Genomic DNA, 57,355 nt, shown 5'->3' with positions numbered 1-57,355 from the left:
TCGCAGCCCCACAGCTCAGCTGGGTAACTTCGCACCCATCTCAGCTCCCAGAGCTTGTGTTTCATAGCATTTCAGGTTCTCAAGTTTGGAAGCGATCTTAAATTTTATCCAGTCCCCTTTCTGATGCCTGAATTAGCTTCACAATATCCTGCCAACTAGCCCAGCCTTCTGTCACACACCACCAATCTCAGGTAAATCACTACCTTCCAAAGCAGGAATTTTTGGATAGAATGTAAAAATGATTCCATCTCTCAATAGCTCCTGGCTTTAATCATCCATCCATTCATGTGCCCATCCATTCTGTGAACATTTACCAGAATGCGTGCCACCTGGCCATGTATAATGGATACAAAGGCCAATTCGAGACATGGTTCAGCTTCTCGAGGGGCTCACCATTGGGAGACAAGACAGATGGGGTGGAGGAGCAGTAGGGGTGATGTCAAGGCCATGTGAAATCACCAAATCAGGGGGATACAGAGTGTCCTGGGCACACCTGGAAAGCTGTCATTTACAAGCTGCTGGGGACACAAGGAAGTCACTCAAAGCCTCTTTCATGGCAGCATTAAACATCCAACAATAGGGAATTCACTAAACACACTCTGGTACAGCTGGCTAAGGAAATACGATGTATTCACTCAAAATAGTGGTGTACACAGCTATGTATTAACAATGAAGACAGGATGTGTTGTGAAAGGTTATAAACTGTTGTGCGGTGTAGGCAGCTCCTCAAAAAGTTCAACATAGAGTTTCCATATGACCCACCAATTCCCCTCCTAGGTGTCTACCAAAGAGAACTGAAAGCATGTCCATACAAAAATGTGCACACAAAGAGCAGTGTCATTCATACGAACCAAAAAGTAGAAACAACCCAAATATCCATGACTGGATGAATGTGTAAATGAAATGTGGTCTATGCGTGCAGATGCATAACATCCAGCCATAAGAACATGCTACAAAGACTAATAAAGAAAAAAAGAGAGAAGAATCAAATAGACGCAACAAAAAATGATAAAGGGGATATCGCTACCGATCCCACAGAAATACAAACTACCATCAGAGAAGACTATAAACACCTCTACCCAAATAAACTAGAAAATCTAGAAGAAATGGATAAATTCCTTGACACATACACTCTCCCAAGATTAAACCAGGAAGAAGTTGAATCTCTGAATAGACCAATAACAGGAGCTGAAATTGTGGCAATAATCAATAGCTTACCAACCAAAAAGAGTCCAGGACCAGATGGATTCACAGCCGAATTCTACCAGAGGTACAAGGAGGAACTGGTACCATTCCTTCTGAAACTATTCCAATCAATAGAAAAAGAGGGAATCCTCCCTAACTCATTTTATGAGGCCAGAATCATCCTGATACCAAAGACTGGCAGAGACACAACAAAAAAAGAGAATTTTAGACCAATATCCTTGATAAACATTGATGCAAAAATCCTCAATAAAATACTGGCAAACCGAATCCAGCAGCACATCAAAAAGCTTATCCACCATGATCAAGTGGGCTTCATCCCTGGGAGGCAAGGCTGGTTCAATATACACAAATCAATAAATGTAATCCAGCATATAAACAGAACCAAAGACAAAAACCACATGATTATCTCAATAGATGCAGAAAAGGCCTTTGACAAAATTCAACAACACTTCATGCTAAAAACTCTCAATAAATTAGGTATTGATGGGATGTATCTCAAAATAATAACAGCTATCTATGACAAACCCACAGCCAATATCATACTGAATGGGCAAAAACTGGAAGCATCCCCTTTGAAAACTGGCACAAGACAGGGATGCCCTCTCTCACCACTCCTATTCAACATAGTGTTGGAAGTTCTGGCCAGGGCAATTAGGCAGGAAAAGGAAATAAAGGGTATTCAATTAGGAAAAGAGGAAGTCAAATTGTCCCTGTTTGCAGATGATATGATTGTATATCTAGAAAACCCCGTTGTCTCAGCCCAAAATCTCCTTAACCTGATAAGCAACTTCAGCAAAGTCTCAGGATACAAAATCAATGTACAAAAATCACAAGCATTCTTATATACCAACAACAGATAAACAAAGAGCCAAATCATGAGTGAACTCCCATTCACAATTGCTTCAAAGAGAATAAAATACTTAGGAATCCAACTTACAAGGGATGTGAAGGACCTCTTCAAGGAGAACTACAAACCACTGCTCAAGGAAATAAAAGAGGATACAAACAAATGGAAGAACATTCCATGCTCATGGGTAGGAAGAATCAATATCGTGAAAATGGCCATACTGCCCAAGGTAATTTACAGATTCAATGCCATCCCCATCAAGCTACCAATGACTTTCTTCACAGAATTGGAAAAAACTACTTTAAAGTTCATATGGAACCAAAAAAGAGCCCGCATCGCCAAGTCAATCCTAAGCCAAAAGAACAAAGCTGGAGGCATCACACTACCTGACTTCAAACTATACTACAAGGCTACAGTAACCAAAACAGCATGATACTGGTACCAAAACAGAGATATAGATCAATGGAGCAGAACAGAGCCCTCAGAAATAACACCGCATATCTACAACTATCTGATCTTTGACAAACCTGAGAAAAACAAGCAATGGGGAAAGGATTCCCTATTTAATAAATGGTGCTGGGAAAACTGGCTAGCCATATGTAGAAAGCTGAAACTGGATCCCTTCCTTATACCTCATACAAAAATTAATTCAAGATGGATTAAAGACTTAATCGTTAGACCTAAAACCATAAAAACCCTAGAAGAAAACCTAGGCATTACCATTCAGGACATAGGCATGGGCAAGGACTTCATGTCTAAAACACCAAAAGCAATGGCAACCAAAGCCAAAATTGACAAATGGGATCTAATTAAACTAAAGAGCTTCTGCACAGCAAAAGAAACTACCATCAGAGTGAACAGGCAACCTACAAAATGGGAGAAAATTTTCACAACCTACTCATCTGACAAAGGGCTTATATCCAGAATCTACAATGAACTCAAACAAATTTACAAGAAAAAAGCAAACAACCCCATCAAAAAGTGGGCAAAGGACATGAACAGACACTTCTCAAAAGAAGACATTTATGTAGCCAAAAAACACATGAAAAAATGCTCATCATCACTGGCCATCAGAAAAATGCAAATCAAAACCACAACGACATACCATCTCACACCAGTTAGAATGGCAGTCATTAAAAAGTCAGGAAACAACAAGTGCTGGAGAGGATGTGGAGAAATAGGAACACTTTTACACTATTGGTGGGACTGTAAACTAGTTCAACCATTGTGGAAGTTAGTGTGGCGATTCCTCAGGGATCTAGAACTAGAAATATCATTTGACCCAGCCATCCCATTACTGGGTATATACCCAAAGGACTATAAATCATGCTGCTATAAAGACACATGCACACGTATGTTTATTGCGGCACTATTCACAATAGCAAAGACTTGGAACCAACCCAAATGTCCAACAATGATAGACTGGATTAAGAAAATGTGGCACATATACACCATGGAATACCATGCAGCCATAAAAAAGGATGAGTTCATGTCCTCTGTAGGGACATGGATGAAATTGGAAATCATCATTCTCAGTAAACTATCACAAGAACAAAAAACCAAACACCGCATGTTCTCACTCATAGGTGGGAATTGAACAATGAGAACACATGGACACAGGAAGGGGAACATCATACTCTGGGGACTGTTGTGGGGTGGGAGGAGGGGAGAGGGGGGAGGGATAGCATTGGGAGATATACCTAATGCTAGATGACGAGTTAGTGGGTGCAGCGCACCAGCATGGCACATGTATACGTATGTAACTAACCTGCACGTTGTGCACATGTACCCTAAAACTTAAAGTATAATAATGATAAATAAATAAAAAAACAAAAAACATGCTGCAACGTGGATGAAGCGGAAAACATGATAAAGGAAAGAAGCCAGGTACAGAAGGTCACAGGTCATATGATGCTTTTTATATGTAATTTAAATTACATATTAATTTAATATATAATAGGCATATTAGGCAGAATAGGCAAATCCATGGAGACAGAAAGGAGCTGCCGGGGCCTTTGGAAGGGGAAAGAGACGGGGATGAGGAGTGACTGCTAATGGGCATGAGTTTTATCTTGGGGGTGGTAAAAATGTTCTGGGATTAAATAGTGATAATGTTAGAACAACTCGGGGAATATACTAAAAACCACTAGATTGTACACTTTAAAAAGGTGAACTTTATGGTATGTGACTTATATTTCATTAAAATAATGAAATATGTTGGAAAATCTAGATAAGTATACTATGGTCCCATTTTAGTAGTGGCATATATCTTTATCTGCATAGGAAAATACTGGAAGGCTGTACATCTAATTAGAATTACAGCAGCCATTTCCTGGCTATAATCTTGTCAGTGTTTTTACTTATTTGCATTTTCCACTTTTATTTCTTCATACGTTCATTGACAAATATTTACTGAGAGCTTACTGTGTGGCAAACACTGTGCTGAGACTTTTGCATGCAGGATCTCAGTTCTCAAAATAACCCCGTGAGATTAATGCTGTCTCACGATCTTAAGCTGATTTCTGTTGTTTAAGCCACCCAGTCTGTGATATTTTGTTCTTGTAAATAATGCATACTCTCAACCAAGTTCATTCTTTATTCCCAAAAGAAACTAAAGCCCAGAGACAGGGAGGGAATGCCTGAGGTCACACAGCAACTCAATGGCAAAGTCAGAACCAGAACTTGAGGCTTCTGCCTTCCAGCACAGTGTATCTGGCAGCCGTTTCTCTTGCTTTAATACGTCAGGAAGATGTTCTAATTGGCAGCCTTATCTGAGGTAAAACACCATGACTTTGTACACAATTGGCTTGTCAGTTCATTGACCCAGGCTGAGCATGGTAGGGCTGAAGGGTTAGAAATGGCTAGGGGAGGCTGGGCATGGTGCCCACCCCCCTGTAATCCTAGCACTTTCAGAGGCCTATGTGGGAGAATTGCTTGAGACAGGAGTTCAAGACCAACCTGGGAAACATAGCAAGACCCCATCTCTACGAAAATAATAATAATATAAGAAGAAGAAGAAATGGAAAGAAAGAAAGAAACATAGGAGCCAGGTACCTGGAGAGCCATGTTCTATTTTCCCCATGTCACTTGGCAAGCCTGCCCTTGTCCAGGCCAGACCACAATTGACATCAGGAAAGATTGGGCAACCAGCAGCCATAAATCACATGACAGTCCCAGAGCTGCTGAGGGGTTCTTGCCTAAGGCTATGGACTGTAGCTGAAATGAAGCTTCTGGAGACCCAAATTCAAAAAGTGATGCTCATTAGCACTCATTCTAGCCATGTGCAGGCTGGTGAGGGTCATTCGGTGATGGGTATGAGGATACTGTGACAGCATGAGAATCAGTCCCCAGAGCCAATTGACTCTACAAAGGTTGACCTGAGCTTTAGGGTTCCTCCGTTACTTTTATCCAGGACAGAAACCTGGTTGATAAACAGCATGCTAATAAAAAGCATCCTGGCTGGACACGGTGGCTCACGCCTGTAATCCCAGCACTGAGGGAGGCCGAGGCAGGTGGATCACGAGGTCAAGAGATTATCCTGACCATTGTGGCCAACATGGTGAAACCCCATCTCTACTAAAAATACAAAAATGAGCTGGGCGTGGTGGCACGCGCCTGTAGTCCCAGCTACTTGGGAGACTGAGACAGGAGAATTGCTTGAACCTGGGAGACGGAGGTTGCAGTGAGCCGAGATTGCGCCACTGCACTCCAGCCTGGCGACACATTGAAACTCCGTCTAAAAAAAAAAGAGAGAGAGAAAGAAAAAGCATCCCTATCTCTAACCACAAGTGAAAATCTGGGTGGTTCTCCTAAGTAGAGAACAAGGCTACTCCCACTCAGTAGGCACAACACACAAGTGGGCGCTCACGTGCACGCCCACACATACACACACACACACACGGATATACAGGAGCACACACACTTGTTAACCATCCTGCCTGATGCCCTAGCCAGCTGGCCTTTGCAACCTGGGTAACAGCCCTGGCTCTTGGCTTATGATTTTTATGGTGCTGTGTTCACAAAATATGAAAGGTAAGAATGAATTCTTTTCCTGATCCACTGCTCAATCACATGCCCACTTGTAACACCACCCAATTCTGCAAACAGAGAATTTTTGGGCCACTCCTACGTTATGCCTGCCTCTGGCAGCAGCCTCTGAAACCCATTTCTGGTTCATGATGACTCTGCAGATGTGATGGGTGAGGCTGGAGCCTAGCAAGCCTTACGATAGATCTCTTTTTTGCATAATACACATAATTTCCCTACATCTCTTTAACTGTAAGCAATATGTCTCTTGTTTAAGCGGCAGTTGATTTGGGTCATTGCTTTTCCCTGGGGAATCCCTCTGGTTTCCCATGTAGAACTATATGACGTGGAAAGTAATATCCTAGGAACTGGCCTTAACTTATTAGCAGTTGGGTAGGACTTGGGAAAGTGTGCATATCTGGGGGCTTTAAATAAACTCCCCCAAACATCTCCATGTCCATCAGTTTACTCAGCAGATATATGGAAAGCTCATATTAGAGCAGGCATTGGGCGCACCAAGCCCATGTCCTGCTGGGCCCCTCACTCAGCTTTGTCTCTGAACCATAGGATTGATCAGGTATAGATTTTGTGATGGAGAACACTGAAATGGGAGATAGAAGTCTGAGAATCAACCGGGTGACATTTGGGAATTCCTCGTGGAAAGACAGGGGGTGGCTATGGGGGAGGGGCCCTCTCATGCACCCTTCACCGTGGCTCTGCACTCTATGAATCCAGGATTCTACGACATTCTCCACCGCAGCCTGGGCATATGCAGTGTTTCTGGAACCTCACTTATACTCACACTAATATCATGGTTTTTTGCCTCATCAGCATATCACCTGTACTTCCATGAGCAGTTTTCTTTAAATGAAGTCACCCTTTTTACTTCAACATGCTCACTCAAAAAGGAGACTTTATACTATTTCTGTAAGTGCAAGACCTGTATAACCTGCCATAAATTAGAGGTATGCATGGAAAATGTGTGACTGCATTTTTTAAATTAAAATGATGGTAAAAATAAAAAAGTGCATAAAGAAATGCCAGTAAAAACACTTCCAGTTTACAAAAGTGTATAACTGAAAAAAGTCACTCAATGGGAAAAGTGAACCATTGAAGGCCAGTTAGTTACATGAAAGCAGGGCCATCCTTGATCGCCATCATAACCACCAGGTAGGTGACAAGGCAAGGGTTACCTACCTTTGGCAAGGATCATCGTCACCAAGGTCATTTTCTTCTGCTTCAGGGAACATCTTCCTGTTAACATTCGGTTCAATGGGCAGAAATTATATTATGTTTACACCTTCCCAGGACCACGATGCTGTGTTATACTTAGGGGGTCAGACTCCCTGGGGTCAATCAGGTCCTAGGACTAACTGGTCAGAGTATCTGGAGGAAATTTTGGGCTGGTGGTAGGTCGTAGAGGAGAGAGCTGTACTCCCATGGGCATAACTAGTCCACCTCAATGGCACAAACAACTGATGATCAGACCCTGTACCTTCATCAGTCAATCACCCTGTAACTGCTGTGCAAGAATTATTAGTGAGAGTAGGGTAAACTATGGTAGCAAATAGGCCCAGAATTTCAACGGCTTATTTTTCGCTTAGGTAAAGGAGTAGAGCGTTGTTCAGGTCAACAAGGTGGCTCTTGTCCATATGGTCATTCAGAGATCGAAATTAGGGTATTGGCAAACTTTCTCTATAAAGGGCCAGAGAGCAAGTACTTTGGGCTTTGCAAGCCATGGGCTGTCTGTGGCAAGTGCTGTGGTAGTAAGGCGGCCCATAAACAATACCTATGCAAATGGGCATGGCTGTGCTTCAATAAAACTTTATTTTTAAAAAGACAGTAGGCCAGATTTGGCCCTCAGGCTGTAGTTTACTCAGTCCTGATCTAGGCTATGGTGGCTTTGCCTTCCTTCACTCATGGTTTCTAAAGTTGCCATAGGTGTCAATTGCCTGTCACCTGGAAGAGGCAGGAGCAGAAGTGTGACCATGGAGCATTTGTATGGGCCAGGCCTGGCTGTGGCACTCTCCACTTGCACTCAGAGGACATTGGTGAGAACTTATTCACATGTTCAACTCCAGGAATAAGTGCACCACACTCTGATAAACACTAAGTTTTTGCATTTCTTTGATTCAAATCACAAAAGCCTGATTATAAACCCAGATCCTGTTCATTAGGGCTACTCTATTAAGCCTTCCTTTAGCCTGTTAAGAATAAAATGGGAAAAAAGATGATTCAGAAAGCAATGTAAAAATTTAGACACAGAAAAGTGAAGATTGAATTACAATCTGGAAAGAACCCTGTAAACTCAAACTACAGATTACATTATAAGCATCCAGGTGAATAGAGTAGCCTCCATAGAGATGCATGTTCTGTGTGTTTTCTTGCCCTGAGAACTATCAATATTCATATATGTTAATGCCCAAGACTGTGATGACTCTTGATGGTACCAGGTATTGAGAGATGGGCAAAATTTGGAGAGGCAGAGAAGAAATTAGCATTGGAACAAGGCAGATTCAGGGGCTTCTTGGGGAGACCAGTTGCAATGGAAGGGGGAATGGAGGACAGAGAGCTTCAATGCCAAGCCAAGGAGAACAGACTTCATCCCTGAACAATGAGGAGACACTGAAAGGCTCTAATTCTGAGAATTGCACAATGAAGGGCATTTCTGAAAGTAGAGCCTGGCAGAAGCAGCCAAGCCATCTGGAGGGACCAGTGGTTACTCTCAAGGGGAACCTCCTACACACTGTTCGAGAGTGTAGAAGATAAACTTCTCCTTTTCAAAGGTGCCTAAGTCCTAGCTTGTGAAAGCTTGGCTTTGGGGCTTACACAGGACTCAGCAAGGATAAATGACATAAGCTTCTCCAAAAAGCTGGACTGCACAAAATTCTGCCCAAATCCCAGGAGGTACTGAACTCTTACATCAGTGCTGAAACTTCCCGTTTTTCTATATTCTTGCCACTAGGCTCTACCACCAAAAGAGTAGTGGTAAAAATCCTTGCAAATTCAATAAGTGAGTGCCATTTGGGTATCTGGTTTGAATTTGCGTGTCTTGGTGTGTGTGCTATTGATCTATGAAAATGGTATTTTGTGGATGTGAAGACCCCTTGGAGCCTGACTGGTGGGATGGAGGGGGACTGTGGACTGTACCTTCCCCGATGCGCTCCTGGCCTCCATAGAAGGACAGCTATGCAGGAAGTTTCAGAGGGGCTACAACTTTCCCACCCCAGCTGTGACCCAGCCCAGGAAAGATTCTGGAGATTTTGTCCCTTGCATGATCTTCTAAAGTGAGAACATTAAATGAGAACAGCTGACTCATTTCCTGGTGAGGGCTCTCTTCCTTGTTTGCAGACTGCTGCCTCCTCACTGTGTCCTGGTCTGGAACTTCTAGGCTCGAGAACTATGCAAATGTGAATTTCAGTTGATTAAGCTGACTCATTTTCTGGTGAGGGCTCTGTTCCTTGTTTGCAGACTGCTGCTGCCTTCTCACTGTGTCCTGTTCTGGAACTTATAGCCTAGAGAACTATGCAAATGCAAATTTTAGTTGATTAAACTGACTCATTTCCTGGTGAGGGCTCTCTTCCTTGTTTGCAGACTGCTTCCTCCTCACTGTGTCCTGGTCTGGAACTTCTAGCCTAGAGAACTATGCAAATGTGAATTTCAGTTGATTAAGCTGACTCATTTCCTGGTGAGGGCTCTCTTCCTTGTTTGCAGACTGCTGCCTTCTCACTGTGTCCTGTTCTGGAACTTCTAGTCTAGAGAACTATGCAAATGCAAATTTTAGTTGATTAAACTGACTCATTTCCTGGTGAGGGCTCTATTCCTTGTTTGCAGACTGCTGCCTTCTCACTGTGTCCTGTTCTGGAACTTATAGCCTCGAGAAGTATGCAAATGCGAATTTCAATTGATTAAGCCACCCAGTCTATGGTATTTTGTTACAGAAGTCTGAGCAGACTAATACATTCTCCAAGAGCCCTACACCAGTAAATTATGACATATCCATACAATGAATGACTATACAGCAATGATGACAAACTACAGCCATGTACAACAATACACATGAATCTCATAAACATAATATTGAGGGAAAGAAACCAGATGCAAGAGTATGTGATTCTGTTCATATAAAGCACAAAACCTGGAAAAAGTAATATTGCTGCTAGACGTCAGGACTGTGGTGATCATTTTGGGTAGATAGGCAAGGAGGGGGAAGTGAGCAGGGCCTGGAATTGAGCTCCATGTGGCTTCTGGGATGCTGGTAATATTGTGTCTTGATCTGGGTCCTAATTACACAGTGTGATCAGTTAGTGAAGTTATCAAGTCATAATATATGCATATTATGTGTGTGTTTGTGTTTGTGTGTGTTTGTGTGTATATGTGTATGTGTGTGTGTATATATATATATATATATATATATATATATATATTTCTTATATGTATGTTGTAATCAATAAAAAACTGAAATGTTTGTACCAGACCTTAAGAACCTGTTATCTAATACAGGAGACAAGGTTGATACAGATAAAATTACTGGTGATCATATAAATTATAGTTACAGGATAGAATATAAATGATCAAATGCAGCAATGATTTTAATCAGGACTCTGTCATATGTACTAAGAGAAATCCAAATGAAACTTACCTAAAGCATATATTGAATAAATGTAGTGTCTCACATGAAAAGTTCAGGAGGTAAATAGAGCTTGAAATACAATTACATAAATAAATGTAATTAATGAAATAAATAGATTAGATAGAAAATAGATAATAGATGACAGATAATTGATAGATAGATGGTAGATAGATAATAGATAGAGAGAGAGATAGGTAGACAGACATTTTATGGCATTATCTTCCTATAAAGAGAGAAGTCTGCTTCCTACATGTCAAGGTAGAAAAGCTGTTCTCCAGGCACCCACAGTGTGCTCCAGCAACCTTGCCAACACCAACCCTGCTGCCCGTGGGCTGGCCCCCTTGCCCCCACTGCTCAGGGTCACACTTCCACCACACTGTGGCTGGCCATCCCCCTTCCTACCCATCCTTTAATTTCAGACTTGAGCTCCACCCCGTTCATGGAGCACAGCAAGCTCTTTGCAATGAATTCCCTTGTATTTTGACACACTCAAGTGGTAAGGTAGGTTTTTTTCTCCACAGCCCTTCCCATCGCAGGGAATAATAAGGCACACTCTTGATACAAACTTTTAGGAGAGCACGCGGGGCAGGACTGAGTGGGATCTGTCCCTGCTGGGGGAAGGGAGGCTCATCTTGTGGATGCGTTACCTGGGGCAGCACCAGGTGGGGCGGCTACCCAGGTGCAGGGCCTGAGCTGGCTTCCCACCCTCCCCTGCAGCTCTGCCCAGGGCGAATTTTTTTTTTTTTTCTTTAGATGGAGTCTCGCTCTGTCGCCTAGGCTGGAGTGCAGTGGCATGATCTCGGCTCACTGCAAGCTCCGCCTCCTGGTTCATGCAATTCTCCTCTCTCAGCATCCCGAGTAGCTGGGACTACAGGCGCCCATGACAACGCCCAGCTAATTTTTTGTATTTTTAGTAAAGACTGGGTTTCATTGTGTTGGCCATGATGGTCTTGATCTCCTCACCTCATCATCTGCCTGCCTCGGCCTCCCAAACTGCTGGATTACAGGCGTCAGCCACAATGCCTGGCCCTCTCCAGTCTGACTATCTACCCCAATCTTTCTCCTGGGCAACAGGAAAAGTTATGATTTTGAGGACAATCCAGCTTTCTCTTGCTGATAAGGCAGGAGGGACACTCTTTAGAGTTTTCCACATTCTAGCAGAATCCAGAAATTACCCCTGAGATTCTGAAAGACACAGTATTAGGATGACCCTCTAGAGACTTACTCTAAGGTGGTCACTGCCCACAACAGAAGTGGTCCAGGCTACAGAGGGAGTTTAGACCAGCTGTTGAAAGAGACAGCCTCAGGGAGGGGTCTAGGAGGCTAGTGTACATACTGAGGAAGGTGTGGCAGACCTGTGCAAGAGTCAATAAAGGCCATCCAACAGTGCCACGGGATCACCTCGGCACCTCTCTCTCTTCCCTGATCCAGGCAAATTCTCAGCCTGGGCCACTTCCATTTCCATAGGCAGATCCAAATGGAGGATAGGGATGCTGCACTCTGGCAATCCTAAATCCTATTGTTGGAAATTCTTGGGGGCTCAGAAACATGCAGTAGGCCCAGAGCTCCCCTGAGCACTGTCCATGACCCAGCCCTCTGGACTGTACTCGTCCTGAGGCCAGGCCATCCCCAGCAAAGCCAGCTTCCTTCTCACATTGCCTCTTTCATCATCGTTTGTCTCTGAGGAGGATGGATTAATCTCTAATACAAGACACAAGCAGTGATTTGGCTTTCAAAAGATCTTTTATTGCCAAAGCTGAGGTCACAAATAAAAAACTTGCTCCTTCATGACCTCTGCCCCCTACCCCCCACCACCAGACAATTCCCCAACCATGGTAAGATGCCTTCTGAACCGGCAATCCCTTTGGCAAAAGACCCCAGTCTTTGCTCCTCCAGGTTCCCGAGGCTGGATGGACCTTCCATTCACAGGGCAATTTGTTCTATCTGGGGTGGCTTCTCCACTGCCTTCTTGGCGAAGAGTTTGGTCCAGAAAGCTACTTCCTTGTCCTTCAGCTTCTGGGCTGCCTGGGTGTTAGCACCAATCTGCAGGTACCCTTCCTTCTGGCTGTACTCTGGCCAGTGGGGCAGCCCTTCCCCATTGGGGTTTCTGGAAACAAAATCAAATAGAATTGCCCCAAAGCTGCTGTGTGTTCCCAACAATCTTCAGAGATGTGTGAGGACACTCAAGTTATCTCCGTCAAGAGGCTTGAATATCCCCGGAGTCAGGGAGTTCACTATCTCTGGGGACGGCCTCTCCATTTGTAGAGAACTCTCATTGTCAGAGTGCTATGGTCACAGGGTCAGAAGTTTGATCACTAGAACCTTAGAAGCTGCCCCTTCCCAATAGGCATGCCCCGCCCCCCACCCTCACCAGCCGTGCTCTGTCTTTGCCACCAGCCTCACCCATTGCGAGCAAAGTTGGCCCAGAATTTCATCACCATCTTGCTAAGTCTGATCTCCTCTTCTGAGGCACCCTCTGTGGGGAAGAAGAAAAAAAGCCTTTGTTACTCAAAGTGTGGTCCGCAGACCTGCATTGTCAACTTCACGTGCAAACCTGCTAGAAACATAGCCTTGGCACATGCTCCACACCCACTGAGCTGAGGTCTGCACATTTAGAAGATCCTGGTGAATTTGTGTGTACTTTACCTTGAGCATGGCTGACCTAGGGCTCAGCAATGGGCATGCATCATTCCATGTGCTTGCCCCACCTCCCAGGGTTGCTCTCTCTTGGGTCTTTTCTCTGTCTCTTGCACACACCCACAATTCACATTCTGAAATATAACAGAACTCAAGCCTCCTAAGGGTGCATAATTGGGACATGCCCAGTGGCGATGGAGCAGCCATGGGGTGAGTCCCATGTGATCTGTAACAGCTGAGAGTTAAGGCTTAGAAGACATCATGAAAGGATTTTTTAAAATATTGTATAATGTAAACTAAAAATAAAATCCTAACACCCCCAACTCACTGAACAGACCCTCTCTGGGCTAAGGGCACCCCAGAAAAACCCTAAACTGAGTTCCTGCCTGGAAACAGACAGGAAGTCAGACACGCCTCATAATACTCCCCCCTTTTTGTGGTTTAGACACCACCGGACCAGTATCAGCAATAAAATAAAGGTGATCATTCTGACAGAACACACTCCTTGTGGCAATAAGACACCAAATTAAAAAAAGATAGAAGGCCATGCCGGGTAAGGGTTCAGGCCTGCATCTCTACCCTTAAAGAATCCACTCTGTTCTCCCTGCTGCAAGGTGCTTCTTTTTCTCTAGCAGCTAAACCAGTACTGGCCTGGAGTTTAGCAAAATGAAAACAATTAAAATGGCTGCAGCTTGGAGACTCGGAAGAACAGAATCCTGCCCACCAGCCTTAACTGCGGCTTTGATTGCATAAGAGACTGATTTCAGTTATTTTCTCCAGATAAGAACATCACCAGCCATGGACTGGACCTGGCCGGTGTACAGAGGCTGCTCACTTACTGGGCTTTGTGTCCTGAGAAGACCTTTGGATTTATAAGCCCTAATTGTAATACATTTAAATATTAGGTCTCCACCACCAGGTGAACATGGGCAATGTTACATGCATGTTTGTTTAATACACATGTGTCAGGACTGTCTTCATGAATATCCATTGCTCTCCCTGTAACGTGTTGAACATGTATGTTTAGCCAATCTGTTCATATAAAGCTTCTACCCAACCCCTCCTCGTTCGATGAGCCTGTTTCTGGGCTTGGCCAGAGGCACCTTCCCAGCTTGAGGGATAGCAACTTTGCTGTCTATAAACCGTATCAAAAATAAAGTCTCCTCTCCCATTCCAAATTCATACATCCTGTGATTTCTAAATTAACAATTATTAATTATATTAAATTTAAAGGTTTATGAGGTTTTGTTAGAGACATAAAGGCAGAAACACAAACCGACACACATTAGACCTGACTCAGGGTTAACACCAATTCTAATCTCACCCTCACTCATATTCTCAGCACTTCTGGGAGAAGGAAATTGATTGGTGGTTTCTCAACCTAGAGCAGGGCCCTGCATGTGTCCCTCCGCCTATCTTGTTGATGACACAGCCCAGGATTCTGAGTGTCGGTGGCAGAGGGCACATGATATACATCCTCCCTCATGTGTGTTAGAGCAGGAGGAAACTGGGGGACAAGCCAATGACATTCAATCCTGTCACAGTGAATCCTGCTGACTATAAACCATATCAAAAATAAAGTCTCTTCTCCTATTCCAAATTCATAATCCTGTGATTTCTAAACTAAGAATTATTAAATGTAAAGGTTTATGAGTTTTTGTTAGAGACAGACAGAAAGACAAACCAACACACATTAGACCTGACTCAGGGTTAACACCAACTCTAATCTCACCCTCACTCACATTCTCAGCGCTCCTGGGAGAGGGAAATTGATTGGTGGCTTCTCAACCTAGAGCACCCCTGCATGTGTCCCACCACCTGTCTTGTTGATGACATAGCCCAGGATTCTGAGTGTCTGTGGCAGAGGGTACATGGATGCACATCCTCCCTAAGGTGTATCAGAGCAGGAGGAAGCTGGGGGACAACCCAATGACATTCAACCCTGTCATAGTGAATCCTGCAGGAGACCCCCCAACCACCTGTCTTGTTGATGTCACAGAACAGGATTCTGAATACCTGTGCAGAGGGCACACGAATACACATCCTCGCTCAGGTATGTTAGAGCGGGAGGAGGCGGGGGGACAGCCCGATGACATGCAACTCTGTCATACTGAATCCTGCAGGAGACACCCCCCCCCACCTGTCTTGTTGATGTCACAGGCCAGGATTCTGAGTTTCTGTGCAAAGGGTACATGGATACACATCCCCTGTCAAGTGTATTAGAGCAGGAGGAAGCTGGGAGACAACCCAATGACATTCAACCCTGTATAGTGAATCCTGCAGGAGACCCCCCCCCACACACCCGTCTTGTTGATGTCACAGAGCAGGATTCTGAGTGGCTGTGCAGAGGGCACATGAATACACATTGCACCTCACATGTGTTAGAGTGGGAGGAAGCTGGGGGACAACCCAATGACATTCAACCCTGTTATAGAGAATCAGTAAACTAAGACCAGGAGAGAAGAAACTTGCTGAAAGCCACCACACCAAGACTGAAACCCAGATCTCCTAACTCCAAGCTCATGGAGAGCAAGGAGCCATTACCTTTTAAAAATGGGGCCCCGAGGACGGAGAAGAGCTCATCCCCGTGGTCTCCTATCACCATCTTGGGTTTCATGTCTGATGAGAAGCTTGGACGGTACTGAAACTCATACATGTAGGTGGGTGCTCCAGCATCTGAAAAGACAAGGATTCATGCACAGTTCATGTTGCCAGACACACACCTGGAGGCTACCAAGGTCTTCAGCTCTGCAGGAAACCGCTGACTGTCAGCACAGTAGAGACAGTGCTGTCTGTCTCTGAAACAGAGTCACAGGAAAGCTCAGCGACATGCTCCGGGCTGCATAGGTGGTTGAGGTGGAACTGGAATTAGAGCCAGATATTTGTTCAATGAACAAATGTTTAATGAATGAATGTGGAAACCCTGGGTCAATTCATTTAAAATAACTGCCGGTGCAGGGACACTGACTCTGCCTCGTAAACCCCTTTGCCCGCTGGGACATTCTCACACAAGACAATCTCTCTACATCTGGTTACACCGGATGTAATTCATTGATAACAGACTTCATTCACTTGGACCCCATCTCCACCCTGACAGGTGTCTTCTGTTCTGCCTCGTTTTGAGCATTTCCAGTGTTTTTCTCACCCATCCTGAGAAGACTGAAGCAAATCCAAGTTGCTTGTCTGAACATCAGGCTATTTAAATACAAACATATGCAGAGAGGGAACAATCTGCCTCTTGTGTCTCAGTAATCTGTGGCACTCACTGCTTTATATCTCACTGTCTCCATGTGTCTTGCTGCCTGCCTGGCCTGGGAGTGTTAGGGTGTTAAGGCAGTAAAGTCATGGCAGAGAAAAGAAGGGGCTGAGCAAGGGTGACCTTGCCTCTCCCCTGCCCTCTCTCCTTCTGCTCTGCCCTTCTCTCCCACCAACAAAGCTCTCCTGTCCCAGCCCCAAGAAGATGCCAGTTTCCCAATGATTGGCTCATTGGAAGCACAAATCACTGCCCCTTCTGGGCTACCTCATGGGCCACCTGGTCCTGTGCCTCAGCACTTTGAATTTTCCACCTCCTATATAGTTTAAAAATCATTTTGAAATTCCATTATAAAAATCAAATTTAAAACATCACTCGTAACTCTACCACAGAGAACGCTTGTTTTTTATTTTAACATATCTCTCTTTTATGTATATAAACTTGGGATGATATTATATATGTTATTTTGTAATATAGTATCATCACTTTTTGAAAACAATTTTGTTGTAGAGACAGGATCTCACTATGTTGCCCAGGCTGATCTTGAAATCCTAGGCTCTCACAATCCTCCCACTTCAGTCTCCCATAGTGCTGAGAGTATAGGTATGAGCCACCACCTCCAGCCATCATTTCTTAACATCCTTAAATATTCAGCCACAAAAGGATTTAACAACAGGAATTCACGCATCCCTAACCTCACGCCCCACCCGCACATGTCATTTCAATTTGAGAATGAAGAATAATCTATTCACTCATCTTTGTCAGCCTCCTGCACTGCACCCTTGGCTCAGCAGGAAGCGCGCTTGGGAAGATGCCATCATTCTGTGGCTCTGTAATCCACCTGTTAAATGGCTGCTTCAAGGTCAAGCAAAACTTGCTAAAAGGAGGGTTTGACCTTGCCTTTGCCATTCAAACATTTTCCAAAGGAACTCAGAGCCAACTATAGAGGAAAGAGCTTTTGTGAATGATAGAAATTATTATAGGCAGCATGCTGCCCAAAACGTACTTTGTCAAACCTTTTTGGCTAAAGCGATTGATATTCATAGAATTCCTACAGTCATAACACAAGTCTTCAGAGGGAAGTAGGGCACAGTTTTGGGCAATGACAAATAGGGACAAGAAGAGAAGCAGAGACAATGAAAGACATGTCATGAAAGACATGCAAGAGAATACAGGGTGATATGCTTCTTTTTGGTGGGGCAAATTGGCAGCATTAACTTTTAACCTTGGTATCCCAAATGAGAAAGTAAATTAAGAAATCCACGTTCTGATGCACTGGAATGCAAATTTGCATTATTTGCCAAGAGTTCAAAAATATTTCTTTGGTCTAGCCTAGTTATTCACTTCTAAAAAGAATCCCAAGAAAATTATTAGACATGTGGTTAGAGACTTATAAACATTAGGTTGAGCTCAATGTTATTGTAGCATCAGAATGTGAGCAGCCAGGCTAAACATCTAATAGGATATGAATATTAAAGTCTATTTAACACAGCCATTTCATGGAATAAGGAATGCTTTGATGAGTTTGTATGAACATTGAGAAAATCCTCACAACATAGTGTTCTATGAACAAAAGCGAAATATAAAATTGATTTTTAAAGTATATAGGACATGAAAAATCTTTAGAAGAAAGTACAAAAAAATTTATACCACTTGCCTCCAGGTGGGGGAATTAGGAGTGATATGTAGTTTCTTCTTTATGTGTTTCCATATTTTTGAAACTTTCTTCATATTAACTTTAACATATTAACTTTATGTCCAGAAATGTTGTTTTTATCAAAAAGAGTGAGACACAACAATAAGTGAAAGTTGATAAGATCTGTGTAGTCCTGGCAAAAAACAACAACAACAACAACAAAAAACCCTGAACTCAAAGTTATGGGAAATCAGATGAAAAACAGAGGTTCAGTATTGCTCAAACCATTGGAAGATGGAGATGGGAACACTATATATAGATCAGATGCAGAGCATGGGGCAAAGCCAAGTTTAAGACAGAAATGATTCAACTCCAGTGGTCCTGGTTACAGGGTTTTATCAGGACTTTGTGAAGAAGTGAGTGTTATGAGCACCTGCCCCTTCCTGTGCAAAGGTGTGTCTGGGCACCTGCGACATCAGCTTTAACTATAGCTTTAGCTTTAGCTTATGAAGTTCCAAATTTAAAAACCCTTCCAGCATGGTTAGAGAGAGGATATTTCCTGGCTTGCAGACTAGGCGAATGAGAGTTGGAAGAAAAAGAGGAGTCCTGTGAGCCTCCTCTAGTTGGCACCCAGGAGAGGACACTTCTCTAGAGGTGAGCCCACGCATCCCTAACCTCATGCCCCACCCACACAGCCTTGGGTCAGTGGTAGAAGGTCCTGCATAGACCCTGTCCTGGCACTGTGCTTGCATGTTCCTGCACACACCGAGATAGACAAAAGCCAGCCTCAGACATTGCCATTCTTCCAACCACCTCCCCTACACCCACCATAGCTCTTACTTTTGGCCTTCTTGGTCCTGGACAATCCTCTGGATCCTGTGCAGGGCTCCCACTGTTCTTCCAGCTCCAATGCTTAACAAGCTTGTTTGAAGCCAACTTGGACCTTAAAAACCTTCCAAGACTCATCTTTCAATATTTGTCCTACAGCAGCCCTAGGTCCCATGATAACTCCAGGCATGGAGCTCTTGCAGCAGATGCTGTCAGTGTCTCACCCATATCCCCTCTTCCTGGGCATGCCAGCCTGACTTCCACCTCCAGCATCTGCAGCTCCTGGCCTGAGGCCTTTGTCTGGTAACAAGAGACTACTCTGCCCTTGTGTGCAGCAGGTCAAAGTCACAGGGAATAAACAACTCCTTGCAAGAGCCTTCAAACAATGACAAGTGGAAGCTGGTGGATAAATAACCCGGCTCTCTTGGTGCTCAGATGGGATGCCCCTGAGTGCTGTATTCTCAGTGTTTCCTTGAGTTTCCCAGCTCCAGTTGTCCACAGAGGATACTCCTTTGTCAAGGCATCATGGATTGGATTCCATCTCTTTCCTCTCTTACTTCCCCACCTCCCTACTGCTGATATCTGGGATCATCACCTTAAAAAAACCGCTTGCCTCTGGTTTTTTTTTTTTTTTTTCACAGTCTGCTACTGGCATAAACCAAAATAAGACAGCACCTCATCCCATGCCATATGGAATCAGCCTTTGAGGCCTGACCCTCGGCTGTTTCCACATCTGTCTATGCTGGGAGGTAGGTGAGTCAGATACAGAAGCTGGTGGGGTCCATATCCCTCACCTTTTCGAACTCTAGGACTCACCTCTGTGGTTCCGGGCCACAGTCACAGATGGGACACCGAACAGCACGTCCCCCATTAAGTCCAGGAACAGGTCTTTCTTTTTGACAGGGTCGTCTGTTCCTCCTAAGTACTCCTCAATGGCTTCTGGAATCAATTCCTTAGGAATGCGCTAAAATAGATCAATAAAGTGACCACCACCCCCTGGTGAGCGATGTAGCTTCTCCAGCCCACCAGAAGGGCTGCCTTAATGGTGAATCCCACAAGCCCTGTGCAACTCCCCGCTAGGGTGGAAAGTGAAGTGGGAAAGGTGGAAAGATGGGAGAAACCCTGAGGCCCCAGTCTTCATTCTGCCATTTATTTGCTCTATAATTTGGGCAATCCTTGTCCCTCTGTGGGCCCTAGCCAATTCCCATGATTCCTAGACTCTTACAACAAAGGGATAGGACTTCCACAAGAGTGACATGGCTGTCTTCTGGTCCAGCTTCCCTTCTGACATTGGATAGCTTATCAACTGTTAAAAAAAAAAAAGTTCAGCATTTATGAATCATTGGGAATTAACGAGAAGAAACAAACTGATGAACCAACCAAATCTATGCAGACTGAAAGTCCTCCAATATTTTGGGCTTTTAAAGGCATGGGTTTTTACTGAAATGGGCAAAATCAATGAATCAAATGGGCTTATATCCAGAAACTCAAGCATTGCAAAGATTACAAAAAAAAAAAAAAATGTGGAGAAGCTGTGGCAGTGTTTTGCAGTGTGTGTGTGTGTGTGTGTTTTGTGTGTGTGTCAGGCTGGGATCCCTACAGTGGTCAGTGACATGGCGAGGGAAGGTGTCTGCCAGGCCAGTGTGGAATAGAGGGCTCTGGGGAAGAGGATGTAGACCTCCCTAGTACCCCCACCTGTCACAGATGACACTGAAAGCCTTAGAGCCTGCCTTCATGGCTTTGGTCTTTGGTATAACCTCTGAAATCCTTCTGAGGGGCGAACTTCATATCTCTTCACACAAAACAACTCTGCCCAAACCTCTGCACTCAGAGACTCGACCAAACTCTAGCATCGCTTCTAGCAGCTTAAGGCCGTGTCCCTAGAATGACTCCAGTAGCCTTAACATGCCTGCCTGGGAAGGCTCAACTCTGCCAGAACGATTTTCTCTGCTCCAGCCAAAACCTGGAGAGAAGCAGACAGGCCCCTAAACCCAACTAGAGCAGTTACTTTAGAAGCCTGCAATGATAAACACTTTCTCTGCCCTTTGGGATGGAATTTACCACCCAACCCCATTTCCTTGAGGGCCTTAGAGCCTTCTCTTTGCAATGCAAACATTCAGGGAGCTGACTCCTGATCTTCCCAGTCCCTGTGGAAAGAGTAGAGCCTGACTTCAGTGGGTTCTTCCTGCAGTCTAATGCATGGCTTCCTGTCCTGACGATAAGAGAAGTTTGTTTCTGCCCCAGGTGAGCCAGGATGAAGACATCCAGGCGGTCTAGTCACATGGACCAAGTCCCTCTCCACAGCCCACAGTGCCTATCCTTTTGCACACTCAGCCTTTAAAACAGTGCCAGGGGTTAGTTTTGGGGATTTGAGTCCAATCCATACTGGACTCTTCTTTCCTCTGTGCAATTGTGTTACTAAATAAATTCTGTCCTACTGCTTTAATCATGTTCAGCTTTGTGTGTCCTCAACTGGAAGGAGAAAGCTTTTCCACTTTTAGAAGTCAATCTTTTTTTCTTCCACTTTTTATTCCCAGCTTTTGTTTTAGGTTTGGGGGTAAATATGCAGATTTGTTACATGGGTAAATTGTGTCTCTGGAGTTTGCTGTATGGATTATTTTGTCACCAGGTATTGAGCATAGCACCCGATTAGGTAACTTGTCCATCCTCACCCTCCTCTGACCGTCATCCCTCAAGTAGACCCTGGTGTCTACTGTTCCCTAGAAGTCAATGGGAAATCAAAAGAAGCCACTTTTTTTGGATCTTTTCAATGAGGTGATGAAGAGCATGAGTGATTTATGGGGGAACTACACATACCCAGCCCAAAGTGGGTAGCCAGGAAGCCCCCGACTGCCTCTCCGGACTCCTCAACTCCTTTCCCCTCCTAGGCCCCCTCAGTTTTCCCATCTGCACAGTTATTTTCTCTACTGGCCCTCCCAACACAGACACTTCAGGATTCTTCAACAGGAAGACAATCAGAGAGTCTGGGGAGAGGGGATCCCAGGGCCCTGATATCCTAGTGACAACTGTGCCCTCCTGGAGAAGGTTTCCATGGAAATGTTAACTCCTGCTGAAGGGAACAGCTGCCCAGGACTCAGAGCGGTGCTTGGAGAGGGAAGCACTCTTGGGACCAGAGATGGGAGGGCTGATGGGGTGGGTGAGTCCCTCCAAGAGGCCTGTGCCTTCTCATCGTTGGAAGAAACAAGCCAAATTCCTTCCTGTTAAATCCGACGATGTAGGGGACAGTGTGGAACTTCCTTTCAGTTTGAAGCTCCTTGGGTGTTTTTGGCAGCACCACTCCATCAATCACCATGGGCGTGTGGGGGTAACTCTGGGGGAGAGAGCAGCACAGCGCCTGTGATTCCCACCCTAGGTCACAACCGTGTCCCCAACTCTGCCTGTCTGAGGGTGAGACCAGCATCCTAGACCGGTGTGACTTTGGGCCATGGCTATGCACACACAGGGTCCTAACTAAGGAGGATAGATGTGTGACTCAGGGGCAGAACTTCAGGCAGAGGCTGACACTGGTCAGGTGACGAGGAGAGGATGAAATCTTCACTCAGATTGAAATACATGTATTATCTATATAAAATTACATGTCTATATATTTAAATTTGAAGTACATGCATTTCCCTCTCTCTGTCCACAGTTGTTTTCGATAGTCCCAGCAGTTGCTTCCGACAAAGCTCCCACGAGTGCTGAATTAGAGAATACAGAGTCATCACTCAAAGGGGAAACACTGGGTTAGGTTCTTGCAAACCTCTGGCCAGAACATTTTCATCAACCTTCTTTTATGTGTGGGTTTCTGTTGAAAGACACTTTCTATAACACATAAGTCTTACAAAGAATTAATTATAAGTAGGATTACTTTTAATAAAACACCAGCTGAAAAGCCCTTCCCATTTTTTGACCCTGGGTAAGATGAATGTAAATTTCCTGTTTTCAACCTCACAACAGTGCTGTCCATCCTGCTTTTTAAAAATTCCTTCATCATCTCATGAATCTTCCAATGCAGTTGCTTTTCCATCTTTCCACAGCTGCATCACACACAGTAGGTGTTACTTTAGCACTTTCCATCACAGCCTCATGTATGAACTGGCCAATTTCCTCCTCCTTTTCCTGGATGTGCAGTTTTGTGGATTTTTCAACACCGAATGCATGGCCAGCAGCACTGCCCAAGCTTATCTCACACAGGCGCCTTCCCGGTAAGGCATAGCACAGCCTGCTTAGCTCAGGAACGCTAGACAGCAGCGCTACTCTTGGGGGCAACTCTGAACAGTGACATCACCACAAAAAGCACAAAAATGCAGAACACATGGCACTAAATTGACCACGAAGAGGACACTTGTTAGCATGAGAGATGAAACAAGAAGAGAGAGGTTGCCTCGCCGGATCTCAGATGGAACATGCCCATCATGCAAATCCAGCTTCCCCTACTCTGTACCTGCCTGTGTGTGACCATGAAAGTGCCACCAGTATCGATTTGGGGGTTATAAGGACATTTTAGCAAGCAGGTGAATTTATAAACGCAGAATCCATGATTAATGAGGAGAGATTGTGCTATATATCTGTATTTAAACGAGAGCTGTTATTGATCCATGGGTGGCTTTGAGGAGGTACTGAACCCTCATCACTCAAGGAGCCTAGACTAGGACGTGATTCCCTGTTAGAGAGAAAATCATGAATAAAAGAATCAGTGATGAACTCACAGTATATTGATCCATGTCCTAATTTTAGGTTTTACCTTTGATGAATAATTTTTATATGGTCACAGATCAGAGAGAGCCTGATTCACATGTTGCCGTCAGGGCCGCTGGTTCTGGGTACAGTTAAAACAGATCATGGACTTTGAAACCAGATTAACTGGATCTGAAGCCTGGCTCTGCTACTTACTGGCTGGGAGTTTAATCTGTTTGGGCCTCAGTTTTCTCATCTAAGAGGTGAGTTATTGTGAGGATTAAATGGCTGAACACATGCAAAATACTTAGCGCAGCACCTGGTGTCTGGAAGGGCTGAATAACTGTTAGGTATTACTTGTTAGCAGGGTTGCTGTGGGTCCCTCTCATAGACCCCAGTCCTCTGTGCCATCTTCCCAGCTCCATGCCCTATGGGCTGTATTTCCCTCCCAGATATCAGATGCAACTGGACAATTCCTAGCTTTTTTGAGACCCTATGGCTTCCGGGACCTTTGTTCTGCTCTACAAAAGCCAATGAATGACGAGCTAGTTCGGGCTGCCTGGGGGAAATGTTCTGTGAAGTGGACCAGACCCAGCTGGACAAGGTGCAGATCCTAATCCAATATGGCTGACAATACAGAACAGGATTGGTGTGCAAGTCCGGCCTCCTTGAGAGGCTGTGCAGTTCAGCCAGGGCTGCTGTGGGAGGCCAGCAAGAGGAGCAGCTTCTCTGCAAGGAAGATGCAGGGCAGGCTACGTGGAGGAGGTGCTGCCCGCCTGCAGTGGGCTCTGGGCAGTGACTGGTATTGACAAGTGAGGAAAGGAGTGAGAATTTCTGAAGAGCGGGAACCACGTGAGCAAAGGGACACAGATATCAATATGCAGGGTAAATTCCAGAAACACCCAGGAGTTCTGGGCTTGGAGAATTATTGGGGGGCAGGTTCTAGAGGGAGGGACAGGTGCAGAGCCTACCTTCTGTACAGTCTGGCACATAATGCGCACGCAGGTGTATTTTGAAGGACTAACTCCATGGAGGGAAGGGGATTTGTCTCATAAGGAAGGTCAGGCCTTTAAGGAGTGGGGGTGACGTGCTCTAACTCTGTTAAGGAAGGCCAGTCTAGCTGCACCATGAGACATGGAATTGGGGAGAGGATGTGAAGTAGAAAAGTATAAAAGTTGAGGAGAGAGACAGGATTGCCCCAGTTGGATGGCAGCCAAGTGGGAAGACTGCCATCAGCAACAATGACAAGTGATTGTTGTCCACTTAGAGTTTTCAAGTGGCTGCCCTGTGTGGGTATGACCTTGCTTCTGCCCCAAAACTCAGGACATCCTCCACTCCTCTCCCTTTCCTACCCCTTGCATCCTGTCCATCAGCGAATCCTCTCAGCTATTCCTTCAAAGATATCCAGACTCCAACCATTCCTCCCATCCCCACTACTACAGCCTTAAGCAGCCAGGAGCCATTGCCTGGATTATGGCAATGCAGTGGCCCCCCAGCTGGTCAACTGCATCCACTCTGCCCGTTTCCTACAGTCTATTTGATCACCAGGGGCAGAGAACTTTGTGAAATCTAAGATCATGTGACTCCTCTGTTCAAAACCTCCAAAGGCTTCCCATCTTGCTCAGAATCCAAATGCTTTAAATGATCCCTCTCCCACTTCCCATTACCTCTTTAGCCTCAAGCCAGTCTGTCCCCACACTCCATCCTCTCCAGCTCGACCTGCCACATCCGTCAGGGTCTTTGCAGTGGCTGTTCCCTCTGCCTGGAATAGGTTTCCCCAGGTTTCCTGACAGCTGGCTTCCTGCCTCCTCCGGAGCTTGGCTCAAATGCCACCTTCTTATTGAGCCATTCCCTGATCCTGCTACTTAAATTGAAACCACCTGCAAACTCTACCCCTAATGCTGCACACCATCCAACAGAATACATACTAGATTTGCTTTTTTATTGCACTCTCCCTGCACTGTAATGGAAGGTCCCAAGAGGGCAGGGAGTCTTTCTTGTTTTACTCCTATATCACCAGCTCCTAAACAAGTCCTGGCACATAGGAAGTGCTTATTAAGTCTTTGCTGAATGAATCTCATGTACTCTGCCCATGACCGTTTAGGAGAGTGCTGTGACCTCCAGGAAGGCAGCAGAGAGGACAGGATTGTGAGATGCTGCAGAGGTGATGTCACCAGAAACTGTCAACCTATTGGGAGGTGGGGGTGGGGGTGAGGAGATCAGGAGGATATTGTTGGAGACTCCTGTGTGCTGGGAGGAGTTGAGTGTCCTTGGACTGAGATTCAGGCCTCCCCCTCTCCGTGGCTAATCACCCCTGTTATCTCTGCCTCCTGATAGTGGAACGTTCTGGTTCAACCTCCTCCCATAGTGCCATTTTGGGGAGTAGAAAATGTAAAAAAGCAGGGGAATGGGCAGAGCCCAGGGCACACAGAGGTGATGCCTGGGAGCACTGGACTGGGAGTCAGGAAAATGGGTTCCAGGCCAGCCACTAGTCTTCCTGGCTGTGTTACCCAGGTGAGTCACTGCCCCTCTCTGGGCCTCAGCATCAAGCACACAGGAGTTCCTATAATTACCCGAGAGAGGATTCTTTCACTCATAGTTAATTGGAGCTTAAAGGTGCTAAGACTCAAAACCCGCAATCGAGAAACAAAATGTCCTTACCTCTCTGGGGTCTCCATGTAAGTCCAGAGTTAAGAAATTCTGTGAAGACAAAGGCAGAGGATGTGGGTAAGAGGCTTCCCAGGAGAACACTGAGCTGGGTGAGTGGGGCAACAGAGGTGTCAGGTTCTCCCTCCTGGTGCCGAGCTGGCTGGGCCCAGAGGAAGTGGGCAGGACTCTGGCTCTGCTGGGCCTGAGCACAGGGTGAAGGCGTAGAACGAAAGAGTGGGCACTGGCACGGAAAGGATGGGCCAGGAACTCTGAGCCAGCATTGCTAGAGCTCTGGATAGGACACCTGCTTTTGGAGCCTGCCCTGTCCCCCATCCCTCTCCCCTTCCTGTTCCCCAGGGAAGAATACCCCCATTCTTTTTCAGGGATCTCTTTCTTTCCCTATCACTCCATGAATTCAGGCATCTATATGTGACCTGGGGTGCTCCATTTCCCTGATTGCGGGTATTAGTTCAGGGATAGGTATACATCCATGTCAATCCAATAGAGTTTACCCCAGAACTTTTGTAGGAATTGTTTGGAAAGAGGGTTTCTAAGAAGATAGGATATAACTCTAGAGTGCTGTTGTCTTTAACCTTCCCAGAAGATGTATCTGCCTAAGAGTGAAGTCAACACAGAGTTGTGCAAAGCTGAAGGATAGAGAATGGTAGATTCTCAATAACATTCAATAGGCATCTGGATCCAGCCATGCCTGAAACTGTCAACTCCTGAGTTTTTCAGTTAACACAAGGATGTTATTCCATCACATTCCTTTTTCCATTCAAGGCACCTTGGGGGAGTTATCTCATCTCCCATTACACAGCTCTGACTCATAGAATTCACTGAAACTCACCCTACCCCATGCTTCTCTTTGGTGTGTGTTCATGAAGATTGCAGTGATTGTATCGCTGCACTGTAGCTCATGTGTCTGGCCTGTTCTCAGGAAGTAACCAGTGCAGGTCTCTCCATTAAGGGTTGTAGTCCCACTAGCCAGGAGTGTGTGTGTGTGTGTGTGTTTGTGTGTGTTTGTCTGTGTGTGTGTTTGTGTGTGTCTCTGTCTGTGTCTGTGTGTTTCTCTGTGTGTGTGTCTGTGTGTGTGTTTGTGTGTGTCTCTGTGTGTCTGTGTGTGTGTTTCTCTGTGTGTGTGTGTGTCTATGTGTGTGTGTTTGTCTGTGTGTCTGCATGTGTGTGTACTGGAGGCAGTGGGTAATCATGGAGGCGCTCCCACAAGATCTCAGAAAATCTCAGAAGGATGTCCCAGGATCTTAGGGCTGGATTTTCCCAAAGTTACCAAGTTTTTCCTTTTAATCTGGGTCCTCTGATGCCACATGCAGAATTGCTGGAATGTTTGCCTCCTTCCAGGCATTAGAAAACAGTTGTGTTTTAATTCCTTGAACACTTAGGTCATTTAGAGCTTGAACCAAGACCTAAGCTCCAAGACCACATTGGACTCAACCCATGTAAACACAAGCAGAGTCCAGTGGTAGCAGCCGGACCTGGGACCCAGGAGTAGCCTCAGGTCCAAGGAGGGATTCCAGAGATCAGGCTACTCACAAACTTGGAATTCGTACTCTTCTCCCTCAAAGGGAATAGTTCCCAATGGCCCTGGGTGCTGTGTCATCTGGGTGTTTGTCCTGCTGGGCTTCCCTGTGATGAGAGCCTGCCACAGCTGTCCGTCAATCATAAAGGTCCCCAAGTCCTAATATGTGAGGACAGCAGGAATGGCAGAGGATATTCTAGACCCACAGGTGTGGGTTCTGGGTCCTACAGTGTTGCCTCTGACTAACTGGAACTGTGACATGAGCAAATTACAAAATTTCTCTGTCTCTGTTACCTCTATTAAAATGGGCACAATGATCTCAATGCTGAATTTCTCAAGAAAGATAAGGTGGAGTCAGGGTTAAGGGCATGAACTCCCGAATTCCGCTGTCTGGTCTCAAATTCGTCTCGTCCACCTTCTCTGTGAAGCACCCCTGATGACTACAATGAATGCTTCCCCTCTGTGCTGCCACCATACTCAACCTGCAAAGTATAAGTGAGCAGGGACTATGTCCACTTCATGTCTGTTTCACTACCTCTAACACCCACCCCTACATACTTAGCATGGATGGATGGGTGGATAAATGGAGGGATGGATGGCTTCGCCAATAGCTGGAGTACAGTTGAATTGGATGGATACATGAATAGTGGGTGAAAACTAACAGATAGGTGATAACTGGATTGTTGGTTTTGGAGGAATGGGGTGATAGAGTTAAGATATATGGTGGCTGGATGATGCATGAACAGTGGATAGATTGAAAATAGATAAATAAAAAGTTATGAACAGGTTGATATTAGATTGATAAAAATATATCAGTGAATGGGATGAATTAGTGAACACATAGATGGATAAGAAGATCATAGTAGATGGATTAATGGTTGAGTGGACGAACAACTATCCTAGAATGACAACTAAGTCAGAGTCTCAGAAAATCTAGAAAACTGGACCACTACCAGGTCTAATACAGACAGTTTCTAAGTCAACCAAGATAACTTGTGACATCTTTCTGAAAATCTTTGAGCTTAATATCACCATCCCCCAAATTCAGGATGATGGTGTCCCCTGGGAATATGTAATGTTTAGTTTCTCAAAAATACATCTGAAAACAAGAATGGCAAAATATTAAATTTTGGTCAAATATTAAATTTTGTCAATTTTTTTATCATGTTATTTTTGGACTTTGTTTTTACATTTGTGTCATTTTTCAATAAAAAAAGGACAAATTAGATTCCCCATTCAGATACTGAGACTCCTGAGACTTGAGAAATTGTCCCAGGTAACTGTCCCAGGGCAAGAGGACAGCTGAAATGAAGAAGTCTGGGACCAAGTTTACAGGGTTTGGTCTACGGGAACAGGCAACCTACCATTTTCAATGTCGTCTCCAAGAGCTCCTCTTCCATCTTCTGCCGCAGGCAGTGAGCCATGACAGCTGAGTTGGTGGTTTCACACCCAACAGTGTTAGCAATTTGCTGCAAAGATCACAAGCAACAACAGAGTTCAAGAGCAAAGTCCCTTCCCTCCATCAATATGGAAAAATATGTTCTATCCTAACTAAGCCTGACTTGTACAAGTGGCAGGGGGCAGCAGAAGAAACTCTAGACCCACATGTGTGGGTTCTGGATTCCACAGAGCATTGCCTCTGTTACTAATCACAATTGTGGTATAAGCCAATTACCCAGTCTCTTATCTCTGCTGCCTTATATCTATTAAAATGGACATAATCATCTCAAGCTGAATGTGTCAAGAAAGGTGAGGTGGAGCTGGGGTTGAGATGATGGAATCTTGAATTTACTTGTCTGCTTCCAAATCCTGGCTGCTCCACTTACCAGCCATTAGGCCACAGGCAGTCCACCTGATTTCTTTGGACCTTGGTTTCTCCACTCATGGATGGTAATAATGACTGCACCTACCTCATGAGTTAATACATGTGGGAGAGTGCCATGTCTTCCACACAATAAAAATGTGCAGAATTGCAGGAGGCCTAGATAAGATGATTCACACAGGACCACTTCAGAAAGTAGCAAATGTGAGTTCTAAAGAAAAACAGGGTCTCGTCCCTTGCAAGACATAAATGGGGTTTCTCAGCTGAGTGAGGCGTCTGTGGCACAGCCAGGAGTTTCCACCTGCACATTTGTGTACTAGAGTCCCAAGCAGTAATCAAACATGACTCTTTAGGCCACAGGTCAGCTATGTGCCCATCAAAGACCAAATAGTAAATATTTGAGGCTTTGTGGGCCATGTGGTCTCTGCTGCAAATTCAAGACTGCTGTTGACATGAAACACAGCCAGAGACAGAAGGTAAATGAATGGGTGTCACTGTGTTCGAGGAAAACTTCCTTTATGGACAATGAAATTTGAATTTCATATGATTAAAAAAAGTCATCCTTAGCTCAAGGGCCATGCAGGCATAGATCCAGATTTGGACATGGGCAATGGTCTCTGCCCCTTTGTCCTGAGTCAAGCCAGAAAGTAACAACAATTAATACACCAAGAACCTCTTTTCATCTTTAAAAAAATGTAAAAAATATAAAAATTTAAAAAACCCTCCCGAGGGAGAGGCTCCCTTCTGCCTGACCTAGGCATTGGGGTCAGTCTGCCCAGCATACTGTGGTTTCCTACTTTTCTAAGAGTTCAGGGACATCGAAGCAAAGACGGGACAGTGAGCCTCTCTCTTAAGTGACCTGGAATTGGGGTGGAGAGCTGCTAACGTAAAAACACTCACTTTTCACAACAGAAAAGACAGCCTGACTACTTTCTGGAACCAAAGGAGAGTCCTTAAGCTCAGGGGCAGATAGGATGCTCGTGCAGACTGGAAGCAAAGTGCAGCCAGAAAGAAGGGCACAGAGGGAGAGCAGACAGGCTCCACGGTCGGGGAGTCAGGGCAAGTGCACATGCCCCCAGAGCCCCGTGCAGGATCTCGGACAGAATCAATGCCCAGGGTGTTTCTCGAATAAATAAACAGGGACAGGGAGAAGTAGAGGGTGAGAGAGAGAGAGAAAGACAGACAGACAGAGAGAAAGAGACAGAGAGAGAGAACAAGAGTAACAAAGAGTCCAGGATTCCCATCATTTTGTAATTTCTGCTTCCTGTTTTTGCACAAAGCCCATCCTCCCAGATCTCTATTTCCTTGAAAAATAAATTCTCCTTTTAAAAAGAAGATTTTGGGACAAGGTCTTGCTTTGTTGCCCAGGCTGGAGTGCAGTGGTGCAAACACAGCTCACTGCAGCATAGACCTCCTGGGCTCGGGTGATCCTCCCACTTCAGCCTCCCATGTAGATGGGCCCACAGTCTTGCACCACCATGCCCAGCTTAATTTTTTGCTTTTTGTAGAGACAGGGTCTCACTTTGTTGCCCTGGCTGGTCTCTAACTCCTGGGCTCAAGCAAGCCTTCCGCCCCTAACTCCCAATCGCTTCAGTGATTCTAGGAGAATATCAGCTAGAACCCATGGCAAGAATAACCCCTGAGAATTCAGAAGCACAGAGCCAAGGGGTTGGGGGCATCCAGCGGGAGACGTACCTCAGCCAGGGGCTTGATGTCACCCTTCTCCACCAGAGCAGGAGTGAGGGCCACATCACTCTCAGAAATTACAGGCATGAGCCACCACATCTAGCCAATCCTCCTTCTTGACTTAAGTCTGGTCAATGGGCAACTGTTCCTTATAACCAATGAATTCTAAAAACATTCTCAAAAATTCTAAAAATTCTTGGTATCCCCATTTTCTCTCCTCCAATGTACCAGCCCTTTAAGTTTGAATGCTTTCCCCAAACAAGCTCTCAAAGCTACCAAATTCCTCCACGCCACTGGCTCCAGTGGGCGATCCTCAGCCTAGGTCTGGATTCCTATCGATCACCTCTTCCTTTTGCTTCCAACCACTCTCCAGATGATGACAAAATCCTTGCCAGGGTCCTGTGCAGGGTGGCCCCTCCCAATGTCCCTGCTCTCAGTACTCGCCACGCTCCCCCTGCTCTCCCTGCTCTGGCCACGTCGGCCCTGTCTCTGTCTCTCCCTCGTGATTGGGATGCGTCCTCCTGCCACAGGACACGTGCACGTGCTGCTCCTACTCCCTGGACGTTCCTTGCTCCTGACTCATTGGTCAGTTTTCCAGCAAGCCTTCCCTGGTAACCTCTTCCAGCCCCAGGACTCAATGCTTTCTTTAGACTCTGCTGTGGCAGCAAGTACCTCACCTTCACTGCTCTAGTCATAGGTGACACTTTCTAGTTGTGTGATTCTGTAGCTATTCATCTATTTCCTACATTATAGCAGAAGCCTGGGGAGGGTGTTAGGTGTCTGGCTAGAATGCAGAGCCACATAGGGCCATGTAGTGTCCATGTCCTCTCCACACGGACATCTGGCTTTGAGCCAAAAATGACCTCTGCACACCTCTTCTTTTTGCCTTCGCTTACTCACCTAGTTTTGTTGTGTGAACAAATGAATCAGTGAGTGAATTCTCCAGGAACCACCCCTGGTTATCAGGTGCTCAGTGTGGATCCACTTCAGGCCTACAGCCCACAAGTGGGTCCACAGAACTCAAACCCTGAGAGACATAAGACACTATCACTGCCCAACATGGCACCAGGTCCTGGCACATAAGAGGAGTATGGTCACAGACAGGGCACTGTACTGGCTGTCTAGGCCCTTGAGCTGGAGTCTCAGCTCTGACCTGATCACCTGCTGCCCTTGGAAAATCCCTTCCAAGCCCTGTGTCAGTTTGCCCGGCTGTGCAACTGAGAGGTTGGGTGTCTCCTCCCACTTCGTGCTCAGCTATTGGTAGGGCTTCAGTGGTTCTAGGAGAACATCAGCTAGAACCCACGGCAAGAGCGACCCCTGAGGATTCAGAAGCGCAGAGCCAAAGGGGTGGGGGTGTCGAGGGGGAGACTTACCTCAGCAAGGGGCTTGATGTCACCCTCGTCCACCAGAGCAGGAGTGAGGGCCACACCACTCTCAGAAATGGCCCGGTGGAAGAGATTCTTGGACAATGGAGAGAAAATCTGGAGGCAGAATGGAGGGGAGGAGAGTTCATTATCAGGGGTGGGGTCAGTTACTTGCTCGCTCTTCTGGACTACATCCACCCCAGCTCTGCCCTGGCCCATTCCCCTGAGATCCTGGGCTCAGTGGACACGATGGCCACTAAACTCACTTGGCCTGCTTGCCAGGCTCACCTCCCACCCAAGAGAACCTCCCACCCAAGAGAACCTAAGTGGGATCCGGACAGGGCACAGGGCAGGGACATAACAGGAGGTGTGTGGCAGCCGAGCCTAACCAACAAAGGTATTGGAAAAGCAGCTTAGCATCTCCTAGCCACAACTTCCGATTCAGCATCTCCGTTACTCAGGGCTTATCCAAAAAAATGATCCTGGAGGCACACAAAGATTTCTAAGGATGCCTCTGCTGTTTACAATGGTACACACTGGACATAAACCAAGGGCCCAATATTATGAGATTGGGCAAATAAATGGTTTTGCATTCTTATCGTGGAATACTGTGCAACTGTAAAATATACTATTAAGGGACAACATTTAATATTTAGTAAAGTATTCGTGTTGTATTGTAATATTCAGGAAAGTACTTTCGTATATAAAAAAGACAAAGATTGATAATAGATGATAGATCTATTGATAGGTAGATGGATGGATAGACAGATGGACAGATAACTATAAAGTCATGGAAAAGAAGACTAGAAAAATCCATATCAAACTGAGCACAGTGACTATCCCTGGGTTGTGGGATTATAGATGGCTTTTGTCTTTCTTGGGCTTATCTGTATTTTTCCTTTTTCTCTACTTTAAAAGAATAAAAATGTTTTCCTCTGCGTATTCAACTACAAAACCAACACAGGATTGAAGACTCCAGTAGGGGGCTGACGCTCTGCCCACCTCCAGGCAGGCAGAAGGCTTCCTACATCTCCTGGCACTTCTCATCTGGTTTTTGATCCCAGCTCCCCCAGTGTCTCCTGCACCCAATCCCCCACCCCAGCAGGACTCCTCACACCCCCAGGTTGTGTCTGTGTCCCACAACCCCTGCCCCATCCCTCTTATCCCCGGGTCCATCCCTCCTTCCTCTCACCTGCCTGCCCTAGCTCAGCTGGCCTCTCAGTTGCAGAGGCTGTTGCCTCCTTCTTGGGTATGAACCAGCCATCAGACCACCGCAGAGGAATCCCCAGCATGCTCAGTGTCCTTGTCCCCTCCACATGTAGATCTGGCTTTGAGCCAAACAATACCTCTGCCCACCTCTTGTCTTTGCCTGCCCTTACTCATAATTTATGCCTATCCCTACTTCCCAAGAGAAGGGAAGTGAATCCTCATATTAAAATGAGTGGGGGAGAGAGAGAGAGAGAGAGAGAGAGCTCAACCAAGCTAGAAGAGGGGAATGCCACCATTGCAGGCTGCAACTGGAGATTCATATGGCCCCGGGACTCTAAGCTGAGCCCTGAGCTTCCTGGGGGCCAAGAAGAGCTTGGTCTTTAGCTTTCCTGATGCTGGACAGTGAGTAGGGTCAGTCCTGAATCCAGGCATTGTAAGCAGAGGTGTGCATAGCTGGATTGACAGGTGTCCAAGAGGTCTCATCAGCATCACATCAACAGTGGGGTTGGGCCCGGTGCAAGGAAAACTCACAAGAACAGAGACACTTTCTGCTCCCGATGACTCTCCAAAGATGGTCACAGAGCCTGGGTTTCCTCCGAAGCTGGCAATGTTGTCCTGGACCCAGTGCAGGGCAGCCAGCTGGTCCAGGTGACCCCAGTTCCCCCGGCTGTGTTCATCCCCTGTGCTGTGAGGAAGAGAACAGGTTGAGAGTGGGGAGCAGAGATGTCATGGCAGGACCTTCAGGACAACAGATGCGGCCGGCGGCTCTCAACAAGCGCCAAGGTGGGTGGATCATGAGGTCAGGAGATTGAGACCATCCTGCCTAACACAGTGAAACCCCGTCTCTACTAAAAATACAAAAAATTAGCCGGGCGTGGTGGCGGGTGCCTGTAGTCTCCGCTACTCGGGAGGCTGAGGCAGGAGAATGGCATGAACCTGGGAGGCAGAGCTTGCAGTGAGCCGAGATCGCGCCACTGCACTCCAGCCTGGGCGACAGAGCAAGACTCCATCTCAAAAAAAAAAAAAAAAAAGAATAAGGCTGGGCTTCATCCCATTACTGGGTATATACCCAAAGGATTATAAAATAGGCTGCTATAAAGACACATGCACACATATGTTTATTGTGGCACTATTCACAATATCAAAGACTTGGAACCAACCCAAATATCCATCAACGATAGACTGGATTAAGAAAATGTGGCACCATATACACCATGGAATACTATTAGGAGATATACCTAATGTTAAATGATGAGTTAATGGGTGCAGCACACCAGCATGGCACATGCATACATATGTAACTAACCTGTACATTGTGCACATGTACCCTAAAACTTAAAGTATAATAATAATTAAAAAAAAAAGAAAATGTGGCACATATACACCATGGAATACTATGCACCCATAAAAAGAATGAGTTCATGTCCTTCGTAGGAACATGGATGAAGCTGGAAACCATCATTCTGAGTAAACTATCGCAAGGACAGAAAACCAAACACCGCATGTTCTCACTCATAGGTTGGAATTGAACAATGAGAACACTTGGACACAGGGTGGGGAACATCACACACCAGGGCCTGTCATGGGGTTGGGGGAGGGAGGAGGGATAGCATTAGGAGATATACCTAATGTAAATGACGGGTTATCAGCTCCAGCACACCAACATGGCACAGGTATACATATGTAAAAAACCTGCACGTTGTGCACATGTACCGTAGAATTTAAGTATAATAAAAAAAATAAAAAAATATATAAAAAAGAATAAGGCTGGGCTTCAGCATCTCTGAGACCCTGCCTTGCCTTGCTACAGTTGTGATGTGTGGTTCTACACTCATTCAACTGGCAACTATTTACTGAGCATCTACTATATGCCTGACACTGTCCTATGAGCTACAGCACATCTGAGAGCAAAAAGGGCAAAACCTGTGATGACACTGAGCTCCCACTACAGATCACAAGCAGATAAACAGATACATAAAGAGAATATAATGATGTCAGGTAGTGAAAGTGCATTGAGGAGAGGAAAATAGAGTAAGGGAAAAACAGGGGTGGGACAGGGGGTGCCATTTCAGATTGCAACCAGGGAAGGCCTTTTGGAGGCAGTGGCATTTGAAGTCTTGGAGGTAAAGACCTTCATAAAACAAGCACAATGAGCACATGAGCCTTGCAAATATCCAAAGAAAGGAATTCCAGGCAGAAGAAAAGGCAAGTGCAAAGGCCCTGGGGCCCAGTGAAAGAAAGTGTGAGTCAGGAGGTGCAGCTAGAGAGGGCCCTGGGGCCTGGCAAGAACTTCGGCTATCATGGTAAGGAACATGGGAAGCCCCTGCAGGGTTTTGTGCAGAGGCATCGCATGATTCAATGCATATGTTAAGTGATCACTCTCGGTACTGTGCGACTCAGCCTCAGTATAATAGTGGCAGAGATCTGAAAGTAAGTGTTAAGATCATAATCAAGGTGAGAGACAGAGCTTTGGCTGGGGTAGGAACCAGGGAGAAGGTGCGAAGTAGTGGATTCTGAAGGTGGAGCCAAGAGGGTTGTGAGAAAAGAGAAAGTCCAGGCTGCTCACAAGGCCTTCTCCTGATCCCACGGGAGGATGCGGCAGCAGCAGCTGAGTGGAGGTACGGTGAGAGGAGAAGGGGGTCTCTGTTGGGGAGGGGCAGTGGGAGTCAAGGATTCAGCTTGTCCCTGGGAAGAGTGGGGCGCCCTTTAGACAGCCGGGGCGGGGATAAGGCAGTGAGTGACGCCTGCGGGCTTCAAAGGTGAGGTGGACTGGAAACAGGGGCTCTGGGCTGCTCCTTGGGATCACTGGGAATTAGGGAGGGAGAGAGAGACAAGAGAGGCCAGTGGACAGGGAGGAGGGGGGACCAGGAAAGGGGCTGGGAAGGAAGCATGTCACAGAAGCTGAGCGGCCATTGGCTGCTGCTGGGAGGTCCTGAGAGGTTTGGTGGAGAGCAGGGAGAGGTCATTGATGACCGTGATGAGACCAGCTGAGTGGCGTGTTCAGGAAGAAACCTGACTGGCATGGATGGAGGAGACACATGGAGGAGAGGAAGTGGAGAGAGATCATGAAGCAGCTTTATTGTAATGGGGAGCAGAGTCACAGGCTGTGGCTGAAAGGGATGAAGGTGATACAGCCAAGACTGGCCTGGGATGCCTTACTGACGGGTAGACCAGAACCCATCCTCCATCTTCCAAGGCCGTCTCATCAGTGAGTGGAATCCCTCCCACAGCCCTCGCATCACTCACTCGGGATTGGGGTGCTGGGATGGCCACACTAAGAAAAGGATCATAGTAATTGCACCTTGAAGGAGATCTGACTCCTGTCCCCATGGAGACCTGATGAGGAGGACTCCATCTTTGCTTCCCACACTTGCCAGATTTCAAGCAGAAAATGGGGTGAGTGGGCCCCAACATTCCTCCAGGAAGGGTCAGATGCTCCCACACCCCACCATCTGCAGCGCCCATTCCTTCACCCACAATACGCCCTGAGCTCCCTGTATGACTCTGCCCCTTCCCTCCTTTCCATGAGAAGTCAGATGTGTCAACCTTCAACAGCTGGGCTGCATGCTAGCTGCCATGACAGAGAAATGCAATGTGTGGGAGCAGCACAGATGAAAAGGAGATGAGTCTTTCAGTGGAGCTAACTGGGGGCTGGGTCTTGCAGGATGAAGAGGACTTCTTTAGGTAGAGTAAGCATTCCAGGCAGAGGGAACACCACATACAAAAGCTCAGAGGCAAGTGGACCAGTGTGGCTGGGGAGTGAGAGGGTAGGTAGTATCCAATTATCAAGGTGCTTGTATGCTACAATGAGGAACCTAGCTAAGGTCTCCTGAGGGCTGACATGACCAGAGCTCCTAGCAGCCTCATGTTGGGGGCCAAAGGTGCAGTGAGGAGAGTCCAGTTTCTTACCTGAAGAATCCCCAGATGCCCAGGCGGTGCTGAATGGTCACCACCACCACGTTTTCATGGTCTGCGAGTACCCACCCATCAGAGGTTGATGCCGCGCCCACCATCAGCCCTGCTCTGTGGATCCACACCATCATCTGGCAGGGGGGAAGCAACATACTAGTTACAGGACACAAGGCCAGGGAGCACTCAGAGGGCATCTTGTTTGGTGACCTGCCTGTTGGTCACAACTGAGGGAGGATGTTACCCAAAGTTCACAAGTGCCCAGCAAGGTTGCAAAGGCAGTCTCTCTCCTCCATAATTCTCCCAACTTGGGCCCAAGCCACCACCCCACTGCACATACCCTAGCTGCCCCTTCCTTTCTACCCAGTCTCCAGTGCCTCCTCCTCGCAAGGCTCTTCATGCTGAGAACATCATCATGGGCATAGCAAACGCTAAGGATTCATGTTCTCCAGCTCACTCCCATCACCCTCAAGCCTGGACTGTTCATGCACTCCGCGTACCCATGGGGCAGCCCTTGTATCTCAGCTTCATCTCAGTTAACTCTTTCATGGTGAAGTAAACTTCTCTGTGCATGAATGATTGTCTCGAGAAGCACACATGACTGTGATGGTGTCTCTTCCTCAAATGCCTCCTTTATGCCTCTGCATCCCCAAATCCTATCCACCCTGCAGAGCCCAACCTAAAACCCACCCTCTTCAGGATGCCTTCAGTCAATGGACTAACACTGTCTGAGAACTTACTATGTGCCAGGGACTCTGCTAATACCTGAGGATGAGAGTAGGTACAATTCCTAACGCAAGGTTCTTGCATTTTAAAAGTCCACATAGTGGGGAAGAAGTGAGAGTGGCTAAAATAATAATATTGTAATAATATTATTCATGAAATATAAAAGAACTCATAACATAAACTATGTACGAAGTGCTTTTCTAAGCACGTGTAGTTCTAGAACCTGTGGCCATTCCTGGAGGTTTTCCTGCCTTCAGGTTCCCAAAGCTCCTATTTCTCCCACACCTCTAATCCCTGCCTGCCTCCTGTGGAGGGATTGAGTGTGCATTCATCTTTGTGTGAAGGCTGAGGCCGAGTGCTGACCTGCAATAACATGCTGAAAGGAGGATATGCCTCTACCTCACAGAAGGCAAGATCCTTGAAGGCAGGGGCTGTGTGGAGTGCGTTCATGTTCCTCCTTTCCCTGAAGCCCCAGGTCTAACTGTGTATATGGGGCCCTAAGTACACAATAGAAGAATGAATGAATGAAGGAATGAGTAAACCTTTCTCCCACTTCCTGTGTCTTACAAAGCACATGCAGGGCCAACTTCTAGTCCCATGTTCGCAGACCTGCTCCGCCACTCCTAGGCACCATGCTACGGTGCCTCTGGGAGACTGGCTGGACCTGACACCCCTTCCTCTTTCACCTTGGGGTGGCCTTCTTTGCCAGCAGACACTCCCAACCCTGCAGCTGGCAGCCAGCCCCATCTCCTGCCCTTTGTGTATTTGGGAAATGCTGACACATTGGGTCATCAGCCTTTGCCAACACAATTAGGGAGGGAAATTAGGTACAAAAAAATCCCAGATATTTGGCCAAAGGCAAAAGGAAGAGCTTCTGGGATTGTCCCAGGCTCCGTCCCCAATACCGGTACCCAGGCAGTGAAAGTTACCCCAGATGGATGTTGGTGTGCTGGAGAAAGGCCACATACAAGCTCAATGCCCTACTCTGTGTCAAAAGCACTAGTTTGAAGATCAGAAGACTTGAGCCAAAACTATCCTACTGGGTGACCTCCCCTTCCCTGTCTAGGCCTCGGTTTCTCTATCTGAAAAGGAAGAGTTGGGGTGTTGGCTTTTCTCTAAGTTCCTTCGACCGCTAACATTATAGAAAATCATGTCTTACCCACTCTGGGTATCAGATTTTTAATCTAGTAACTAAAAGTAATCATTCTCATCCTTCTATTATCATGAGGGAACTTGGAACAATTAAGATGTTCGTTAAAGAGGCACAGCAAACTCCCCCAGAGTCCCTATGTCACGAGGGGAAACTGAGGTGTGGAAAACCTGTGTTTCCTGTAGAGGCCCTGGGGTCCTGAAATAATCCTGGCCTGTGCAGCTCCCTCCCCAAGCTGCCTTCATCCCCTTCCGATCTACACTAGAATATCTGGGGTACTGGCACTGACACGCCTTGACCAGGGGATCCCACAACTTACCAGCAGCCTGTTTTTCTTGGTCAAGTCAGCAGGAGTGTAAATATTGAGGTAAAGACAGTCTTCAGAAAGCTTAAGAGGAATGTTCTCCTTTTGGTTGGTCAATAGTTCTGAGAGAAACTGCCCTACCTTGGGATCTTGGGTGCACCTGGGGAGGGGGAAAGAAGAATCCCTGAAGTTCAGCCACATCTAAGCGAGGTGTCTTCTAGGGCAGCGCCTTGGACTGGGAGGTTTAAGCCTGAAAATGGACTTGATATTTACAGACTCACGACATTGTAGTGGGTAGGAGGCTATCAGGGGCTTCAGGTAGGGGCGCTGGGACTCACTAAGGTCTCCTAAGACCAAGCAGAGTGAGAAGGGCTTCACAGCTCTTCCCTTCCCGGAGCCTTTGGAACTCCCAGCATCAAGGAGGGGAGACCACCAATACACTGATCCTCCCTGGGAGGTGACATTTCTCACAATATCTTAGGGGTAAAATCTTTGTGGGACAACGTCAGAACCGTGCTCTAGTTTTGTCTCTCCCACACATTTACAGGGTGACCTTGGGTGAATTCCTTTCACATTCTGGGTCCCAATCTGCCAGGTCTATGTGAGAGGATTGATTTCTGCATGAGTCTTGCAACCCTGACATGCCAAGATTCTACCATCTGCCTATCCCAGGCAAGTGCTGTTGGTTGCCCTGATGAAAGATCTCAGGGATACAACATAGATGAACATTGGTAATAGTTATTGCGTCCTCCCAGTGCTCCAGGCACTGTTTCAAGTACCTTTTATGTATTAACTCATTTAAGCCTCAGATTACTCTGATTACATAGGTTCCATTATTTCCATTTTACAAATGAGAAAACTGAAGCCCAGAGAGGTTAGAGAACCTGACCAAGGTTACATAGCCAGGTAGATCCATGCCATGTGGTGCTTATACACAAGTATATTATAAGCAACAGTCCCAGACCTCAAAGTACCAGAAGGCAGGCCTCATGGCCCCCACTAGGTACATGAGGAAACTGAGGCACTCAGGCTCTGGGATGACACAGCTGTCAAAAATCAGAGCCAGCAAAGACAATTTCATGATTTCCATCTTGGGAGGTTTTCCTGCAGATCACCAAGTACAAGTGGCATAACAATAATAATAATAAATATAATAATAATAATAATAAAAACATTCCAATGTGAAGAAAGGGAAAAAGAACTCAACTTCACTGGTCTTCAGATAAATGCAAACTAAAGAGGAAAATAATATTGCTATTATTATTATCATTTTGCCAATCCAATAACCAAAAACAATTTTAATAACCCCAAGCACAGCAAAAAATCTGATGAATGGAGATTTTCATCCTTCAATGGGAGAAATGTAGTTGGAATATTTTGGCAAGGAATTTTAACAAAAGATATATACTTTTCGACTCAGAAATGTCATTTCTGGGAACTTATCCTAAAATAATTATGAATGGGCATAAAGGTTTCACTACAAAATATTCATCACAGTGCTCTCTATATTTTCAAAAACTTCATATGTAACCTAATGACCCCAGATAAATGTTTGGGGAAATTAATTATGGTGCAATACCAAATGTGATGCAGCTGCTAATATCAGGCTATGCTATTTAATGGCATAGAATGATGCTCATGATATACTTAATGAGCAAAGCAAGCATCCAAATTATCTGAACTTAACATTCCACTTTAAAGGAAGAAAGTATAGCAACAGGCACAAAAACTGGAATACAAACAAAATATTAGATCATAATACTTTACCTTTTCTGTAATAAGTATACATTACACTTGCAGTCAGAAAATAAAAACAGTAAATATTATTTTTTAAAAAAGGAAACAAAAAAGGCAGCCAGAGGTGGGCTGCTGGGAACCCTCCAAATGCCTGGCTGCCGAGATGAATGGGGTCTTCTCTGATGCCTGTAGGGTCCTTTGTACCCTGGGGAGAGGTGGTGAGGCCAATTAGAACCTTTGGGCTTTTCTTCCCAGCTTGGCCAGGGTGAATGGACACACCTGCCATTGTTCTTCTCAGCAATAGGGAGCTGGGCACACCTGAGAGTTGAGCACTTGCCGACTGGACACCTCAGTACACTTGCCACTCACACACCTCCTGGCCCACTCCTCTCCCCTACTATGTCAAAATTCAAGACAGCGGAATTCACGGGATCCTTCCTTCTGATCTCCCTCATCTGCTTAACTGCTTCCTTGTTTCCAAGGCACTTATCCTGTTCTAACATATCACATGATCCATGGAGTAATTTGCATGTTGTTCTTATCTGTCTCCCCCTGCTAGAATGCACGCTCCGTGAATCTAGGGATTTTTGCTTTGTTCACTAATGGACCCCAAGGACCCAGAACATGCCTGGCACACAGTAGGTGCTCAATAAACATGTGTTAAATAATGGACTCCAGAATGCTGTGAGAGTTCTGGAATGTTCTTAAGGATCTACAATGATCTTAAGGATTCCAGAGCAAAGGATCAGCCCATCAGGGGACTGCCTTGACTCCTTCCTGCATCACTTTGAGGCGAACATCCCCACGGACACATGCCAAAGCCACCCCTGGCTTACATAGGAGGTTGGGTAGGACTTGGGAGAGTGGGCATATCTGGGGCCTTCAAATGAGCTCTCCCAAGCTTCTCCACCTCCATCAGTTTGCTCAGCAGGTATGTGGAAAACATATGTTAGAGCAGGCATTGGGCGTAGCAAACACATGTTAGAGCAGTCATTGGGTGCAGCAAGCCCATGTCTTGCTGGGCCCCTCACTCAGCTTTGTCTCTGAACTATGGGACTGATCAGGTGTAGATTTTGTGGTGGAGAACACTGAACTGGGAGACAGAAGTCTGAATCCACTGGGTGACATTTGGGAATTCTTTGTGGAAAGACAGGGGGTGGCTCTGGGGGAGGGACCCTCTCACGCACCCTTCACCATGGCTCCACACTCTATGAATCCAGGATTCTATGATATTCTCCACTGCAGCCTGGGCATATGCAGTGTTTCTGGAACCTCACTTATACTCACACTAATATCATGGTTTTTTGCCTTATCAGCATATCGTCTGTACTTCTATGAGCAGTTTTCTTTAAATGAAGTCACTCTTTTTACTTCAACATGCTCACTCAAAAAGGAGACTTTATACCATTTCCATAAATGCGAGACCTGTATAACCTGCCATAAATTAGAGGTATGCATGGAAAATGTGTGACTGCATTTTTTAAATTAAAATGATGGTAAAAATAAAAAAGTACATAAAGAAATGCCAGTAAAAACACTTCTAGTTTACAAAAGTGTAAAACTGAAAAAAGTCACTCAATGGGAAAAGTGAACCATTGAAGGCCAGTTAGTTACATGAAAGCAGGGCCAGCCTTGATCACCGTCATGACCACCGGGTAGGTGACAAGGCAAGGGTACCTACCTTTGGCAAGGGTCATCGTCATCAAGGTCATTTCCTTCTGCTTCAGGGAACGTCTTCCTGTTAACATTCAGTTCAATGGGCAGAAATTGTATTATGTTTACACCTTCCCAGGCCCATGATGCTGCCCATGATGCTGTGTTATACTTAGGGGGTCAGACTCCCTGGGGTCAATCAGGTCCTAGGACTGACTGGTCAGAGTATCTGGAGGAAATTTTGGGCTTGTGGTGGGTCGTAGAGGAGAGAGCTGTACTCCCATGGGCATAACTAGTCCACCTCAATGGCTCAAACAACTGATGATTGGGCCATGTACATTCATCAGTCAATCACCCTGTGACTGCTGAGGAAGAATTATTAGTGAGACCAGGATAAACTATGGTAGCAATTAGGCCCAGAATTTCAATGGCTTATTTTTCATTTATGTAAAAAAGTAGAGTGTTGTTGTTCAGGTCAACAATGTGGTTGTCTTCCATATGGTCACTCAGTGATCCAAATTAGAGTATCAGCAAACTTTTTCTATAAAGTGCCAGATAGTAAATATTTTGGGCTTTGCAGGCAATGTTCTCTTTGGCAACTGCTGTGATAGTAAAGACAGCCATGAATGATACCTATCCAAACGGGCATGGCTGTGTTTCAATTGTTTCATTCTTCTGCATACGGCTGGCCAGTTATCCCAGCACCATTTACTGAATAGGGAGTCCTTTCCCCATTGCTTGTTTTTGTTGACCTTGTTGAAGATCAGATGGTTTTAGGTTTGTGGCTTTATTTCTGAGTTTTCTCTTCTGTTCCATTGGTCTATGTGTCTATTTTTGTACCAGTACCATGCTATTTTGGTTACTGTAGCCTTATAGTATAGTCTGAAGTTGGGTAATGTGATGCCTCCAGCTTTGTTCTTTTTGCTTAGGGTTGCTATGATGATTCTGGCTCTTTTGGTTGGATATGAATTTTAGAATTGTTTTTTCTAACTCTGTGAAGAATCGGTGCAGGTAGTTTGATGGAAATAGCATTGAATCTGTAAATTGCTTTAGGAAGCATGGCCATTTTAATGATATTGATTTTTCCTATCCATGAGCATTGAATGTTTTTCCATTTATTTGTGTCATCTCTGATTTCTTTGAGCAGTGTTTTGTAGTTCTCCTTGCAGAGATCTTTCACTTCCTTGGTCAGCTGTATTCCTAGGTATTTCATTTATTTGTGGTTGTTGTAAATGGGATTGTGTTCTTGATTTGACTCTCAGCCTGGATGTTATTGATGTATAGAAATGCTAGTAATTTTTGTACATTGACTTTGTATCCTGAAACCTTACTAAAATAATTTATCAGTTCTAGTAGCCTTTTGGTGGATTCTTTAGGGTTCTCTAAGTATAGGATTATATTGTCAGTGAAGAGAGATAGTTTGACTTCTTCTTTTCCTGTTTAGATGCCTTTTATTTCTTTTTCTTGCCTGATTGCTCTAGTTAGGACTTCCAGGGCTATGTTTAATAGGAGTGGTGAGAGTGGGCATTTATGTCTTGTTCCATATCTCAAGGGGAATGCTTCCAGATTTGCCCATTCAGTATGATGTTGGCTGTGGGTTTGTCATAGATGGCTTTTATTGTTTTGAGATGTGCTCCTTTAATGCTGAGTCTGTTGAAGGTTTTTAACATGAAAGGATGTCAGATTTCATAAGAAGTTCTTTCTTTGTCTATTGAGATGAATATATTGTTTTTGCTTTAAATTCTGTTTATGTGGTGAATCACATTTATTGATTTGTACTTGTTGAACCAATTATTGCATCTCAGGGATGAAGCCTACTTGATCATCGTTTATTAACTTTTTGATGTGCCACTGAATTTGGTTTCCTGGTATTTTGTTGAGGATTTTTGTGTCTATGTTCATCAGGGATATTAGCCAGAAGTTTTTTTTCTCATTGTGACTCTGCTAGATTTTGGCATTAGGCTGATGCTGGCTTCATGGAATGAGTGAGAGAGGAGTCCCTCCTCTTGGATTTTCTTGGAATAGTTTCAGTAGAATTGGTCTCAGTTCTTCTTTCTACATGTGGTAGAATTTGGCTGTGAATTAATCTGATCCAGGACTTTTTTTGGTTGGTAGGGTTTTTTTGTTGTTGTTGTAACTGATTCAATTTCAGAGTTTCATATTAGTCTCTTCAGGATTTCAATCTCTTCCTGATTCAATTTTAGGAGATTGAGTATTTCCAGGAATTTATTTATTTTCTCCAGATTTTCTAATTTGTGCACATGGAGTTATTCATAATATTATCTGAGGATCCTTTGTATTTCTGTGGGATCGGGTGTAACATCATTTTTGTCATTTCTGATTGTGCTTATTTGGATCTTCTTTGATTTTGTTAATCTAGTTAGGGGCCTATTGATCTGGTTTATTTTTACTAATAACCAACTTGTAGTTTTATTGATCATTTGTATGGATTTTTGCAACTCAATGTCAAATTCTTCTCTAATTTTAGTTTTCTTTTGCTAGCTTTGGGGTTGGCTTGTTCTCTTTTTCTAGTTCATTTAGGTGCAAACTTACATTGTTAATTTGAGATCTTTCTAACTTCTTGATGAAGGCATTTGGTGCTCTAAACTTTCCTCTTAACACTGCTTTAGCTGCATCCCAGAGATTTTGGTAAGTTGCATCCCTATTTTCAATAATTTCAAAGAATTTTTTGATTTATGCCTTAAATTTGATATTCACCCAGGAGTTATTCAGGAGTAAGTTGTTTAATTTCCATGTATTTATGCAGTTTTGAGAGATGTTCTTGATAATATTTTTATTTTTATTGCACTGTGGTCCGAGAGTGTGTTTGGTATGATTTCAACTTTACAAAAAAATTTTAACACTTGCTTTATGACTGAGCATGTAGTTAATCTTAGAATAGGTTCTATGTGGTCAGGTGTGGTGGCTCATACCTGTAATCCCGGCACTTTGGGAGGCCAAGGCAGGCAGATCTTTTGAGGTCAGGAGTTTGAGACCAGCCTGGCCAGCGTGGTGAAACCCGGTCTCTAGTAAAAATACAAAACAACAACAACAACAAACAAACAACAACAACAAAAAAAACAAAATTAGCCAGCCGTGATGATGGGTGCCATAATCCCAGAGATACTCAGGAGGCTGAGGCAGAAGAATCACTTGAACCTGGGAGGCGGAGGTTGCAGTGAGCCAAGATCGCACCATTGCACTCCAGCCTGGACGACAACAGCGGAACTCCGTTTCAAAAAAAAAAAAGAATATGTTCTGTGGGCAGGTGAGAAGAGTATCTGTTCTGCCATTGTTTGGTGGAGTGTTCTGTAGATGTCTATTAGGTCTAACTGGCCAAGAGTCAAGTTTAAGTCTAGAGTTTCTTCGTCTGTTTTCTGCCTCAATGATCTGTCTAATGCTGTCAGTGGAATGTTGAAGACTCCCACTCTTATTGTGTGGTTATCTAAGTCTTTTTGTAGTCCAAGAAGAATTGTTTCATGAATTGGGGTGCTCCAATGTTGGGTGGGTATATATTTAGGATAGCTAATTCTTCTTGTTGAATTGTACCTTTTAGCATAATGTAATACCCTTCTTTGTCCTTCTTAATAGAAATTGGTTTAACATCTATTTTATCTGACATAAAAATAGTGACTGGTTCTTTTTAGTTTTCCATTTGCATGGTAGATATTTCTCCATCCCTTTACTTTGAACCTGTGGGTGTCATTACATGTGAGATGAGTCTCTTGAAGACAGCAGATGGTTGGGTCTTGTCTTTTTATCTGGCTTGCCACTCTATATCTTTTAAGTGGAGGCATTTAGCCCATTTACATTCAGGATTAGAATAGGCATGTGAGATTTTGAGCCTGTGACTGTGTTGCTAGGTGGTTGTTATGTAGACTTGGTTGTGTAGTTGCTTTATAGTACCTGTGGGCTATATTCTTAGTGTGTTTTTGTGGTAACAAGTATCACTCTTTTAATTCCATGTTTAGCACTCCCTTAATGACCTCTTGTAAGGCTGGTTTAGTTGAAACAATGTCCCTCAGCATTTGCTTATCTGAGAAGGATTTTATTTCTTCTTCACTTATGAAGCTTAGTTTGAAGGAATATGAATTCTTGGTTGAAATTTCTTTCCTTTAAGGACACTAAAAATAGACCCCCAATATCTTCTGGGGTGTAAGATTTCTGCTGATAGGTCTGCTGCTAGCCTGATGGGGTTCTGTCTGTATGTAACTTGACCCTTCTCTCTAGCTGCCTTTAAGATTTTTTTCTTTTGGGTTGATGTTGGTGAATCTGATGACTATGTTCCTTGAGGATGGTCATGTTGTATAGCATCTAGCGGGTTCTCTGTATTTCCTGAATTTGCATGTTAACCTCTCTAGTGAGATTAGAGAAATTTTCATGGACTATATCCCCACATATATTTTGCAAGGTTGCTTATTCTCTTTTTTTCTCTCAGGAATGCCAATGAATTGCAGATTTGGTCTCTTTACATACTTCTTGGAAGTTTTGTTCGTTGAAGATTTTAATTAGGAATCAAAGCTTAGCGGGAGAGGAGAGCCAGAGAAGTGACAGGGAAGCTACAGTTTACAACAGATTTGTGAACTCAGCCAAGCACAGTGGTGGCAGGGCCTAGCTGCTACAAAGAAGACATGTTTTAGACAAATACTCATGTGTATGGGCAAAAAACTCGAGGACTGTATTTGTGACTAGTTGTATAACAGGTTATTTTAGTTTCTGTTCTGTGGAAAGTGTAAAGCATTCCAACAAAGGGTTTTAATGTAGATTTTTTTTTTGTACCCATGCTGTTAATTGCTAAATGTAATAGTCTGATCGTGATGCTGAATAATTGTCTTTTTTTTAATGTGCTGTGTAAAGTTAGTCTACTCTGAAGCCATCTTGGTAAATTTCCCCAACAGTGTGAAGTTAGAATTCCTTCAGGGTGATGCCAGGTTCTATTTGGAATTTATATACAACCTGCTTGGGTGGAGAAGCCATTGTCTTCGGAAACCTTGGTGTAGTTGAACTGATAGTTACTGTTGTGACCTGAAGTTCACCATTAAAAGGGATTACCCAAGCAAAATCATGGAATGGTTATAAAAGTGATTGTTGGCACATCCTATGCAATATATCTAAATTGAATAATGGTACCAGAGAAAATTATAGATGGGAATGAAGCTTGTGTATCATCCATTATCATGGGTAATCAATAAACGATTTAATTCTCTTGAAAAAAAAATTTTTTTAACTTTTGTCTGACTGTGTCGATGTGAAGTACTGGCCTTTGAGCTCTGAGATTCTTTCCTCATCTTGGTCTATTCTGTTGATAATACTTTTACTTATATTATAGAATTATTGTAGTGAATTTTTTAGCTCTGGAAGTTCAGTTTGGTTCTTTGTTAAAATGGCTATTTTGTCTTTCAGGTCTTGGATTGTTTTACTGGATTCCTTGGGTTAGGTTTCAACTTTCTCCTAAATCTTGATGAGCTTTCTTGCCATCTGCATTCTGAGTTCTATGCCTGTCATTTCAGTCTGGTTAAGAGCCATTCCTGGAAATCTAGTGGACTCATTTGGAGGTAAGGGGACACTCTGGCTTTTTGAGTTGCCAGAGTTCTTGCACCGATTCTTTCTCATCTGGGAGGGTTTGTGTTCATTTTACTGTGGTGTAAGTTGAGTATTGTCAGTTGGCTTCTGAGTGTTTTCAGAAGGCCAAGGTTCTGTTCAGGGTCTTTATTTGTGGCTAAATTCTTGCCCTTAGTTTCACAGGAAGGCATAATAGCAAAATATTTTTGATGTTGTAGTTTAGGCTATGATCCACTAGATCTTAAAAGATACAGAGTGGCTTAAGGGTAATGGGCAGTAGATAGGCTCTTAGCAGCATGGCTTCTCTGTATTTCCTTTCATTTGCAGCCATACTCTGCATTGCAGTGGAGTAGAAAGGTAACCCCCTTACCAGGTACACTCCTGGACCTTGGAGGAGGCCCCTCCTATCACTGGTGCTGTGCCTGTGTTTCTTTTGTTGGATGTTCCAGACTGCAGGGGTCCCTGGCTGAGGCCAGGGCCCTAATATGTGTTTCTTATGATGTCACAGCCCATCCCTCTGGGTCACTCTGGCCAGAAACCCTTTACAGCAAACAATATAGAACTCAAAAAAATACTGGCACATTACTAGAATCCCATTCCATCATTAATAATTAGTCTTACTTCATCACTATGTTGTATGAAAATGTCTCCCAGGGAGAGAGCACTTGGGTTGGTAGCCTTATTGGAGAGATCTTGTTGGGTTCCAAAAGCAAGACTGGACTCTGCAAACATACAGCTTTAGCCTTTTAGGCATCTGTATAATGGAGCTAAGAGACAATATCATCACTTGCTCTGAGCCTCTTTTGAGATGTTAATATATATTGGATTTCCCTCATTACACAACCCATTTATTCATTCCTTTGCCCTTAGCTACTCTTCCTCCTTCTCCCCATTTTTGCCTAAAATTTCCAACTTTTGGAAGGTACATTAGTTTTGGCCACTGTGCTGGTCCAGATTGCAGGCAGCAATGCTAGTCTAGCAAGTGCCTCCCACTTAGTCCACTCCCATTCAGATAGGGTAAAGTTACACAGGTGCAGAACTAGTGGGGTGTTTCTACCACCTGGTAAAATATAAATGCATTTACTATGAACCCCAATTTTTACAGCTGGGATCAGAGCACAATCTGCCCCATCAGGCCCTTAGGAATTTATACTTTTTTGTTGTTGTTGGAATCAGCCCTGGTTCTATAACCACTGCATCAGATAGGAAAAAGAAAAAAAAAGTTGATATAGTGTGAAGAAGATAAAAAAATAGTCATAATATCAGCATATTCTTTCCCTACTAAGAATTGCATAGTCACACCAGCGTTCTCCCCATCTCCTCCTTCCCAGATCCACCAGGAAAACAGAGGAATCTATCTAGTGGGGGCACTTCTTCATCTCCTCCTGCTGAGTGTGAGCATACACTTGTGAAGGTGTGCAAGCCAGCCTTTCATGCATTTATCTCCCTCCATTTCAGACAACCAATGTTTTAGTTGTCTGTTCCAAATTTCTATCAAACTATTATTCTGAGGAGGAGATCTCCTTGCCCATTGTTGGACATTATAGGCTATATTGTGTATTTCTTGACCTGAAGAAATGTGAATCCGCCATCCAAATTGGTGCAATATCTTCTATTCCAGTTCTTTTATGGCATTCTGAGTATTTGCATCTTCCACCAGGTAAGCAAAACCCAGTCTAGAGACAGCATCTATTCTGGTCAAGACCCCTTTGTAGCTCCCCCATGCCAAGGCTACCACCATCAGTCTCACTTGCCAGCTATGTTCAGGGCCTTCCCACCAGGGTCTGCCACATAGCCCTCTGGAATCTCTGTCTCCTGCTGGCAAACAGAGCAGTTCTTATTGGCATTTTGTGCCTCAGAGGATGCAAAAGGAATATGCCTAGATTCATTCCAGCTGCATTGCTGCCCTACCCCAGTGTCTGTTCATTTCATGGAGCCAGGTGGCCACCTTAAGCAAGCACACAGGGACATCTATTTGCCAATTCCAACTACCTTTCAAATCTGGAAAGCAATTCTTCTGAAGGGCATTGACATGTCCTACTTTAATGCACCCCTCAAATTCCCGTAGGACCGTGCCCCATGTGAACATCCTTTTACTAGGCCAGGTTTCCATTGCCCTCTTGCCTGAGTGTGTGGCCAGGCCACTGGCCCCAACATGGGGGCTTTTCCCACTGTTCAATTCTTCCATCATGCTAGGTAAACAGCATGCAATTCAACCCATTGAGCTGATTTGTTTTTACCTTCTTCAAACAAAGTGGTGGCCCTCCAAACAGGATGTTCGTTCACCTTGGAATTGCTGTCCACAGAACAAGCAGCTCTTAGTGCTCAGTTAAGAATGGTTTATAGGGCACTGTACAACTAATATAATTCAGAAGCTCCTCACACAGCTCTGGAATCAGTCCTAGGGTGAAAGAGACTCTCTGTTTGTGAGTGTCTCCTCCTTGCACTCCTAGATAGCATGATCCTGTATAAACCATTTCCATTGAATTCTATTTCCATTGAACTCATTTTCATGGAATACCTCTGAACACTACCTTCCCCCTAACCCCAGTAGGGTGTTTCTCTGACATCACCCAAGATATCAAGAGTATTTCAGGATTTAAGGTCATTTTATGTCCTTCAGCCACTGAGGTAGCTTCAATTAATGTCCAATCACAAGGTAATAATTGACCCTCAGGTGGAAATTCTCTAGTTCGAAGTCCCAGTGTTCATCACTGGGAGGCACTCACAGGCTTTTGCCATAAGTCCCGGTTTATGTCCCCTCCCCCCGTCCCCGCCAGGACTATCACGCTGAGAATTTGTTCCTACCAGTGCTCCAGCTTCCAGTCTACACTGTCTGCCCTCAGACAATCTTACTGGTTCTCATTTAGCGTGTTCAATTAATATTGCTTGGAGGTTGGATATATATGCCTTCTGTTTTACAGTACTAGGTAGGGGAAACATTCCCCAGTCAGATACAATGTCTAGTCCCATAATACAATCGTGTAAAGGAGACGCAAGCACTTCACATAAAGCCTGCCCAAACATACTGGTTTTCATCCAAATGTTCACCTTAATTCCCTCAACTCTTCTATTCCTAACTGTAGTCTCCATTAGGACTATATCAACAGATTTCAGTTTTATAATACTAGGTAAGGGAAGTGTTCTCCAGCCAGACAATATCCATTCCCACAAAACACTCAGGCAAAGGAGACACTGCTTTCTTACATAAAGCCTGTTCAAATATTCCAACTTTCATAACCCTATCAGCCTTTACAATTGTATATTCTGTATACAATTCTGTATATAGCCCACATCGGGGCTTCACCACAGCACATAGGGGCTTTGGTATCAAGGAGCCCTGGAGTTTCTCTTCTCCAACTCCTGACCATTTCACCCACTCTTGTGCACAAAGCTTGGGTTTCCAGCAAGGTGTTTAGCAAAGGGACCTTGGCCCTTTTTTCAGTTGATTAACCTGCCTAATCATAGCCCCAAGCAATTTTTGGTCGGGTTTCTCATTGTAATCTTTCCTTTCCGGCTTTTAGGGTAAATAGATCAGACTTCTTTGGGGGCCTTTAATGTTGGGGTACCTTTGGCCTGCCCAGCCTTTTGTATTGTTTTATTAAAACCTTTGTTTTAGGAACATAAAGTCAAACAAAGCTTGGTCTCACTCATACTGAGAAGCTTTAAAAAGTTGATCTCATAAAAGAAAAAACTAGAACAGAAGATGCTAGAGGCTGGGAAGGGTAGGGAAAGGCAAAGATAGTGAGAAATTTGTTAAGGGAGACAAAATTACAGTTAAATAAGAGGAATACATTCTAATGTTCTATAGCACTTTCAGATGACTATAGTTAACAATAATGTACTATGCAGTTCCAAATAGCTAGGAGAATACTGAATATTCCCAACACAAAGAAATATTAAATATTTGAGATGATAGCTATTCTAATTACCCTGATCTGATCACTGTACATTATGTGTAGTGAAACATCACTACATGCCCCCATAAATATGTACAATTATTAGGTTGGTGCAAAAGTAATTGTGGTTTTGGATCATGAATTTTAAATCATTCTAACTAGGCTCAAACACATTTATTAATCAAAATAAAAACCATTACAATTAATACATTTTTGCTAATGAGAAATAAGTTTGTTTATTCCTGTAGTATAAAAATCCATGCTTCGGGATTCGATGAACTCTTGAAAAGCATTTTCTGCATCCTGCTGGTTGTGGAAGCATTTTCTCTGCAAAAAGTTGTCAAGATCCTTGAAGAAATGGTAGTTGGCTAGAGGTCAGGTAAATATGGCGGATGAGGCAAAACTTCATAGCCCAATTCATTCAACTTTTGAAGTGTTGGTTGTGCGATGTGCAGTTGGTTGTTGTGGAGAATTGGACCCTTTCTGTTGACCAATGCTGGTCGCAGGCATTGCAGTTTTCAGTGCATCTCATCGATTTGCTGAGCGTACTTCTCAGATATAATGGTTTCACTGGGATTCAGAAAACGGTAGTGGATCAGACTGGCAGCAGATCACCAAACAGTGACCATGACCTTTTGTTTTTTGGTGCAAGTTTGGCTTTGTGAAGTGCTTTGGAGCTTCTTCTAAGTCCAACCACTGACCTAGTTGTCACCAGTTGCCGTATAAAATCCACTTTTCATCACATGTCACAATCCAGTTGAGAAATGGTTCATTGTTGTTGCATAGAATAAGAGAAGATGACACTTCAAAAATACTTTTTTTAAAATTTTTGCTCAGCTCGTTAAGAACCCACTTATTGAGGTTTTTCACCTTTCCAATTTGCATCAAATGCCGAATGATCATAGAACGGTCAAGTTGAGCTCTTCAGCAACTTCTCCTGTAGCTGTAAGAGGATCAGCTTCGATGATTGTTCTCAATTGGTCAGTGTTAACTTCTGATGGCTGGTCACTACACTCCTGATCTTCAAGGTTCATGTCTCCTTTGCAAAACTTCTTGAACCACCACTGCACCATATGTTCATTAGCAGTTCCTGGGCCAAATGTGTTGTTGATGTTTTGAGTTGTCTCCACTGCTTTACAACCCATCTTCAACTAAAAAAAAAATCATTCAAATTTTCTTTTTGTCTAACATTATTTCCATAGCCTAAAACAAATATGAAATAAACAGCAAGTAATAAGTCATTAGCAAAAAATAAAGTGAAATATGTGCATTAAAATCATGTATAGCATAACCACATTTATTTAAGGATGTATTCCAATATCAAATAGCACATTTCAACAGTACAAAAACTGCAATTACATTTGAAAGAACCTAATACTATATGTCAATTAAAAGTTAAATTTGAACTTAAAAAAATAAAATCTTTGTTTTAAACCCACCCTTTGCCTCCCACCTGGGCTGGTGTAAGATTCCTAATTGGTCTCTCTATCACTACTCTCCCCACTACAGAGGCAGAGTGAGCCATCTGAATGGCCACAATTGTTTTCACCTCTCTATATATCAGCTTTTGCATGTGGTTTCAAAATAATGTATGGCAGACATGACAGTGCCTGAGCCAGTTCTCAGCCAAGGCCTTAAGAGGCCTTACTCATGTCCACTCACTCCCTTGAACCCACATGATTTCCCTGGGGAATGAGACACTGCATGGAAGGAAAACATCCCAGGGGAGGCGATCTAAGACCAACCATTTTCCAACTGGCCTGCCAGCTACAGACACATGAGGAAACCCAATCAAGATGCGGAGCTTGGTCAGTATCTGCAGAACTTCCTAGATGGGCCACAGATTTACGAGTTAAATACATGGTTGTCTTTATAAGTTTGGGGGTAGTTCGCTACACCACAATCGTTCACTAATGCACCATCTACACCCAATTATGATTATATCATTCCACCCATCTAAAACCCTTGGCTCCCTTTTGTCTTCTGGAAAAAGTTCCACTGCCTTATCTCAGCACAGGATGTCTCTCATATTCTGAATTTTATGCTCCTCTACAGCCCCTCTGCTTGGACCCTGCAAATTTCTGCAGATCTTGTACTCTCTGCTACTGATTCATGCCTCTGTGCTGCCACTTTCACTATTCTCATGACCTGGAATTTCCCTAAGATGCAACTCTAGCACCACCTGCTATGGGGAGCCCTCTCTGATCTCCCCACATGGGGCTCTGTGCATGATTTCTCCGCTAGGTTATGAGATGACCTTGTCTCATTCATCTCTATAAACCCAACCATCTCCTTAAGGCTTACATGTGCCAGATCCTTGTCTAAGCACCAGGCATACAAATACGAATAAGCAGTTATTGCCTCCTGTCTCAAAAGTTGCTGGTCCCCTGAAGGTCATTTCAATAAATGTGGCAAATGTGGTGATGGATAGGTTAGGAAAGGCATTTTTTAGGGTCTGATATCTTGAGTGACAAACAGAAGTTATTCAGGTTCAGAGAGATGAAAGAGGGGGAAGAGCCTAAGGCTGAGGCTCAGGGAGACAGGGTGTGCTTGGATTATGTGCAGCTAGTGTAGGGTGATGGTGCAGAGAGGTGGGGTGAGATGAAGACAGAGAGGCTGAGGACTTGAATTTACCTTGAAGGAAATGAGGAGCCACTGAAGGGCTTTCCATGAGCATGCAATAGGTGCTCAATAAGTGTTTCATTATCAACACACAATCCCTCTCCCCATTAGACTGAGAGCTCCTCCCGGGCAGGAATATTCCTTCTCTGTTTTCCATTGTTCTTTCCTGGAACATAGTGGGACCATGTATGATTCTGATCAATGAATAAATGAATGAACGAATGAGTGCAACCAAGATATGATAGTAACAAAACAAAATGGATCTTTTCATTCATTCAAAACTGCTTTTCACTCCCCTGGTTCCAGAGAGTGTTGAGGATTCAGACAGGCTCTGAGAAGGGTCTGGGTTCAGCCTCTGCTTAGCAGCAGAAGTGTGTGTTGGTGCCACCTGGTGGTCGTAGTGCTCATATTATCAATTAGAAATCTCCCTCCGTTGTTACTAACGCACCTGTCAGGCCAGGGAAGCGGAGAGGGAACCTAGAATGGGCAGAAATACTCTGCTCAATGGACATATCTACCCGCCAGCTCAGTGGTGCCTCTGTGAATGCCAACCCCAGGTCTGTCTGTCTTCCTCTTGCAAGACCTGAGTCCTGAGTCCCCACAACTTGAGCCCAAGGGAGTAACTAATATCAGACCATAGAACATAGATGCCCTTATCTGTGGCCTTTCTGTCCAGGGTGCTTTCCACAGGGACCCTCTTGTTCTCAGCAGATGAGGGAACCTGGGGTGAGGAAGCTGCAGAGAGGGAGGCAGCGATCAGCATCTCCTCAATGTCCTTCCCATCCTCTCCCTAAGAGAACCATGATTCTGTTCAGGGCAGCAACGTACCCAGCAAAAGTTCTTACTTCTCCAGACTCTCTTATAGTCATGGGTTCTGTGTTGCACAGATTTGGCCAATGGGGTGTAGGCAGACTGTGGAGGGGTTCCAGGGAAGCCATGCTCCTCCAGCGTGACAAGAGATGACTCAACTGTCTTCTGCCTTTACCTTTTCTCTCCCTCCCCCTTCCTCCTGCCTGAAAGGTGGGCAAGGCATCTGCAGGTGGCTTCACCATCTTTTCTCCATGAGGATGAGCACCACATGCTATGGATAGTGGAACAAGAAGCTAGAAGGCATCCAATTTTTTTATTACTTCTTAAAGCAGCTCCAGAGCCATCTGGGGCTTCTGGACACATCCAGGCAGGGGCCCCTGTTGAAGTCCTTCTCTAGGACCAAAGTTACTTCTCCATCTTCTTCCTGCTCAACACCTTCTCCCTGACCCATTGCCTGTTTGTTACAAGAGGATAAGAAAAGCCCATTTATGAAGAAACTATAGTTACATTTCTGTTAGATGCAGTCACTTGCATCCTAACATATATGTGCCTAATCTTTTTGCTTTTGGCTAGTGAGCCCAGACTAAACCTGTATTTGGCATAAAGAACCAGAGAGTACAGGACTGGGGGGCTTCTGGAGAAAGCCAGGATAGATACTTTTCCTAGGAGTTAGGGAGCCTCTGTCCAAACTGAATTCCCTCTTACTATGTGATGTAGAGCAAGTTGTTTGTTTCCTATCACATCGTAGGCACTTAGATATGTATATATATATATATATACACACACACACACACGTATACACATATATTTACATTTACATATTTTTGTTAAAAATAGGCATATATGTGTATAACACATATATGTGTGTTAAATTACATATATGTGTACAACTTACATATGTATACACATAAGTTATTTATTTAGTATTATGCATTTGCAATTGAAGAAGGGATGGAAGTAGAGGAGGACTCAT

At 44.6% G+C, this 57,355-nt stretch overlaps 1 protein-coding gene and 1 pseudogene across 1 annotated transcript; both read right to left on the bottom strand.

Annotated features, from left to right (window-relative positions):
• Positions 1-12,551: 12,551 nt before the first annotated feature.
• On the bottom strand, positions 12,552-38,053 carry LOC100980372 (liver carboxylesterase 1-like). The gene is made up of 11 exons (XM_008963876.6): positions 37,920-38,053; positions 34,542-34,695; positions 32,811-32,918; positions 29,294-29,398; positions 26,405-26,443; positions 22,249-22,397; positions 20,292-20,364; positions 19,883-20,030; positions 15,894-16,025; positions 13,116-13,188; positions 12,552-12,819 (listed from the first exon to the last, which is right to left on the bottom strand). The coding sequence occupies exons 1-11, from the start codon at positions 38,051-38,053 to the stop codon at positions 12,636-12,638; spliced, it is 1,299 nt and encodes a 432-aa protein (XP_008962124.3). The 3' UTR covers positions 12,552-12,635.
• A 15,074-nt stretch (positions 38,054-53,127) lies between these two features.
• LOC129394085 (histone-lysine N-methyltransferase SETMAR-like) lies at positions 53,128-56,833 on the bottom strand (annotated as a pseudogene).
• Positions 56,834-57,355: the final 522 nt, after the last annotated feature.

Source organism: Pan paniscus, chromosome 18 (genome assembly GCF_029289425.2).
Source record: "Pan paniscus chromosome 18, NHGRI_mPanPan1-v2.0_pri, whole genome shotgun sequence".
Taxonomy (NCBI): Eukaryota; Metazoa; Chordata; class Mammalia; order Primates; family Hominidae; genus Pan; species Pan paniscus.
Note: the sequence above shows the minus strand (reverse complement) of the source record. Positions and strands in the feature narration are given on the sequence as shown.

What these genes read in the sequence shown, in the direction of transcription:
- LOC100980372 (XM_008963876.6), bottom strand. Translation starts at nt 38,053, where the DNA reads ATGATGGTGTGGATCCACAGAGCAGGGCTGATGGTGGGCGCGGCATCA. An exon ending in GGCATCTGGGGATTCTTCAG is followed by an intron (nt 34,696 to 37,919) that starts GTAAGAAACTGG and finishes TCTTCCTCACAG; the next exon opens with CACAGGGGATGAACACAGCC. An exon ending in TGGAGACGACATTGAAAATG is followed by an intron (nt 26,444 to 29,293) that starts GTAGGTTGCCTG and finishes TTGTCTTCACAG; the next exon opens with AATTTCTTAACTCTGGACTT.